The 55,921-nt window shown below is 45.8% G+C and overlaps 1 protein-coding gene across 1 annotated transcript; it reads right to left on the bottom strand.

Moving 5' to 3' along the window:
* Nucleotides 1-43,797: 43,797 nt before the first annotated feature.
* On the bottom strand, nucleotides 43,798-49,831 carry LOC125524309 (ent-copalyl diphosphate synthase 1, chloroplastic). Its single transcript, XM_048689381.2, has 14 exons — nucleotides 49,466-49,831; nucleotides 49,157-49,261; nucleotides 47,627-48,013; nucleotides 47,335-47,518; nucleotides 46,976-47,190; nucleotides 46,747-46,867; nucleotides 46,535-46,647; nucleotides 46,193-46,419; nucleotides 45,799-45,914; nucleotides 45,612-45,710; nucleotides 45,290-45,532; nucleotides 44,763-44,889; nucleotides 44,421-44,666; nucleotides 43,798-44,138 (listed from the first exon to the last, which is right to left on the bottom strand). The coding sequence occupies exons 1-14, from the start codon at nucleotides 49,548-49,550 to the stop codon at nucleotides 43,914-43,916; spliced, it is 2,493 nt and encodes an 830-aa protein (XP_048545338.2). The 5' UTR covers nucleotides 49,551-49,831; the 3' UTR covers nucleotides 43,798-43,913.
* Between the last annotated feature and the right edge of the window lie 6,090 nt (nucleotides 49,832-55,921).

Here is a 55,921-nt window from a genome sequence, read left to right on the forward strand (position 1 = left end):
GAAATTGGTATTTCAGGCTCATGTCCGTGTTGAGAGGTTGAGACCTTTGACAAGACGTTTGCCTACAAGATGGAGGAGAATAGCTCAGCCAGTGAGCATGTGCTCAAAATGTCTGGGTACTTCAATCACTTGAATCAAGTGGGAGTTAATCTACCAGATAAGAGAGTGATTGACAAAAGTTCTCCAGTCGCTATTACCAAGCTACTAGAGTTTCGTGATGAACTATAACATGCAAGGGAAGATAATCCCGGAGCTGTTTGTCGTGCTTAAGGCCGTAAAGGTAGAAATCAAGAAGGAGCATCAAGTGTTGATGGTTAACAAGAGCACTGGTTTCAAAGAAGGGCAAGGGCAAGAAGGGAAACTTCTTGAATGGCAAGCCAGTTGCCGCTCCAGTGAAGAAACCCAAGAACCCAAACCCAAGATAAAGTGCTTCTATTAGGGGAACGGTCACTAGTAGCAGAACTTCCTCAAATACTTGGTAGATAAGAAGGTTGTCAACTTCAACAAAAGTATAGTTGATATATGTGTGTTATTGATGTGTACCTTACTAGTACTCCTAGTAGCACCTGGGTATTAGATACCAGTTCAGTTGCTAACATTGGTAACTCGAAACAAAAGCTACGGAATTAACAGAGACTAGCTAAGGGCGAGGTGATGATGTGTGTTGGAAGTGTTTCCAAGTTTGATGTGATCACCATCGCACGCTCCCTCTACCTTTGGGATTAGTGTTGAACCTAGATAAGTGTTGTTTGCATTGGTGTCTGCGTTGAAGCTGGTGAAGGACGGGCCGCCGCCGGGCAAGGAGCATCGCGTCCCGGAAGCGTATTATGTGGGCGTCCTGAAGGGTGCCCGCCTTATAGCAGATGAATGCTCCAAAGATGTAATTTTGGAGTAAACTCGCATTTGTGATCCTGTACGCTGAAAACTTGTTCATATGCGCTAAGCAATGCTTTTGAATTTAAAATATTACCTTCTGTGCGGCCGTTTATCAAATTTGAGAGATGGCGAGTCGTCGGCTTCTGCCCCCATGCCACGAGTGCTGGGGTGTTCGGGATAAACATGAGCGCTCTTTTTCCCATTCTTGGGTCATTCGAGGGAGGCGCTCAACACAACGAACAAGGCAATCGGACTATAATGCTTGAACACTCTCACTTAGCCATAGAATTCTATAATTTGAAATTTCAGCAAAGCCCCTAGTGTTCGGAAGACCGAGTTCGGGGCGCTATCCACGCCTAGGCCGGACAAAGCTGACTCCTCGCTCTAAGCGGCATAAGTCTTTAGGGACTCGAAAACCTCTCGAACAGTGACCAGCTCTCGCCTCATCATGACGGTCAGTTTTAGCTTTCTCTACTGAGGTGCTTAGCCCAGCTCAACTGGGGCACAATCTCAGTAGTTCTCCTAGTGCTACCTTAGCCGATATAACGGAACGTAAGGTACCAAAACATAGGAGCCGGGCAAACCCAACTATTGACCCAAGACATGATTCGGAGCCGATGCATATAATGCTATAAGTTCGGGGTGCCGCACTTGTGAAAGTGTTCGGACTTCTCACACCGTATTGTGGGGTACTTAAGCCCCTGGCGTATTGGCTGTACCAAAGTGTACGGGTGCAACATGTCATTAATGAACATATATTCGTAAAAAAGAGTAATGCAATAATAGACGGAAGCTATGCATTGTTTATTCAAAAAGCTGCGACCAAAGCAGAACGATACAAATAGTGCGATAAGCAAACAATGGGACTATTTGACGTGTCCTTTCCAGGGGCGAGCTGTGGAATGGCATGTGAAACAGGTATACTACTCGTTATAGAGACCACCTTAGAGTTCCATAGTGCGGTGTAGCTTTCTGCTTCCCTGGTTGTATCGTTTGTGCGGCAATTGTACTGCCGGACAAGCCTTCCGAAGAATGGAGTCCTGAAAATAAGAGAAAATTAAGAAATCGGCAGCCCCTAGTGCGGTTTAAGCTGCGTTTCAGGCGTGCCGTGATGGTGCCCCTCCCCCTTTGCCCATGGTATTTCCAGAGCGTAGTTATGTACGCGCAACACTGGTTTCGCAAGTTCGCGAGGGCTGGGGTTGGGGCGCATTGCTACGCTTGCTCGGAACATGCCAGGCGGTCTTGTTGTAGGTTATTCCGGGCGCGCTTGACGGTTTCCAGACATTTAATGGCCGGACAGGAGAATTGCCTTGAGAGGCTGCTTTGTACTTCTGCTGCGATAGCCGCCGTATGCTCCTCCATTCGGAGAGAGCGTTCGGTGTTTCCGTTGACCGTGATGACTCCTCGAGGGCCTGGCATCTTGAGCTTGAGGTATGCGTAGTGCGGCACCACATTGAACTTAGCAAATGCAGTTCGCCCGAGCAGTGCGTGATAGCCACTACGGAACGGGACTATGTCGAAGATTAACTCCTCGCTTCAGAAATTATCCGGAGATCCGAAGACCACTACAAGTGTAACTGAGCCTGTACAATTGGCCTCTACACATGGTATGACGCCTTTAAAGGTCGTTTTAGTGGGTTTAATCCTCGAGGGATCGATGCCCATTTTCCGCACTGTATCCTGGTAAAGCAGGTTCGGGCTGCTGCCGCCGTCCATAAGGACTCTAGTGAGGTGAAATCCGTCAATAATTGGGTCTAGAACCAATGCGGTGAATCCTCCATGACGGATGCTAGTGGGGTGGTCCCTTCGATCAAAAGTGATCGGGCAGGAAGACCATGGGTTGAACTTTGGGGCGACTGGCTCCATCGCGTATACGTCCCTTAGCGCACGCTTCCTCTCCCTCTTGGGGACTTGTGTTGCGTATATCATGTTCACCGTCTGCACTTGTGGGGGAAAACCTTTCTGTCCACTGTTGTTGGGCGGCCGAGGCTCCTCCTCGTCATCGCTATGCAGCCCCTTGTCTCTTCTTTCGGCATTTAACTTGCCTGCCTGCTTGAACACCCAACAATCCCTGTCGGTGTGATTGGCTGGTTTTTCAGGGGTGCCATGTATCTGGCATGAGCGGTCGAGTATTCGGTCCAAACTAGACAGGCCCGGAGTATTTCTTTTGAATGGCTTTTTCTGTTGACCGGGTTTAGAGCCTCTGAATCTGGCATTAACTGCCGTATCCTCAGCATTATCGCCGTTAATGCGGCGCTTTTGCTTGTTGCGACGCGACCTGCCACTGCTGTCCCTGGTATCCGAATTACCAGGGCTCTTGGTCATGTTATTGCTGCGAGCTAGCCAGCTGTCTTCTCCCGTGCAAAAACGGGTCATAAGTGTCATGAGGGCTGCCATAGATTTCGGCTTTTCCTGTCCTAGGTGCCGTGCAAGCCACTCGTCACGGATGTTATGCTTGAAGGCTGCTAGGGCCTCTGCGTCCGGACAGTCGACGATTTGATTTTTCTTGGTTAGGAACCGTGTCCAGAATTGTCTGGCCGATTCCTCTGGCTGTTGAATTATGTGGCTTAGGTCATCGGCGTCTGGTGGTCGCACATAAGTGCCCTGGAAATTGTCGAGGAATGCGGCTTCCATGTCCTCCCAACAACCAATTGATTCTGCTGGCAAGCTGTTAAGCCAATGACGAGCTGGTCCTTTAAGCTTGAGTGGGAGGTATTTGATGGCGTGTAGGTCATCACCGCGGGCCATGTGGATATGAAGGAGATAGTCCTCGATCCATACCGCATGATCTGTTGTGCCATCGTATGATTCGATGTTCACGGGTTTGAAACCCTCGGGGATTTGATGATCCATTACTTCATCTGTGAAGCATAGTGGGTGTGCAGCGTCTCTGTATTGGGCTATATCACGACGCAGCTGAAACGAGCTTTGTCTACTGTGTTCGGCCCGGTCGGATTTACTGTATCCGGCGTGACGAGTACCGTCTCATGCCGTGGGGCGCCCACGTGATCCATAGATCGATCTTGTTTGCCTTGCCTTGTCCTCCAATATATCTTGCAGGTCTGGCGCATTTTCCCATGCCTTGGTATTTTTTGAGCGGTGCCGGGGTGCGGCTTGAGTGGAGGGCCGAGAGGCCTCTCTGTCGCGGCCACGGGGTGGCTGGTCGGCCGCATCATGCGCTGGTGATGTAGGTTTAGGTGCTTCCTCCTCTAATTGGGGTAGCAACCTACGCTTTGGGTAGCTCCTGGAGGGGCGTTCGAGTTCATACTCTTCGGCCGCAAGGACTTCAGTCCATCTATCGGCTAGCAAACCTTGATCAGCTCTAAGCTGTTGCTGTTTTTTCTTGAGGCTGCTCGCCGTGGCCATGAAACTGCGTTTGAAATGCTCTTGTTCGACGGGATCCTCCGGCACGACAAATTCGTCGTCGTCGAGGCTTGCCTCGTCTTCGGAGGGAGGCATATAATTATCGTCCTCGACTTCTCTGTCTGCCGCTCTCTCATGAGGGCTGGCTTCTCTATCCTCCTGTGCTGAATCTTGCTGGAGGTGGTTGTCTTCGGCACTGTCCGGGGTGTTATTATCTCCCGTGCCGGAATCACCGTTTTTGCTTTGGCGGGATTTAGAGCGGCGCCGCTGACGCTGGCGCTTAGGCTGCTTCTTGGAGGGGTCATCCTCCGCTGTTCCATCGCCATTACCTTCTTTTGGGGTGTCCACCATGTATATATCATACGGCAAGGTGGCTTTCCAGTGCCCTATAGGCACTGGTTCTTGATCGTCTCCTGCATCGGCGTCCATACCGTCGATGTCTTCAGAGTCGAAGTCGAGCATGTCGGTTAAATCATCGACAGTGGCTACGAAGTGGGTGGTGGGTGGGCTTTGAATTTCTTCATCGTCCGCATCCCAACCCTGCTGACCATAGTCCGGCCAGGGCTCTCCTGATAAAGAGAGAGACTTTAGTGAATTCAGAATATCGCTGAAGGGCGAGTGCTGAAAGATGTCTGCGGCGGTGAACTCCATGATCGGCGCCCAATCGGGTTCGATCGGTAGGGGCACGGAGGGCTCGGAGTCAGGAGGGGAGTCCGGCTCCTTGGAGTCACGGGCTTCGCAGAGAATAGGGCTAGTGTTCGGCTCGATTGCCGTAGAGATTGCAGCCCCCGAGGCGGTGTCTAACCACCCATCCTCGATTGGTGTGATCGGCTCCGAGCTAGGGGTCGAAGCGGACACAGGTGCGGCCTCCAGGGCACTGTTCGGTGGCAGAGCTAGATCATGCCCATCGTGACAGTGCGGCGCGCTTGGCTGTGGCCCGAATCCCTCGAAGATCAAGTCTCCGCGGATGTCGGCCGTGTAGTTCAAACTTCCAAATCTAACCTAATGGCCAGGGGCGTAGCTTTCGATCTGCTCCAGATGACCAAGCGAATTGGCCCGCAGTGCAAAGCCGCCGAATACGAAGATCTGTCCGGGGAGAAAAGTCTCACCCTGGATCGCATTGCTGTTGATGATCGGAGAAGCCATCGGGCCTAAAAGTGATGACACAGAGGAACTCTCAATGAAAGCACCAATGTCGGTGTAAAAACCGGCGGATCTCGGGTAGGGGGTCCCGAATTGTGCGTCTAGGCCGGGTGGTAACAGGAGGCAGGGGACACGATGTTTTACCCAGGTTCGGGCCCTCTTGATGGAGGTAAAACCCTACTCCTGCTTGATTAATATTTATGATATGGGTAGTACAAGAGTAGATCTACCACGAGATCAGAGAGGCTAAACCCTAGAAGCTAGCCTATGGTATGATTGTTGTTCGTCCTATGGACTAAAACCCTCCGGTTTATATAGACACCGGAGAGGGCTAGGGTTACACAGAGTCGGTTACAATGGTAGGAGATCTACATATCCGCATCGCCAAGCTTTCCTTCCACGCCAAGGAAAGTCCCTTCCGGACACGGGACGGAGTCTTCAATCTTGTATCTTCATAGTCCAGGAGTCCGGCCGAAGGTATAGTCCGGCTATCCGGACGCCCCCTAATCTAGGACTCCCTCACGTACGCTTATGTGAGACTGGTTCCACCAACTGACATGCACTTGATGCATAAGGTGGCTGGCGGGTGTCTGTCTCTCCCACTTTAGTCGGATCGGATTCGAAGAAAAGGGTCCTTATGAAGGGTAAATAGCAATTGGCATATCACCGTTGTGGTTTTGCGTAGGTAAGAAATGTTCTTGCTAGAAACCCATAGCAGCCACGTAAAAACATGCAACAACAATTAGAGGACGTCTAACTTGTTTTTGCAGGGTATGCTATGTGATGTGATATGTACAAAAGGATGTGATGAATGATATATGTGATGTATGAGATTGATCATGTTCTTGTAAAAGGAATCACGACTTGCATGTCAATGAGTATGACAACCGGCAGGAGCCATAGGAGTTGTCTTAATTTATTTATGACCTGCGTGTCAATGAAAACGCCATGTAATGAATTTACTTTATTGCTAATCGTTAGCCATAGTAGTAGAAGTAATAGTTGGTGAGGCAACTTCATGAAGACACGGTGATGTAGATCATGATGATGGAGATCATGGTGTCATGCCGGCGACGATGGTGTTCATGCCGCACCTCGAAGACGGAGATCAAAGGCGCAAGATGATATTGGCCATATCATGTCACTTTATGATTTTCATGTGATGTTTGTCATGTTTACATCTTATTTGCTTAGAACGACGATAGCATAAATAAGATGATCCCTCACTAAAATTTCAAGAAAGTGTTCCCCCTAACTGTGCACCGCTGCGAAGGCTCGTTGTTTCGAAGCACCACGTGATGATCGGGTGTGATAGATTCTAACGTTCGAATACAACGGGAATAAGCCAGATTTACACATGCAAAACACTTAGGTTGACTTGACGAGCCTAGCATGTACAGACATGGCCTCGGAACACGAGAGACCGAAAGGTCGAACGTGAGTCGTATAGTAGATACGATCAACATGGAGATGTTCACCGTTGATGACTAGTCCGTCTCACGTGATGATCGGACATGGCCTAGTCGATTCGGATCATGTATCACTTAGATGACTAGAGGGATGTCTATCTGAGTGGGAGTTGATTGAATAATTTGATTAGATGAACTTAATTATCATGAACATAGTCTAAATTGTCTTTGCAAATTATGTTGTGGATTAATAGCTCGCGCTTTAGCTCTTTCTTTTAATACATTCCTAGAGAAAGACTAAGTTGAAAGATATTGTAAGCAATTGTGCGGACTAGGGCCGTAGTCTGAGGATTGTCCTCACTGCTACACAGAAGGCTTCTGTCCTTGATGCACCGCTCGGTGTGCCAACCCCTCTGGCATTCTGTTGATGTTGTGAACATCTGGTAGACATGTTCTGATGACTACCTGGTAGTTTAGTGCGCCATGCTTTACGGCTTAGAGTCAGGGCTCCAAAAGCGTTTTGAACGCCATAGAACATATGAGATGTTCGAAGAGCTGAAATTGGTATTTCAGGCTCATGCCCGTGTTGAGAGGTTGAGACCTTTGACAAGACGTTTGCCTACAAGATGGAGGAGAATAGCTCAGCCAGTGAGCATGTGCTCAAAATGTCTGGGTACTTCAATCACTTGAATCAAGTGGGAGTTAATCTACCAGATAAGAGAGTGATTGACAAAAGTTCTCCAGTCGCTATTACCAAGCTACTAGAGTTTCGTGATGAACTATAACATGCAAGGGAAGATAATCCCGGAGCTGTTTGTCGTGCTTAAGGCCGTAAAGGTAGAAATCAAGAAGGAGCATCAAGTGTTGATGGTTAACAAGAGCACTGGTTTCAAAGAAGGGCAAGGGCAAGAAGGGAAACTTCTTGAATGGCAAGCCAGTTGCCGCTCCAGTGAAGAAACCCAAGAACCCAAACCCAAGATAAAGTGCTTCTATTAGGGGAACGGTCACTAGTAGCAGAACTGCCTCAAATACTTGGTAGATAAGAAGGTTGTCAACTTCAACAAAAGTATAGTTGATATATGTGTGTTATTGATGTGTACCTTACTAGTACTCCTAGTAGCACCTGGGTATTAGATACCAGTTCAGTTGCTAACATTGCTAACTCGAAACAAAAGCTACGGAATTAATGGAGACTAGCTAAGGGCGAGGTGACGATGTGTGTTGGAAGTGTTTCCAAGTTTGATGTGATCACCATCGTACGCTCCCTCTACCTTTGGGATTAGTGTTGAACCTAGATAAGTGTTGTTTGCATTGGTGTCTGCGTTGAAGCTGGTGAAGGACGGGCCGCCGCCGGGCAAGGAGCATCGCGTCCCGGAAGCGTATTATGTGGGCGTCCTGAAGGGTGCCCGCCTTATAGCGGATGAATGCTCCAAAGATGTAATTTTGGAGTAAACTCGCATTTGTGATCCTGTACGCTGAAAACTTGTTCATATGCGCTAAGCAATGCTTTTGAATTTAAAATATTACCTTCTGTGCGGCCGTTTATCAAATTTGAGAGATGGCGAGTCGTCAGCTTCTGCCCCCATGCCACGAGTGCTGGGGTGTTCGGGATAAACATGAGCGCTCTTTTTCCCATTCTTGGGTCATTCGAGGGAGGCGCTCAACACAACGAACAAGGCAATCGGACTATAATGCTTGAACACTCTCACTTAGCCATAGAATTCTATAATTTGAAATTTCAGCAAAGCCCCTAGTGTTCGGAAGACTGAGTTCGGGGCGCTATCCACGCCTAGGCCGGACAAAGCTGACTCCTCGCTCTAAGCGGCATAAGTCTTTAGGGACTCGAAAACCTCTCGAACAGTGACCAGCTCTCGCCTCATCATGACGGTCAGTTTTAGCTTTCTCTACTGAGGTGCTTAGCCCAGCTCAACTGGGGCACAATCTCAGTAGTTCTCCTAGTGCTACCTTAGCCGATATAACGGAACGTAAGGTACCAAAACATAGGAGCCGGGCAAACCCAACTATTGACCCAAGACATGATTCGGAGCCGATGCATATAATGCTATAAGTTCGGGGTGCCGCACTTGTGAAAGTGTTCGGACTTCTCACACCGTATTGTGGGGTACTTAAGCCCCTGGCGTATTGGCCGTACCAAAGTGTACGGGTGCAACATGTCATTAATGAACATATATTCGTAAAAAAGAGTAATGCAATAATAGACGGAAGCTATGCATTGTTTATTCAAAAAGCTGCGACCAAAGCAGAACGATACAAATAGTGCGATAAGCAAACAATGGGACTACTTAACGTGTCCTTTCCAGGGGCGAGCTGTGGAATGGCATGTGAAACAGGTATACTACTCGTTATAGAGACCACCTTAGAGTTCCATAGTGCGGTGTAGCTTTCTGCTTCCCTGGTTGTATCGTTTGTGCGGCAATTGTACTGCCGGACAAGCCTTCCAAAGAATGGAGTCCTGAAAATAAGAGAAAATTAAGAAATCGGCAGCCCCTAGTGCGGTTTAAGCCGCGTTTCAGGCGTGCCATGATGGTGCCCCTCCCCCTTTGCCCATGGTATTTCCAGAGCGTAGTTATGTACGCGCAACACTGGTTTCGCAAGTTCGCGAGGGCTGGGGTTGGGGCGCATTGCTACGCTTGCTCGGAACATGCCAGGCGGTCTTGTTGTAGGTTATTCCGGGCGCGCTTGACGGTTTCCAGACATTTAATGGCCGGACAGGAGAATTGCCTTGAGAGGCTGCTTTGTACTTCCGCTGCGATAGCCGCCGTATGCTCCTCCGTTCGGAGAGAGCGTTCGGTGTTTCCATTGACCGTGATGACTCCTCGAGGGCCTGGCATCTTGAGCTTGAGGTATGCGTAGTGCGGCACCACATTGAACTTAGCAAATGCAGTTCGCCCGAGCAGTGCGTGATAGCCACTGCGGAACGGGACTATGTCGAAGATTAACTCCTCGCTTCGGAAATTATCCGGAGATCCGAAGACCACTACAAGTGTAACTGAGCCTGTACAATTGGCCTCTACACATGGTATGACGCCTTTAAAGGTCGTTTTAGTGGGTTTAATCCTCGAGGGATCGATGCCCATTTTCCGCACTGTATCCTGGTAAAGCAGGTTCGGGCTGCTGCCGCCGTTCATAAGGACTCTAGTGAGGTGAAATCCGTCAATAATTGGGTCTAGAACCAATGCGGTGAATCCTCCATGACGGATGCTAGTGGGGTGGTCCCTTCGATCAAAAGTGATCGGGCAGGAAGACCATGGGTTGAACTTTGGGGCGACTGGCTCCATCGCGTATACGTCCCTTAGCGCATGCTTCCTCTCCCTCTTGGGGATGTGTGTTGCGTATATCATGTTCACCGTCCGCACTTGTGGGGGAAAACCTTTCTGTCCACTGTTGTTGGGCGGCCGGGGCTCCTCCTCGTCATCGCTATGCAGCCCCTTGTCTCTTCTTTCGGCATTTAACTTGCCTGCCTGCTTGAACACCCAACAATCCCTGTTGGTGTGATTGGCTGGTTTTTCAGGGGTGCCATGTATCTGGCATGAGCGGTCGAGTATTCGGTCCAAACTAGACAGGCCCGGAGTATTTCTTTTGAATGGCTTTTTCTGTTGACCGGGTTTAGAGCCTCTGAATCTGGCATTAACTGCCGTATCCTCAGCATTGTCGCCGTTAATGCGGCGCTTTTGCTTGTTGTGACGCGATGTGCCACTGCTGTCCCTGGTATCCGAATTACCAGGCTCTTGGTCATGTTATTGCTGCGAGCTAGCCAGCTGTCTTCTCCCGCACAAAAACGGGTCATAAGTGTCGTGAGGGCTGCCATAGATTTCGGCTTTTCCTGTCCTAGGTGCCGTGCAAGCCACTCGTCACGGATGTTATGCTTGAAGGCTGCTAGGGCCTCTGCGTCCGGACAGTCGACGATTTGATTTTTCTTGGTTAGGAACCGTGTCCAGAATTGTCTGGCCGATTCCTCTGGCTGCTGAATTATGTGGCTTAGGTCATCGGCGTCTGGTGGTCGCACATAAGTGCCCTGGAAATTGTCGAGGAATGCGGCTTCCATGTCCTCCCAACAACCAATTGATTCTGCTGGCAAGCTGTTAAGCCAATGACGAGCTGGTCCTTTAAGCTTGAGTGGGAGGTATTTGATGGCGTGTAGGTCATCACCGCGGGCCATGTGGATATGAAGGAGATAGTCCTCGATCCATACCGCATGATCTGTTGTGCCATCGTATGATTCGATGTTCACGGGTTTGAAACACTCGGGGATTTGATGATCCATTACTTCATCTGTGAAGCATAGTGGGTGTGCAGCGTCTCTGTATTGGGCTATATCACGACGCAGCTGAAACGAGCTTTGTCTACTGTGTTCGGCCCGGTTGGATTTACTGTATCCGGCGTGACGAGTACCGTCTCATGCCGTGGGGCGCCCACGTGATCCATAGATCGATCTTGTTTGCCTTGCCTTGTCCTCCAATATATCTTGCAGGTCTGGCGCATTTTCCCATGCCTTGGTATTTTTTGAGCGGTGCCGGGGTGCGGCTTGAGTGGAGGGCCGAGAGGCCTCTCTGTCGCGGCCACGGGGTGGCTGGTCGGCCGCATCATGCGCTGGTGATGTAGGTTTAGGTGCTTCCTCCTCTAATTGGGGTAGCAATCTACGCTTTGGGTAGCTCCTGGAGGGGCGTTCGAGTTCATACTCTTCGGCTGCAAGGACTTCAGTCCATCTATCGGCTAGCAAACCTTGATCAGCTCTAAGCTGTTGCTGTTTTTTCTTGAGGCTGCTCGCCGTGGCCATGAAACTGCGTTTGAAATGCTCTTGTTCGACGGGATCCTCCGGCACGACAAATTCGTCGTCGTCGAGGCTTGCCTCGTCTTCGGAGGGAGGCATATAATTATCGTCCTCGACCTCTCTGTCTGCCGCTCTCTCATGAGGGCTGGCTTCTCTATCCTCCTGTGCTGAATCTTGCTGGAGGTGGTTGTCTTCGGCACTGTCCGGGGTGTTATTATCTCCCGTGCCGGAATCACCGTTTTTGCTTTGGCGGGATTTAGAGCGGCGCCGCTGACGCTGGCGCTTAGGCTGCTTCTTGGAGGGGTCATCCTCCGCTGTTCCATCGCCATTACCTTCTTTTGGGGTGTCCACCATGTATATATCATACGGCGAGGTGGCTTTCCAGTGCCCTATAGGCACTGGTTCTTGATCGTCTCCTGCATCGGCGTCCATACCGTCGATGTCTTCAGAGTCGAAGTCGAGCATGTCGGTTAAATCATCGACAGTGGCTACGAAGTGGGTGGTGGGTGGGCTTTGAATTTCTTCATCGTCCGCATCCCAACCCTGCTGACCATAGTCCGGCCAGGGCTCTCCTGATAAAGAGAGAGACTTTAGTGAATTCAGAATATCGCTGAAGGGCGAGTGCTGAAAGATGTCTGCGGCGGTGAACTCCATGATCGGCGCCCAATCGGGTTCGATCGGTAGGGGCACGGAGGGCTCGGAGTCAGGAGGGGAGTCCGGCTCCTTGGAGTCACGGGCTTCGCAGAGAATAGGGCTAGTGTTCGGCTCGATCGCCGTAGAGATTGCCGCCCCCGAGGCGGTGTCTAACCACCCATCCTCGATTGGTGTGATCGGCTCCGAGCTAGGGGTCGAAGCGGACACAGGTGCGGCCTCCAGGGCACTGTTCGGTGGCAGAGCTAGATCATGCCCATCGTGACAGTGCGGCGCGCTTGGCTGTGGCCCGAATCCGTCGAAGATCAAGTCTCCGCGGATGTCGGCCGTGTAGTTCAAACTTCCAAATCTAACCTAATGGCCAGGGGCGTAGCTTTCGATCTGCTCCAGATGACCAAGCGAATTGGCCCGCAGTGCAAAGCCGCCGAATACGAAGATCTGTCCGGGGAGAAAAGTCTCACCCTGGATCGCATTGCTGTTGATGATCGGAGAAGCCATCGGGCCTAAAAGTGATGACACAGAGGAACTCTCAATGAAAGCACCAATGTCGGTGTAAAAACCGGCGGATCTCGGGTAGGGGGTCCCGAATTGTGCGTCTAGGCCGGGTGGTAACAGGAGGCAGGGGACACGATGTTTTACCCAGGTTCGGGCCCTCTTGATGGAGGTAAAACCCTACTCCTGCTTGATTAATATTTATGATATGGGTAGTACAAGAGTAGATCTACCACGAGATCAGAGAGGCTAAACCCTAGAAGCTAGCCTATGGTATGATTGTTGTTCGTCCTATGGACTAAAACCCTCCGGTTTATATAGACACCGGAGAGGGCTAGGGTTACACAGAGTCGGTTACAATGGTAGGAGATCTACATATCCGCATCGCCAAGCTTTCCTTCCACGCCAAGGAAAGTCCCTTCCGGACACGGGACGGAGTCTTCAATCTTGTATCTTCATAGTCCAGGAGTCCGGCCGAAGGTATAGTCCGGCTATCCGGACACCCCCTAATCTAGGACTCCCTCACGTACGCTTATGTGAGACTGGTTCCACCGACTGACATGCACTTGATGCATAAGGTGGCTGGCGGGTGTCTGTCTCTCCCACTTTAGTCGGATCGGATTCGAAGAAAAGGGTCCTTATGAAGGGTAAATAGCAATTGGCATATCACCGTTGTGGTTTTGCGTAGGTAAGAAGCGTTCTTGCTAGAAACCCATAGCAGCCACGTAAAAACATGCAACAACAATTAGAGGACGTCTAACTTGTTTTTGCAGGGTATGCTATGTGATGTGATATGTACAAAAGGATGTGATGAATGATATATGTGATGTATGAGATTGATCATGTTCTTGTAAAAGGAATCACGACTTGCATGTCGATGAGGATGACAACCGGCAGGAGCCATAGGAGTTGTCTTAATTTATTTATGACCTGCGTGTCAATGAAAACGCCATGTAATGAATTTACTTTATTGCTAATCGTTAGCCATAGTAGTAGAAGTAATAGTTGGTGAGGCAACTTCATGAAGACACGGTGATGTAGATCATGATGATGGAGATCATGGTGTCATGCCGGCGACGATGGTGTTCATGCCGCACCTCGAAGATGGAGATCAAAGGCGCAAGATGATATTGGCCATATCATGTCACTTTATGATTTTCATGTGATGTTTGTCATGTTTACATCTTATTTGCTTAGAACGATGATAGCATAAATAAGATGATCCCTCACTAAAATTTCAAGAAAGTGTTCCCCCTAACTGTGCACCGCTGCGAAGGCTCGTTGTTTCGAAGCACCACGTGATGATCGGGTGTGATAGATTCTAACGTTCGAATACAACGGGAATAAGCCAGATTTACACATGCAAAACACTTAGGTCGACTTGACGAGCCTAGCATGTACAGACATGGCCTCGGAACACGAGAGACCGAAAGGTCGAACGTGAGTCGTATAGTAGATACGATCAACATGGAGATGTTCACCGTTGATGACTAGTCCGTCTCACGTGATGATCGGACATGGCCTAGTCGATTCGGATCATGTATCACTTAGATGACTAGAGGGATGTCTATCTGAGTGGGAGTTGATTGAATAATTTGATTAGATGAACTTAATTATCATGAACATAGTCTAAATTGTCTTTGCAAATTATGTTGTGGATTAATAGCTCGCGCTTTAGCTCTTTGTTTTAATACATTCCTAGAGAAAGACTAAGTTGAAAGATATTGTAAGCAATTGTGCGGACTAGGGCCGTAGTCTGAGGATTGTCCTCACTGCTACACAGAAGGCTTCTGTCCTTGATGCACCGCTCGGTGTGCCAACCCCTCTGGCATTCTGTTGATGTTGTGAACATCTGGTAGACACGTTCTGATGACTACCTGGTAGTTTAGTGCGCCATGCTTTACGGCTTAGAGTCAGGGCTCCAAAAGCGTTTTGAACGCCATAGAACATATGAGATGTTCGAAGAGCTGAAATTGGTATTTCAGGCTCATGCCCGTGTTGAGAGGTTGAGACCTTTGACAAGACGTTTGCCTACAAGATGGAGGAGAATAGCTCAGCCAGTGAGCATGTGCTCAAAATGTCTGGGTACTTCAATCACTTGAATCAAGTGGGAGTTAATCTACCAGATAAGAGAGTGATTGACAAAAGTTCTCCAGTCGCTATTACCAAGCTACTAGAGTTTCGTGATGAACTATAACATGCAAGGGAAGATAATCCCGGAGCTGTTTGTCGTGCTTAAGGCCGTAAAGGTAGAAATCAAGAAGGAGCATCAAGTGTTGATGGTTAACAAGAGCACTGGTTTCAAAGAAGGGCAAGGGCAAGAAGGGAAACTTCTTGAATGGCAAGCCAGTTGCCGCTCCAGTGAAGAAACCCAAGAACCCAAACCCAAGATAAAGTGCTTCTATTAGGGGAACGGTCACTAGTAGCAGAACTGCCTCAAATACTTGGTAGATAAGAAGGTTGTCAACTTCAACAAAAGTATAGTTGATATATGTGTGTTATTGAACAAAAGCTACGGAATTAACGGAGACTAGCTAAGGGCGAGGTGACGATGTGTGTTGGAAGTGTTTCCAAGTTTGATGTGATCACCATCGCACGCTCCCTCTACCTTTGGGATTAGTGTTGAACCTAGATAAGTGTTGTTTGCATTGGTGTCTACGTTGAGCATGAACATGATTAGATCATGTTTATTGCAATATGGTTATTCATTTAAGTAAGAGGATAATTGTTGTTCTGTTTACATGAATAATACCTTCTATGGTCATGCACCCAATGTGAATGGTTTATTGAATCCCGGTCGTAGTTATACACATGTTCATAACATTGGTGCCAAAGGATGTAGAGTTGATAATGATAGTACCACTTTCATGTGGCACTGCCGCTTAGGTCATATTGGTGTAAAGCGCATGAAAGAACCTCCATGCTAATGGACTTTTGAAGTCACTTGATTTTGAATCACTTACACATGCGAACCATGCCTCTTTGGCAAGATGACTAAAACCCCGTTCTTTGGAACAATGGAACGGGCAAGTGACTTGTTGGAAATCATACATGCTGATGTGTGCGGTCCGATGAGTGTTGACGCGCGCGGTGGGTATCGTTATTTTCTCACCTTCACCGGTGAATTGAATAGATATGGGTATATTTACTTCATGAAGCATAATTCTGAAATGTTTGAAAAGTTCAAGCAATTTCAGAGTGAAGTTGAGAATCATCGTAACAAGAAGATCAAGTTCCTTCGATTTGATCAAAGGGAAAGTATCAGAGTTATGAGTTTGGCAATCACTAAAGACAAGGTGGAATCCTTTCACAGTTGACGCCGCCTGGAACACCATAGCATGATGGTGTGTCCGAACGTCGTAATCGAACCTTATTGGATATGGTGTATGGTGTCTCTTACCAATCTACCTCTATTTTTGGGGGTTATGCATTAAAGACAATTACATTCACTTTAAATAGGGCACCATCTAAGTCCGTGGAGACGATACCGTATGAACTATGGTTTGGCAAGAAACCAAAGTTGTTGTTTCTTAAGGTTTGGGGCTATGATGCTTATGTCGATAGGCTTCGATCGGAAGAGCTTGAACCCAAAGCGGAAAATTGTATCTTCATAGAATACCCTAACAGGACGATTGGGTATACCTTCTATCTCAGATCTGAGGGCAAAGTGTTTGTCGCTAAGAACAGGTCCTTTCTCGAGAAAGAGTTTCTCTTGAAAGAATTGAGTGGGAGGAAGATAGAACTTGATGAGGTTGTTGAACCTTCACTTCAACCAGAGAGTAGCGCATCACAGAAAGATGTTTCTGTGGCACTTACGTCAGTTGAGGAGAAAGCTAATGATGATGATCATGAAGCTTCAGATCAAATTACTATCAAACATCGTAGGTCGACAAGGGTGTGTACAACTTCTCAATGGTAACACTACTAGGGAAAAGCCTATACACAGAATCTTACCAGCAGCGCGCTTTAAAATAAGGCGCTGCTGCTAACTAGCAGTAGCGCTCGCGCACAAACCTCAGTGCTGAAATAAATGTATCAGTAATGCGCCCACTCTAAGACGCGCTACTGCTATAATTGCCACGCTGCCGCCGCGAGGCTAGTTCTAGCAGCAGCGCGCTTGTATGAAGAGCGCTACTGCTACGGACCATAGTAGTAGCACATTTACACAATAACCGCTACTGCTAAGTTTACTAAAAAAATTAGTCCCACCTCGCTTCGTGAAGAGAGTTTGTACCACCTTAAATATGTTACTTCTCAAACTTTCACAACCACTTGGTCTTCATTGAACTCTATGTGTAAAATTTGTGGCCGCAATATGAGTCTTCAGCAGTTCCTAAACTGGTGAGGACTCATATTGACAAATCATATTGTGCACAAAAATATCATTGATGATCAATGTATTTTTGATGTCTATTTTTACATGCTGACACATAGCAGTAGCACGCTCTTTGTGAAAGGCGCTACTGCTAGGTTGTTTAGCAGTAGCGCCTTTTGCTATAGCGCGCTACTGCTAAGCCATTCCATCTCCCCCCACTCTCCGACCTAGCCGATCCACTCACACTCACTCGATCTCCCCCTCAACCCCCCGCGCCGGTACTCCCCCATCGCCCCTCCTCCGATCTGCGCCGCCGCCACCTCCTCCTCGCTGGACTCGGTACCAGCCTCCTCCTCCGTCCTCCCTCTAGTCGCCGCTGGTTGGCCCCTCCTCGCTATTCCTTCCTTCTTCGTCCCCCCTCCACTCATTGCCGGCTAGCCCCTTCTCGCTCCGTCTTCCTGCTCCGTCCTACTCTCTTCTCCCTCCTCGAGTCGCCCCTCCTTCTCCCTCCTCCCTCCTCCAGCCACAACCCCTCCTCCCTGCTACATTTTGATTTAGTAGGCTAGTTGATTTAGTTGATTTAGAACATTTTAATTTAGTTGATTTAGTATGTAGTTGATTTACTTGATTTAGAACATCTTGATTTAGTTGATTTAGTAGGCTAGTTGATTTAGTTGATTTAGCAGGCTAGTTGATTTAGTTGATTTAGAACATTTTGATTTAGTTGATTTAGTATGCACCATTTTATTGTTATTTTTTTGTACATGGATAGATAGATGCTTTTGTTTTTTTGTAATAAGTTATTTTTTGGCAAAATGTAGGTGCCAATTTAGTTAAATTTGCCACTTGTTTTTTTAATCAATTATCTTAGGCAATAGGGCCAGATGAGATGAAATGTCTTGGTAGTTGGTACCCTTATTTGGTAGATATTTGTGAAAAGTTTTTTCGGCAATAGGTGCCACCGAAATGCTTTGTCCATAAAATTGCTTCTCGCGGAAGAACCAAAAATATCACATGCTACTGTTTTTATTTCCTGTGAAGTGAATCGTTAATCCTTTGCTCATATTGCTTTAGGAAAATGGCGCCACCACCACCACCACTATGTCGACTGTGCAAGTCAAGGTGCACCAGCAGCCTTGCAACTGGCAAGCTGTTCGGCATCTACTTCCAGCCGAGTTTTCGTCATGCGGCGGTAAGAAATTAGATGAAATGTAACAACTATTTTATTTTTAGTGTTGGCATTACTGCATTGTGTCATTTTGCTTTTTTTACACAGATCGTCCCATGCAATGTGAGGTTGAAATTCAACAAGCTGACAGGAGACACTGTGACATTTGAGGCTCCTGGGGGGCCGTACACTATGGAGGTCGAGAAAGGATGCAATATGTCGCAGATTGGAGGAGATGGATGGGCCCGTTTCCTTGCCCACATGCGTCTTACTGGTGGTGAGTTGATCAGCTTCTCCTTCAGAGCAGAAAGACCCAAGCTGGCTGTCATTTATCTCAACCTGGTGGAAGATGACGAAGATGATGAAGATGACGAAGATGATGAAGATAATGAGGACCCACTTGATGAAGATGATGAGAACCCACTTCATGAAGCCATCATAGCTCAAAGAATGAGGCTGAGCGAGGAGGAGGTGTGCAACCTATGGGACATAATTCCGCCACGTGATGACTTTGTCGGGGTGCCATTCGTGACCCGCCTGACAAGTACCATGGTCGATCGGCATGAAATGGTATGTTATACGTACTGCATGTAGTAATTTGATGATATATATATGCTTTATTGTTATACTTACAAATGCAAATTATTCGATGATATGCTTAGTGAATCCGATGATATGCTTAGTGTAGAGTCCAATGATATGCTTTGTGTAATCTAGTCGATGATATGCTTTAGTGTAGAGTCTGATCACATGCTCTTATTAGTGTAGAATCCAATGAACTATTAATAGTGTAGATAATCCATATATACTTATTAGTAAAATTCATGATTAGTTAGTACAAATGCGTAGTACTATGTCTTTTGATAGTGTAGAAATCTAGACTTAATAGAAATATATTTGCAAGAGTATGTGTGAGGCTATTTATTAATTGATATGTTTTTCTTATTCAGAAATTGCCAAAGAACCTATCTATGAGTTGTGGTATCGAGCCTGATGAAGAAGGCTCAGCTGGAGTACGCCTTACCACAAGGGGCTCCGTCGCCACCTGTACTTACCGCATGGACACAGACGGTCGCACACACTTAAGCTCGGTTGGGTGGAAGAGATTCCTCGTTGGCAAGAACCTTCGTGTTGGACAGGCCATCCTAATTACTATCAGGAACACCCACCGCCCAGGCTTGAGGATGATGATCGTCGTCGATATCATCTAGAACTACATGTGTGTGTGTGGCTATATCATCTAGAACTACATATGATGATCGTCGTCGATATCATGTAGAACTACATATGATGATCGTCGTTGATATTATCTAGAACTACATATGATGATCGTCGTCGATATCACCTTATACTGCTTGAGGATGCATGTTGAGTATATATGAAATTATTATCTAGTACTCCCTCGGTTCCAAATTACTCGTCGTGGTTTTAGTTCAAATTTGAAGTAAAACCACGACGAGTAATTTGGAACCGAGGGAGTACTACCTAGTACCTATAATGCTTTATGAAATTGATATCTAGTAGTACCTAGTATCTGGAAATTGATGTTTATTGAAGCTGAAACGGGGTAGGAAGCCGGTGGGAAATGATGAAATATATAGCAGTAGCGCGGGGCAAGGAAATCGCTACAGCTAATTAATATTAGCGCGTTCCGAAGACGCGCTGCTGATACAGTCCAGAGTAGTAGCGCATGTACGGACCGCGCTACTACTAACAGTTAGCTGTAGCGCCTTATTGGTAGCATGGCTGCCCGCGCTGCTAATAGCCCCAAAACCCGCGCTACTAGTAGGGTTTTCCCTAGTAGTGTAACCCTGTCTTAAAGGTCTTGTTGTTGGACAACGATAAACCTATGAGCTATGAAGAAGCGATGGTGGGCCCGGATTCCAACAAATGGCTAGAAGCCATGAAATCCGAGATAGGATCCATGTATGAGAACAAAGTATGGAATCTGGTGGACTTGCTCGATGAATGGCAAGCCATTGAGAATAAATGGATCTTTAAGAAGAAGACAAACGCTGATGGTAATGTCACCATTTGTGAAGCTCGACTTGTCTCAAAGAAGTTTCCACAAGTTCAAGGAGTTGACTATGATGAGACTCTCTCAATCATAGCGATGCTAAAGTCTGTTAGAACTATGTTAGCAGCTGCTGCATTTTCATTTACGAAATCAGGCAGATGGATGTCAAAACAAAGTTTCCTTGACGGTTTCCGTGAGGAAAGGTTGTATGTGATGTAACCAAAAGGTTTTTGTTAATCCTAAGGATGCTAAAAGGTATGCAAACTCCAGCGATCCTTCTATGGACTGGAGCAAGCATCTCGGAGTTGGAACATACGCATTGATGAGGCCATCAAAGCATTTGGGTTTATACAAAGTTTGCAAGAAACTTGTATTTGCAAGAAAGTGAGTGGGAGCACTACAACATTTCTGATAGGTATATATGGATGACATATTGTTGATCGGAAATGATGTAGAATTTCTAGAAAGCATAAATGGTTGTTTGAATGGAGTTTTTCAAAGGAAGACCTGTGTAAAACTGCTTACATGTTGGGTATCAAGATCTATAGAGATAGATCAAGACGTCTGATAAGACTTTCACAGAGCACATACCTTGACATGATCTTGAAGGAGTTCAAGATGGATCAGTCAAAGAAGGATTTCTTGCCTGAGTTGTGAGGTGTGAAGTTAAGACTTGAAGCTCGACCACGGAAGAAGAAAGAGAAAGGACGAAAGTCGTCCCCTATGCCCTAGCCATAGGCTCTATACGATATGCCATGTTGTGTACCGCGATGTGCCTTGCCACGTGGCTGGCAAGAGGGTACAAGAGTGATCCAGGAGTGGATCATTGGACAACGGTCAAAATTGTCCTTAGGAATAAGGAAATGCTCCTCGGTTATGGAAGTGATAAAGAGTTCGGCGTAAAGGGTTACGTCGATGCAAGCTTTAACACCTATCCGGATGACTCTGAGTAGCAAACCGGATACGTATAGTGGACCAACCATTTGGAATAGCTCCAAGTGGAGCATAGTAGCAACATCCACAACATGAAATCGAGATTTGTGAAGAACACACAGATCTGAATGTTGCAGACCTGTTGGCTGACACTTCTCTCGTAAGCATAACATGATCAAACCCTAGAACTCATTGAGTGTTAATCACATGGTGATGTGAACTAGATTATTGACTCTAGTAAACTCTTCGGGTGTTAGTCACATGGCGATGTGAACTATGAGTGTTAATCACATAACGATGTGAACTAGATTATTGACTCTAGTGCAAGTGGGAGACTGTTGGAAATATGCCCTAAGAGGCAATAATAAAATGGTTATTATTATATTTCCTTGTTCATGATAACTGTCTATTGTTCCTGCTATAATTGTATTAACCGGAAACCGTAATACATGTGTGAATACATAGATCATAATATGTCCCTAGTAAGCCTCTAGTTGACTAGCTCATTGATCAATAGATGGTCATGGTTTCCTGACCATGGACATTGGATGTCATTGATAACGGGATCACATCATTAGGAGAATGATGTGATGGACAAGACCCAATCTTAAGCGTAGCACAAGATCGTGTAGTTCGTTTGCTAAAGCTTTTCTAATGTCAAGTATCATTTCCTCAGACCATGAGATTGTGCAACTCCCGGATACTGTAGGAATGCTTTGGGTGTACCAAACATCACAACGTAACTGGGTGGCTATAAAGGTGCACTACAGGTATCTCCGAAAGTGTCTGTTGGGTTGGCACGAATCGAGACTGGGATTTGTCACTCCGTATGACGGAGAGGTATCTCTGGGCCCACTCGGTAATGCATCATCATAATGAGCTCAATGTGACTAAGGAGTTTGCCACGGGATCATGCGTTACGGAACGAGTAAAGAGACTTGCCAGTAACAAGATTGAACGAGGTATGGGGATACCGACGATCGAATCTCGGGCAAGTAACATACCGATAGACAAAGGGAATTGTATACGGGATTGATTGAATCCCCGACATCGTGGTTCATCCGATGAGATCATCATGGAACATGTGGGAGCCAATATGGGTATCCAAATCCCGCTAGTGGTTATTGGCCGGAGAGATGTCTCGGTCATATCTGCATGGTTCCCGAACCCGTAGGGTCTACACACTTAAGGTTCAGTGACGCTAGAGTTGTTATGGGAAATAGTATGTGGTTACCGAAGGTTGTTCGGAGTCCCGGATGAGATCCCGGACGTGACGAGGAGTTCCGGAATGGTCCGGAGGTGAAGATTGATATATTGGACGAAGGGTATTGGAGTCCGGAATTGTTCTGGGGGTACCAGGTGACGAGCAGCGTGTCCGAAAGGGGTTTCGGAGGCCCCGACAAGCGTTGGGGGGCCTTATGGGCCAAGTGGAGGGGGCACATCAGCCCACTAAGGGCTGAGCGCCCCTCCCACCCCATCTCACGTAACCTTGAGAGGTGGGGGCGCCTCCCCTAGGGCAGCCACCCCTCCCGGCTTGGGGGCCAAGTTTCCTAGTGGTCGGGGCGCCCAAACCCACCTAGGGTTTCCCCTGTGGCCGCCGCCCCTCCCCTAGGGAACCCTAGGGAGCCTCCTCCACCCCCTTCCCCCTATATATAGTGAGGGAGAGAGAGGGCAGCCGCACACCCTTCCCTTGGCGCAGCCCTTCCCCCTCTCCTACACCTCCTCCTCCTCCTCCGTAGCGCTTGGCGAAGCCCTGCCAGAGAACCACGAGCTCCATCACCACCATGCCGTTGTGCTGTCGGTGTTCTGCCTCAACTTTTCCTCTCCCCTTGCTAGATCAACAAGGAGGAGACATTCCCGGGCTGTACGTGTGTTGAACGCGGAGGCGCCATTGTTCGGCGCTTAGATTGGAATCGACCGCGATCTGAATCGCTGCGTGTATGACTCCACCAACCGCGTTCTTGTAACACTTCCGCTTAGCGATCTTCAAGGGTATGAAGATGCACTCCCTCTCTCGTTGCTAGTATCTCCTAGATTGATCTTGGTGACACGTAGGAAATTTTGGAATTATTGCTACGTTCCCCAACATTATCGAGGTGGACTATGGTGGAGGGGGGCACCACATATGGCTAAGAGATCAAATCAATTGTTGTGTCTCTTGGGTGCCCCCTGCCCCCATATATAAAGGAGCAAGGGGGGGAGGTGCGGCCGGCTAGGAGGAGGCACGCCAGGAGGAGTCCTACTCCTACCGGGAGTAGGACTCCCTCCCTTCCTTGTTGGATTAGGAGAAGGGGGAAAGAGGAGGGAGAGAGGAAGGAAAGGGGGGGCGCCGCCCCCCTCCCCTTGTCCTATTCGGACTAGGGGGGAGGGGCGCGCGGCCCTGCCCTGGCCGCCTCTCCTCTTCTCCACTAAGGCCCACTATGGCCCATTAATCCCCCCGCGGGGGGGGGGGGGGGGGGGGGGGCGGCGTTCCGGTAACCCCTCGGTACTCCGGTAAAATCCCGATTTCACCCGGAACACTTCCGATATCCAAATATAGGCTTCCAATATATCAATCTTCATGTCTCGACCATTTAGAGACTCCTTGTCATGTCCGTGATCACATCCGGGACTCCGAACAACCTTCGGTACATCAAAACTCATAAACTTATAATATAATCGTCATCGAAACTTTAAGCGTGCGGACCCTACGGGTTCGAGAACTATGTAGACATGACCGAGACACGTCTCCAGTCAATAACCAATAGCGGAACCTGGATGCTCATATTGGCTCCCACATATTCTACGAAGATCTTTTATCGGTCAGACCGCATAACAACATACGTTGTTCCCTTTGTCATCGGTGTGTCACTTGCCTGAGATTCGATCGTCGGTATCTCAATACCTACTTCAATCTCGTTACCGGCAAGTCTCTTTACTCGTTCCGTAATATATCATTCCGCAACTAACTCATTAGTTGCAATGCTTGCAAGGCTTGAGTGATGTGCATTACCGAGTGGGCCCAGAGATACCTCTCCGACAATCGGAGTGACAAATCCTAATCTCGAAATACGCCAACCCAACAAGTACCTTCGGAGACACCTGTAGAGCACCTTTATAATCACCCAGTTATGTTGTGACGTTTGGTAGCACACAAAGTGTCCGGTAAATGGGAGTTGCATAATCTCATAGTCATAGGAACATGTATAAGTCACGAAGAAAGCAATAGCAACAAACTAAACGATCAAGTGCTAAGCTAACAAAATGGGTCAAGTCAATCACATCATTCTTCTAATGATGTGATCCCGTTAATCAAATGACAACTCATGTCTATGGTTAGGAAACATAACCATCTTTGGTTAACGTGCTAGTCAAGTAGAGGCATACTAGTGACACTCTGTTTGTTTATGTATTCACACATTTTTTTTGTTTCCGGTTAATACAATTCTAGCATGAATAATAAACATTTATCATGATATAAGGAAATAAATAATAACTTTATTATTGCCTCTAGGGCATATTTCCTTCACCAACATGTTGAGCTTGCCTTTCCCTCTCTTGCTAGCCAATTTCTTTGCACCAAGTAGAGATACTACTTGTGCTTCCAAATACCCTTAAAACCAGTTTTGCATGAGAGTCCACCATATCTACCTATGGATTGAGTAAGATCCTTCAAGTTAGTTGTCATCGGTGCAAGCAATAAAAATTGCTCTCTAAATATGTATGACTTATTAGTGCAGAGAAAATAAGCTTTGTACGATCTTGTGATATGGAAGAAATAAAAGCGACGGACTGCATAATAAAGGTCCATATCATAAGTGGCAATATAAAGTGACGTTCTTTTGCATTAAGATTTTGTGCATCCAACCATAAAAGCGCATGACAACCTCTGCTTCCCTCTGCGAAGGGCCTATCTTTTACTTTTATCTTCTACCTTACATAAGAGTCATGGTGATCTTCACCTTTCTTTTTTACATTTTATCCTTTGGCAAGCACAATGTGTTGGAAAGATCCTGATATATATAGCTAATTGGATGTGAGTCTTCATGAACTATTATTGTTGACATTACCCTTGAGGTAAAATGTTGGGAGGCAAAACTATAAGCCCCTATCTATCTATGTGTCCGATTAAAACCTCATACCCATAAATATTGCGTGAGTGTTAGCAATTGTGAAAGACTAAAAGATGGTTGAGTATGTGGACTTGCTGAAAAGCTCTTATATTGACTCTTTCCTATGTTATGATAAATTGCAATTGCCTCAGTGACTGAGATTAGCGTTTGTTGGTTCTCAATGAAGTTTATGATTCATACTTGAAATTGTGATTGAATTGTTACTTTAGCATAAGAGATCATATGCCAATATATATGTTTGTTGGTTCCCATGGGAGAAGTCTTGCTGTTCTAAGAATGATCATGATGCCCTCATGTCCGTATTTTATTTTTATCGACACCTCTATCTCTAAACATGTGGACATATTTTTCGATTTCGGCTTTCGCTTGAGGACAAGCGAGGTCTAAGCTTGGGGGAGTTGATACGTCCATTTTGCATCATGCTTTTATATCGATATTTATTGCATTATGGGTTGTTATTACACATTATGTCACAATACTTATGCCTATTCTCTCTTATTTTACAAGGTTTGCATAAAGAGGGAGAATGCCGGCAGCTGGAATTCTGGGATGGAAAAGGAGAAAATATTAGAGACCTATTCTTCACAGCTCTAAAAGTCCTGAAACTTCACAGAAGTTATTTCCAGAATATATAAAAAATACTGAGCGCAAGAAGTACCAGAGGGGGGCCACCCACCAGCCACGAGGGTGGGGCACGCCCTACCCCCCTGGGCGCGCCCCCTGCCTCGTGGCCCCCCTGGTGGCCCTCTGATGCCCATCTTCTGCTATATGGAGTCTTTCGTCGAGGAAAAAATCATAAGCAAGCTTTCAGGACGAGACTCCGCCGCCACGAGGCGGAGCCTTGGCGGAACCAATCTAGGGCTCCGGCAGAGCTGTTCTGCCGGGGACACTTCCCTCCGGGAGGGGGAAATCACGACCATCGCCATCATCAACGATCCTCTCATCGGGAGGGGTCAATCTCCATCAACATCTTCACTGGCACCATCTCATCTCAAACCCTAGTTCATCTCTTGTATCCAATCTTTGTATCCAAACCTCAGATTGGTACCTGTGGGTTGCTAGTAGTGTTGATTACTCCTTGTAGTTGATGCTAGTTGGTTTACTTGGTGGAAGATCATATGTTCAGATCCATTATGCATATTAATACCACTCTGATTATGAACATGAATATGCTTTGTGAGTAGTTACGTTTGTTCCTGAGGACATGGGAGAAGTCTTGCTATTAGTAGTCATGTGAATTTCGTATTCGTTCGATATTTTGATGAGATGTATGTTGTCATCCCTCTAGTGGTGTCATGTGAACGTCGACTACATGACACTTCACCATTGTTTGGGCCTAGAGGGAGGCATTGGGAAGTAATAAGTAGATGATGGGTTGCTAGAGTGACAGAAGCTTAAACCCTAGTTTATGCGTTGCTTCGTAAGGGGCGGATTTGGATCCATATGTTTCATGCTATGGTTAGGTTTACCTTAATACTTCTGTTGTAGTTGCGGATGCTTGCAATGGGGGTTAATCATAAGTGGGATTCTTGTCCAAGTAAGGATAGTACCCAAGCACCGGTCCACCCACATATCAAATTATCAAAGTACCGAACACGAATCATATGAACGTGATGAAAACTAGCTTGACGATAATTCCCATGTGTCCTGGGGAGCGCTTTTCTCTATATAAGAAATTGTCCAGGCTTGTCCTTTGCTACAAAAAGGATTGGGCCATCTTGCTGCACTTTATTTACACTTGTTACTTGTTACTCGTTACCAATTACCTTATCAAAAAACTATCTATTACCGATAATTTCAGTGCTTACAGAGAATACCTTGCTGAAAACCGCTTATCATTTCCTTCTGCTCCTCGTTGGGTTTGACACTCTTACTTATCGAAAGGACTACGATAGATCCCCTATACTTGTGGGTCATCAGCCTGTTTGGAGAACTCAGGGACATGTGGGGTTTGCGGGGTAAGATGAAATATACCCAGTTGAAAAATAACAGGTATCTGCTAGAATTCGAGCGAGAGGGAGACATGTGTTTCATCATCAACAACGGCCCTTGGTCGTACAAGGGGGACACCTTCCTGATGGTCGCCATGGACGGGAGCGTCCCTCCAGGGGACGTTGAGATTTCTCATATGCCCATTTGGGTTAAGATCTTCAACGCCCCTCCCGTCATGCTCTCGGAACCGGTGGCTTGGCGGCTTGGTGCTTTGCTGGGAGAAGTGCTTGAGGTAGACACAGACAGAGATGGTAATGTTTGGGGTGATTTCCTGCAGATTAGAATTAGTCATGATGTTGATAGGCCTCTGACGAGAGATATAAAAACCCGTGAGCTAGCTGTGAGTGGGGATGAGGAAAAACACATGTACACCCTAGAGGTGAAGTATGAGAGATTGCCAAGGTTCTGCATGTATTCTGGTAGAGTAAGCCATGGACAACGCGATTGTAAGCTGCCAGAGGACCTCCAAAAGATGAGGTTTACGGCAGCGTTGCGCGGGTCCCCTTTAAAAAATAAGAATGGCAGGGGAGGGTATGTCGCGCCGGATGCCTGCAGTGCACGTCGCTTCATACACTTTGGGTCAGAGGTAAACTGTGGAATCAGGCCGGCCCCGGCGAGGCTTGCTATGAGCGAGTACAACAGGATCCCTGAAGATGTGTTGGCTGATCCTTTGGTGCAAGAAGCAATCGCTGCGGTGAGTGCAATACAGCTGGGCGAGGGGCCCAACGCAGCATCTCTGAAGAACATTCAGATGGAACAGGCTCGTGAAGAGGAGTTGTTGGTAAAACCGCAAGCTGAGTTATAGGCCACTGTGAAGGTTGTAAACGAGCAGATCAGTGGAAGATCCACCCCAGAGTTCCCTCCTGGGTTTGGCCCGTCGGCTGTGCTTGCCGCAGGTAATCCCCCCATGGCACCAGTAGTGCGGGCGGCAGGGGAGAATGAGGTAACCATGACAAAGGATCAGGAGAGGACACGGGGGATTGCAACTGCAGATGGTGCGACTCCTTGGGCAGAGAATGCTCACGGAAAGAAAAATAATACTATCGGGAAGGGGGCTGCTATCAATGTAGAGGTCGTTCAGGTCTCAGTGTTGAGCAAAAGGAGTGACAGAAGTGAGGAAGGGACAGAGCAAATGAGGTTAGGTACAATGGAAGATGGTTCTGATCAGAGCAAAAAGGTCAAGGGCTCAGCGAAAAGTGAAGGAATGAGCAAGATTGGAAAGAAGGACGAAGAGGAAGCTACTAGCCCTGGGGCTGCCAGTCCGCTGGTAGGTGCCGATGGTGGCGCCTGCCAGAGACCATGACGGTGCTAAGCTGGAACTGTCGGGGCCTCGGGCAACCCCGGACAGTTCAGGAGCTGGTATGCCTAGTGCATACTCACAAGCCCAAGATCGTCTTCCTAGCTGAAACGAGATAGTGCGAGAATAAAGTTAAAGGTATGAAATGGAGACTAGGTTTGAAACATTGCCTTACCAAGGATGGTAAGGGCAAAGGGGCTGGTATTGCACTGTACTGGGACGATTCAATAAAAATATAAGTTTTATCGTATGCGCCGAGGTAATTTGATGTGATTGTATCTGAACCCCAAAGTCCTAAATGGCGCGGAACTTTTGTATATGGTGAGCCAAAGGGTCAGGATCGACATCTCATGTGGAGTCGGCTTAAAAACATTTCTCAAAAATCGAATGAACCCTGGCTAATGGTGGGTGACTTCAGCGAGACAATGTGGCAGCCTGAGCATTTCTCTTATGCAAAGAGGTCAGAGAGGAAGATGGCAGACTTCAGAGATGTCCTCTCTTTCTGCGAGCTGCATGATTTAGGTTTCAAAGGTCCAAGTTGGACTTATGATAATAAGAATTGGGGGAATAAGAACATCAAAGCTAGATTGGACAGGGCTGTGGCCTCTCAAGCTTGGTGCGATTTGTTTCAATGGACATACAGTTACTCACATATGCTCCACTCGCTCCGACCACTTTCCTGTGCTGGTGGAAACATGTGCCAGCTCTTGGCGTCGAAAGCAAAAGCGTGCCTTCCACTATGAACAAATGTGGGAACGCCTGCCCTCTCTACACACCACTATTGAGAAAACTTGGGCAGGGAAAGGGAAAGCGAGGAATCTGTCAGAAGTTTCAAACAAGCTGCAGGAAATGAGGGGGTCCCTAACCCGCTGGAGTAAGAACAACTTTGGCTCACTCCTCCGCAAAACCAAATAGATTAGGGACAACATTAGCAAGCTTTTAGAGGAGCAGCAGTCAGTCTCTAGGGAAGAGAGATTGAAAAAACTGTCAAGAGAGCTAGATGAGCTATTGCTTCGGGAAGAAATTATGTGGAGGCAACGATCGAGAGTCCAATGGCTGAGAGAAGGCGATAGAAATACAAGATATTTCCAACGGAAAGCTACTTGGAGACAGAAGAAGAACTCTATTCGCAAACTGAAAGGGGAAGATGGCTGCTGGGTGGAGAAAGGTGATGACCTAAAGAAAATGACTATAGATTTTTTCAAACTCTAGTTTACTGCAGATAATGAAGTTGATCCTAGTACACCGCTGAACCTTATATCTCCCAGAGTGACGAAAGAAATGAATGAATCCCTGACAAAGGCCTACACGAATGAAGAGATTGCGGATGCCCTGTTCCAAATAGGACCCCTAAAAGCCCCAGGAGCTGACGGATTCCCTGCCAGATTCTACCAACGAAACTGGGTCTTGGTAAAGGAGGATGTCGTACCCGCAGTTAAGGACTTCTTCAAGTCGGGGCTTATGCCCCCTGGGGTGAATGATATGGTTATCTGCCTAATCCCAAAAGGCAAAGACCCCCAATATTTGAAGGACTACCGACCGACCAGTCTCTGTAACGTTTTATACAAAGTGGTGTCAAAGTGCATAGTCAATTGACTCCTGCCTTTTTTGAATGAGATTGTCTCAGAATATCAAAGTGCTTTTGTCCCAAGCAGGATGATCACGGACAATGCTATTATAGCTTTTGAGTCTTTCCACAAAATTAGCCACTCCAGGAGCAGTTTTAACACACATTGTGCCTATAAGTTAGACTTGGCAAAAGCTTATGACAGGGTTGACTGGGGGTATTTGGAGGGGGCACTCCACAAATTGGGCTTTGATCCCACATGGATTAGGTGGGTGACGTGCTGCGTCAAATCGGTGACATACCCGGTTAAGTTGAATGGCGAGCTGTTGGATTCCTTCTCCACGTCGAGAGGGCTCAGACAAGGCGATCCTTTGAGTCTGTGCCTGTTTCTTTTGGTGGTGGATGGCCTGGTGAACATACTTAGAAGAGAAGTAGACAATGGTAACATAACGCCTATCAAGGTTGCAAGAGGTAGTCCCGGGATATCAAATCTACTTTTCGCTGACGACAGCCTCCTCTCCTTCAAGGCCATAGATCAGGAAGCAAAGGTGGTCAAGGATGCCTTGGACTATTTCCAAACATGCATGGGACAGCTGCTCAGCCCATCAAAATGCTCGCTGTTGTTTAGTGAACTTTGTCCACCCGTGACACAAGGAAATATCAAGAACATCCTCGGGGTTGTGTATGCGACTTTTGAAAGTAAATACTTGGGCCAGCCAACTCCAGAGGGGAGAATGAAGAATGGGTGTTTCCAGCCGATCATGGAAAGATTTACTAAAAGATGTTCAGATTGGAACGAAAGATTCATGTCTTTTGCGGGAAAAGAGGTCGTGACACAAGGAAATATCAAGAACATCCTCGGGGTTGTGTATGCGACTTTTGAAAGTAAATACTTGGGCCAGCCAACTCCAGAGGGGAGAATGAAGAATGGGTGTTTCCAGCCGATCATGGAAAGATTTACTAAAAGATGTTCAGATTGGAACGAAAGATTCATGTCTTTTGCGGGAAAAGAGGTTAATGTGAAATCAGTAGTCCAAGCCCTACTAACGTATCTGATGGGAGTCTTTCAATTACCAATTGGTTTTTGTGACAAGTACGAGAAGCTCATAAGAGATTTCTGGTGGGGAGATACGGAGGATCATAGGAAAGTACACCGGATGGCTTGGGACCAAATGACCAGACCCAAAAGGAATGGAGGTCTGGGCTTCAGGGATATGCATTCTTTTAACCAAGCATTGCTTGCGAGACAAGGGTGGAGATTGATTCAAAATCCTGACAGTCTGTGCGCTAGGGTATTGAAATTGAAGTATTACCCAAATGGAAACCTTTTGGATACTGTATTTGCAACAGACGCGTCGCCCGCCTGGCGAGGCATTGAGTTCGGCCTAGAGCTTTTGAAGGAAGGTATAGTGTGGAGGGTTGGAGATGGGAGAAGCATCCAGATACATAGAGACAACTGGATCCCGAGGAGGAGTGGGCTAAAGGCCGCCTCTTTCACACGAAGCTGCAGACTGAGATGGGTAAACCAACTGATTAAAACGGATACAAATGAGTGGGATGTGGATCTCATTCGGAAGGTGTGCCCAGTTTATGATGCAGAGGAAATCTGCAAGATCAGACTCCCTGCTAGGAAAACTAGTGATTTCATGGCTTGGAACCATGAGGATTCGGGAGTATTCAGCGTCAGGAGTGCATATAAACTGGCGGAGGAGATCAAGAATAAAGATGGGACAGTCGCATCCAGCTCCTCTAGCGAGACGAGCAACAGTAGCATCTGGGACTTGATCTGGAAGGGTAAGATCCCCCAAAAAATTAAAATCCTAAACTGGAGGGTAGCTACAGGTTCACTGGACACTACAAAAAACAAAAAACGGAGGACACTTGAAGTCAATGCCACTTGTCCTATATGCGGGCAGGAAGATGAGGATAAATACCACGCGGTCATCAACTGCACTAAGGCCCAAGCTCTGCGTTCTGAAGTTCGGAAAGTGTGGAAGCTTCCAAGTGAGAAAGCCTTTGCGTACACTGGCCCTAATTGGTTGTAGTGTCTCCTCGATACATGTGATATGAGGACCTGCGAGAGGATCCTTCTGATGTTCTGGACAGCGTGGTTCCTTCGTGAAGATTGTATGCATGGCGATGGGAAAGCTTTGGTGTCTGTATCGATGGATTTCTTACAGCGTTACGAGATGGAAATCATGCTTGCCTCGGGACCTGAACCTGACGCTGCGGGCAAAGTGAGCCTGTTCCCTATGCTGCCAAGTGGGCGGGCACGCACATCAAATGAGATGCACCACTGGAACCCACCACCGCCTGATAGCTGGAAGATGAATGTCGACGCATCCTTTTTGGGCGACAGAGACATGACGTGTCTCGGGATGATTACAAGGGTTTGATCGCAATGTCGGTATGCCGAAGGATCAAACCTAGTGCAGGGATCGAAGAAGCGGAGGCAGAGGCAGTATTGATGGGACTGAAGGAGCTAAGCACACACTATCGCGGGCCAATCATTGTTGAGTCTGACTGATTGTCCTTGATAAACCGCTTGCAGAAGACCAACCCTGAAAGATCGCACCTATTCCACTTTGTTAACGATATCAAGAACCAGGCCACTGTGTTTAAATCAGTTACCTGATCGGCTCTCAGGCGAGATAGTAACAAGGTGGCCCATGCACTGGCAGCCTATGCGAGAAGTAAGGGAGATAACAAGCTTTTTGCAAATGTCCCAGAGGACCTTGCAGAACTAGCATCAAAGGAACGCCCCAACCTGTAAGCTTTGTTTAGGCCTTGTAGGCTGTTCTAAAAAAATATTCTGGTGGACAAAAAATGTTTCCCGTAGATTATCTCATAATAAAAAAAACAGAAAAATCATATTACAAACTGAGATGTTCAATTTTTATAACAAAAAACCTATATTTCACATCGAAAATACAACAGAAGCTCAAATTAAAATAACATAGCAATTTGAAAAAACTTAAAAAACAAAATTTCTCCATTTCATGAAAAAAACAAGAAATTTATATAACGAATAAAACCTAGGATTTAGAAGCTCATAAAACAAAAACAAAAAACAATGTCATTTTCGGCATTTTTCCCCAATATTAAAGATTAAAACCAAGAAGTTCAATTATAAAAAATAGAGTAGTTCAATGTATATAAAAAAACTCAAATTTTCACGTTACTAGAGAAAAAAACCAAGAAGTTCAATTGGAAAAAGCGGAGCAGTTTGATATTTATTTGAAAAATCAGACTTTACTACTTACTAAAGAATAAAACCAATAAGTTCAATTTAAAATAACGAAGAAGTTTAGTGTTTCTAAAAAACTCCATTTTTCACATTTCTAAAAAAAGACAAAGAAGATCAAATAAAAAAGTTAGAGCGGTTCGATGTCTATAAAAAACTCAGAATTTTTTCGTTACTAAAGTGAAATAAGGAGAAGTTCAAATTGACAAGAGACGGAAGTTCACGTACTGAATGGTGTGTGTTTCGTATGAGAAAATATGAGTAAAAAGGAAAAGTCCAAAAATTTTGTTGCTAGAAGTTCAAGTGCACAAAGGAGAAAACTTCAAGAAGTTCCTCCTGTTCAACAAGTTTCCACAACAGAAGGTCAAATCAAAATAACAAAAAAAAGGTTTAGAAATTTTAAGTAGTAAATGGATTTCTCCGTTTCTAAAAGAAACATAGAAGTTTAAATGAAAGTAATGGAGCAGTTCAATGTTTATTGAAAACTCGGATTCTAACCGCTAATAGAAAATAAAACCAACGTGAGGTTCGAATTAAAATAACATGGAAGTTTGGAGTTTATTAAAACCTGAGATTTACATGTTTAAAAAACAAAAACAAAAACCAATGCCATTTTGGCATTTTTAAAACCAACTCATAAAAATGAAAAACATTTCTTGCTAGAAGTTCAACTACTCGACGAGGGAAAGTTGGAAATTGCTACCCACTTTATGCACACATAATTCTCTCTCCCGTTTGTGTCTATGTTCTTACAAATAAATCAAAATTTAAAAAAAAATTGGAGGGGGTCCAATGTTTATGACAAAACTAGGATATTTTGATGCTAAAAGAAATAAACCAAGAAGTCCAAATTACAAAATAGAGAAGTTCGATATTTATAAAGAAACTCAGATTTTCCTGGTTAGTAAAGAATAAAAATGACGAAGTTCAAATTATAAAAGAGGAGTAGTTCGATGTATACGGGAAACTCAAATTATTATCGTCTCTAAGAAAAAAAACTATGAAGTGCAATTTACAAAAAAAATGTTTGATGCTTATTTAAAAACATATTTCCTTTCTAAGAATATGACTAAGAAGTTGAAATTAAAATAACAGAGGAGTTCGAAGTATATATAAAAAACTCAGATTTGTTGCAAGAAGTTCATGTGTGCATGGTTCAAAATTTATATTGCGGGACGTCCGACCTCCAATTACATGTTTTAAAATGACAAAAAATGGCGTTCGACCTTCAATTATTTGTAGTTCGACGTATACACAAAACTGTAACAGAAATTCATAGTGAAAACAACGAAAAGTTCAGGTACTGAAAGAAATGCATTTCAGGTGAAAATAAAAGTATAGAATAATAGAAGCTTCAAAAGTTTGTTGAGAAGAAGTTCAAGTGCTCTGTCCGGGGAAGTTCAAAAATTCTTGCGAGAGAGGTTCACCTTGTATTTCCATGTTCAAAAACACAAAAAAGAAATTGTTTTTTTGTGTTTTAAAATAATTCTCTCAATCCACAAAGAAGTTCAGTTATTATTTGGGAGCAATTTGATTTCAAAAAGAAAAAAAATTCAAATTATAAAAATGGAAAAAGTTCCTGTACTACATGGTGTGTGTTTAATATGAGAAAAATGAATAAAAAGGCAAGGTCCAATTTTTGTTGTTATAAGTTGAAGTCCTCGGTCGGAGAAAGTTAAAAAATTATTGTAAAAGAGGTTTGTACAAAGGAATATCATTCGTGTAACAGTTGATGAATGGATGAGAAAATTATGAATGAAAAATACGTGACACAAGTTCAACGTGAAAAATGCAGAAGTTCAACTACTGCATTGAATGAATTTCAAATGAAAAACTTTTAAAACCGTCGTGAGTATTAAAAAATGATCAACATGGGAAAGTTGCGTGTTTACAACAAATTTTCATCGGTATATCACTTGCTCAATTCTAGTGAGTGGATGGAGAGCTACGACCAAAAAGAGTCCGTGAAAAATAGAATGAAGTTCAAGTAGACATGCCGAGAAGTTCAAGTCTTCACACGGTGCATTTTCGAAAAATCTATTTCATGATAAAGGCAGAACGAATTATCTCGTCATTTTCGAAATTACTTGAAAATGGCTAGGAATCAGAGAAAACCATCAACATGAAAAAGTTTTGCATTTTTCATAGCTTTTGAACGGTATATTATTCGCCCCATTCCGATAAAGTTTGTACATATTACGGCGAAAATATGTTTTTAGCCATTTTCAAAACTGACTTAAAACCGCAAGGAATTGGGAGGAACAATACATACCAAAAACTTTCGCATTTACTCAAGCTTTCCAACGCCATATCATTTGTTGCATTCGACGTACGGTTAAAAAATTAGATTGAAAATACAAACTCAATGGAACTTATACCGTTTTCTAAATTACTTGTAAACCTTTCAAAATTAGGAAAAACTTTCAACATGAATAAGTAGCGCATTCTCATAAGCTTTCCAACGCCATATCATTTGCCTCAATTGGATTAGCCGTTTAGAAATGACATCGAAAATACGAAATCGGCTATTCGATTTGTGAAATTTGACGATTTTCCAAATTACTCTTTAACAATAGAGAATTAGAGAAACTTTCAACATGTGGAATCTGCGGTTTTACAGCAGCTTTTCAACGCCATGTTATTTACCTCATTCCGATAAACGGTGGAGAAATGCGATCGAAAATATGATTCACATTTTTTGTATGAAGAAAAAACGATTTTCAAAGCTGCTCTTAAAACGCTTACATTTTTCCAAAAATTTAACTTGGGTCATGATACTTGTATCCATAGCTTTCCAACGGTATATCGCAAGCCTCATTTGGGCAATGTTGGCGGAAGTTCAACCTAGCATAGTGGGAAGTTCAGGTCGAACAACTCAGGCAGTAAAATTGCAAAAAATGGAAGTTCATCACGACCAGAGAACAAAAATCCGCCAACGAGCGAGATTTCTATTTAAAACGGGCATTTAGTTTCTAAAAACCGTTTATATATTACACTTACATCATATAGAACACGACAAACAGAATAATTCGCGTGGGGAGACAGGGTTGCAAAGATAGCCCGAAGGCCGGGTTCCTACAGAGTGAAGTTCAGGCGTGTAACTCAGAAAGTTCATGTTGTGATCAGAATAATATTCTGATCCCGTGATTAGAATAGTAATCAACACAGAAAAATACTGAATGTGTATACAAAAATTGTTGATCATATATTCAATAAACGGTAATCTTGTATTTAAAAATTATGAAACATGTATGTATTAGAAAAATGTAAAAGTTATATACCAAAATGTGTATACAAAAATAATGAAAACCCAAGAGAAAACAGAAGGAAAAATCAAAAAAGAAAACAAACTAAGCCGAAGAAAATGTAGAAAAAGAAATGAGAAAAATCTATTGAAAAAGAAAAAGAAACAAAGAAAAGGACTAGTGAAAACGGAGAAAGAAACAAAGAAAACCCAGTGAAAAGACAAGAAAACACAAAAAATAATTGAAAAACCAGTGGAAGACAGTCGGTTTTTGTTCAACTAGGTCGCCTACCAATATAACACGAACTGTCCAATGATTGAATGATGAGCAGCCACTTTTTCTCTATTTGTTTAAAATATGCGCTAATGGGTCGGCCCGTTATAGTAGACCTTCAGGCGAGTCTTCCCCCGGGCACGCCGTAAGCGAGATATAGTCTTTTCGGTCCTAGGCTTAGCGCGGGGAGTTGCTATATGCTCTTGCCGAGTAGAAGAATGACGGTCGCCCATAACAGCGAACATGGGCCAGGCTTCGAGAAGAGATATCGATAGATTGATTTGATCATCTTTTTCATTTTCTCTTTCTATTTTATTGTTGATTTTCAAAATAAAATAAAGTGAAAATTTTGTTCATCAATGAGAAAATGTTCACACAAATATAAATATGTTCACAGCAAATGGTTCAGAGTTGTTTCAAAAATGTTTGTCATGTATTTAAAATGTACTCATCGTGTTCAAGAAATGGCAAAATTATTTAAAATGTCCGATGTGTATTAAAAAACTGTTCAATGTTATTTTAAAAATGTGTGTTGTGTATTTTATAAAGCTCAACATGTACCAGAAAATATTCACATACTTTAAAAAAAATTAGAATTATGCATTTTAAAATATGTTCATTGTGTATTTTCATCCTTTTGTGTGTGTATTTGAAGAAAGTTAGCCTCGATGGGCAGGTGGTACCTCAGAAGGACACCTTTCGATATTTGTGTGTGTATTTGAAGAATGTTAGCCTTGATGGGCAGGTGATATCGATGAAGATGTGAGCCATCGAATCGAAGCTAGATGGATGAAGTAGCGACAAGCTCGTGGCGTTTTCTGTGAAAAAGGAGAGCCACAAAAGCTAAAAGATGGGTTTTATTGGATGGCGATTCGATCTGCAATGTTGTATGCCGCTGAGTATTTGCTGACTAAAAGATGACATGTTCAACAGTTAGGTGTGGTGGAGATGTGCATGTTGAGATGGATGTGTGGCCACGCAAGGAAGGATCAGGTCCGGAATCACCGTTTGTACAGAAAATGATCCAACATCGTCTGAGATGATTTGGGTATATTCAGCATAGGTCTCTAGAAGCTCCAGTGCATACTGGACAGTTAAAGTATGCTGATAATGTCAAGAGAGATCGGGATAAATCACACTTAGACATGAGAGTAGTCCATAAAGAGATATCTGAAGGACTGAAATATCACCAGAGGATTAGTCATGGACAGAGGTGCGTGAAGAGTTGCTATCCATGTGCTAGAAGTATAAGAGCAACTCTAGCAGACTCCGCATCCGCCCCCGACCCGCAAAATAACCGACAAAATGCGAGTAGGGGCGGCAAAACCTGCCCGATCAGACCCCGCATCCCGCCCTGGCTCACAAAAAATTTTGAGGGGCGCGGCAAAATCCCGACCCCAACCCGAGAAAATGCGGGTTTCCCCCTCGCGGCTGCGGTGCCCTGCATCATACAAAAGCAGTTGGCGGGAGGGACATTTCAGCCGGCGCGCCTTTCTTCCCTCCTTCCGCCGACGACCGCCCTTGCTTCCGCCTGTCTGCCGCCAGCGATTCCGGCCATATCTGCGGGCGGAATCGCGCCGCGGGGCCGCCCCACACCCTCCCGCGCCGAGCCGCTGCACCGACCCTCCCGGATCCGGCGAGAAGAGCCGCCCCTCGTCGCTGCCGCCGCCGGGGATCGACCACCGTCCAGCCCGCCCCCTCGTCGCCGCCCGGGATCACTCGCCACCGGTTAGTCTGTTTTTTGCGATTTTTGCGAGTTGTATAGTTGATTGACGCGCAGGTACACATATAGATGGAGTTGAGCCCCGCGAGAAGTTCTTGCTCTCCGATTCGGACGACTCGGATGTTGAGACCATGCTTGCGAACTTCCGGCAGCAGACATTAGTCATGGCACTTGTCGTGAAGGAGCACAAAGACGAGAACCGGAAGAGGAGGCGAGAATCGACCGTCGGGCGTCTTTGCATTCCTCGGAATCGTCATCTTGGGAACGAGATGTTGATGCAAAACTACTTCGCGGAGAATCCTACATATCCACCACACCTCTACTGGAGAAGGTACCAAATGCGCCGATCCCTCTTTGTGAAAATTGTTCAAGCTTGTGAGGCAAATTGCTGGTATTTCACTCAAAGAAGAAATGTTGCGGGCTTAAAGGGATTTAGTTCATATCAAAAAATCTCCACAGCTATCGGGTGATTGCATATGGCGTCCCGACTGACTATGCTGATGAGTACCTTCGCATTGGTGAAGATACTACAATTGAGTCTGTGCGTAGATTTGCAAAAGTGATCATCCGTGTCTTTGGTCCTGGGTATCTTCGGGCACCCAATGAAGATGACACAAAGAAATTGATGGCATCTAATGAGATGCGAGGTTGGCCTGGCATGCTAGGTAGCATTGATTGTAGGGACATTTACATCTATGTCCCTAATTTGCGCCCACTCTCAGATTTACCCCTAATTTCAAAGCCTGCTCAAATTTACCCCTCCGCCATTAGGTGCACTTACAGAAATGCTCTTCTGTGTCGTTACCGTCTGATCAAAGCAGGTCAAAGTCGGTCAAAGGGCTTTGACCATCCTGAAAAAAATAGCAAAAAAAATCTAAAAAATCTAAAAATTTGTGGGATCAAAGATACCCAGGCTCACAAGGTGCATGCCAAATTTCGTGCTGTTTGGACATTCCAGGAGCTCGTGTCAAAGGGAAAGTAATAAATATGCAAGCTTGTGAACAGTAAATTCAAAAAAATACCAAGGAAATTCGAAAAAAATATGAAATTGGTTGGCATCAAACAGGCTCGGGTCTGCAAGCTGCGTGCAAATTTTTGTTGTGTTTGGACGTTGGAGGGGCTTGTGGAGAAAAAAAACAAAATTTGGCTCGGGAAAAAACTTGGGAAAAATAACTATTTTGTTTTTTTCCTGCTATAGCTCCTCGCATGTCATTTGATCACCAAAACTTTCAAGCACCTTGTGCACCCAAGCCTCATTGATGCCAAAAAATTTCATATTTTTTTTGAATTTTCTTGCTATTTTATTTCAAATTTACTGTTCACAAGCATGCACATTAGCTGTTTTTCCTCGCCACGAACTCCTGGAATGTCCAAATAGCATAAAAATTTGCACACACCTTGCGCACATGAGTATCTTCGATCTCAATTTTTTTTAGATTTTTTAGAATTTGTTTGCTATTTTTTTCAGGACGGTCAAAGCTGTTTGACCAGATGGTAACGGCGCAGAAGGACATTTCTATAAGGGCACCTAACGGCGGAGGGGCAAATTTGAGCAGGCTTTTGAATTAGGGGTATATCTGATTAGGTGGTTCGAGTTAGGGACAGAAATGGAAATGGCCCTTGATTGTATGCATTGGACTTGGAAAAATTGCCCCAAGGCATGGCAAGGAATGTATTGTGGTAAGTCTCGTGATGCAACAATTGTGCTAGAGGCCGTAGCATCCGAGGATTTATGGATTTGGCATTGATTTTTTGGTATGCCGGGCACTCTCAATGATATCAATGTGTTGCAACGGTCTCATTTGTTTGCTAGGCTTGCTAGTGGTGATGCTCCTGCTTGCAACTACACTATCAATGGGCATGAATACACAAAGGGATACTATCTTGCATATATGGTATATACCCTCCTTGGTGCACATTTTTGTCAAGAGCATTAAAGAACCCAAAACTAAAAAACAATGTGAATTTGCAAGAGGCAGCCTGAAAAGACATTGAAAGATCATTCAGTGTTTTGCAATCTAGGTTTGCCATTGTCCGGGGTCCTGCTCGTTTTTGGGATAAGAAAACCATGAAAAATATCATGACATGCTGTGTTATCTTGCACAATATGATTCTTGAAGATAAGAGATGAATGAACTTGGAATTCTTCTACGACAATGTGGGTAGCCGTGTCAAACCAGCTAGAGACCCTAACCCCATTAGAGCTTTTCTTCAGACATACAAGGAGATTGAAAATGCAAACACACACTTTCAACTTCAGGAGGATCTCATTGAGCACCATTGGCAAAGGGCTGGATAGTGACTAATTTTTTATTTGTATTTGTATTCATGACAAGTTTTGTATTGCATTATTTAAGTTTGCTGTGGTGATTTGAATAATTACTTGTAATGTGGATGATTATTGTATTATGTTTGATTTGAATAATTTAGTTTTGCTTACGTTTGTTGTAATATGTTGGATTTGATATTTGCGGGCCGATGAGATGCGAGATGCAGCGACGCAAAGAGCAGACCCCGCAAAGCCGACCCATAAAAAAATATTCCGCGAATATACTTTTATGCGGTTCCGTTTGAGGGGTATGCATCTGTGGCCGTCCGCGCCGGCCCGCAAAGGCCATTTTGCACGAACTGCAAACATGTTTTGCGGGCCAGCGGGATGCTGGGTCTGCTAGAGTTGCTCTAAATTTGTTGCGAGATCTTTTGGGTTTCAGCTCTAGCCTACGCCAACTTATTTGAGACTAAAGTCTTTGTTGTTATTTTTGAAAGTTTATACTATGTATAAAAAATGTTCGTCGTTTAGATAAAAATATTCATCATGTATTTTAGAAAAATGTTCATCTTTAATTGAAAAATGACAATCATGTATTCATAAACATTCATGGCGTAACTTAAAAAAACATGTATTTAAAATTTTTTGTGTATTAAAGGTTATTCATTGTTTATTCAAAAGCCGTTCGTTAATAAAAAATGTTCAAGTAATATTATGAAAATTTTACACGTCTTATATATCTTAAGAGAGTGGTGTTCCCTACTTCTAATTACATCCACATCATCAAAATAGTTGTTGCCGCTAGATTTACTAGCTTGATCCACCAGAATGCATCCGATCTACGCACAAGAATCATCTACCAGCGCATTTTATTGGATTTTATATGGCATTGCATTTAATTGTGACATGCACAACTTTATCCGAGAAGTTGTTCTTAAAAATATTCATCATGTATTTTAGAAAAATGTTCATATTAAATTAAAAAAATAATTGATCATCATGTATTCATAAACATTCATTGAGTAATTTGAAAAAAATGTATAGTTGAAAAAAATGTGTACTAAAGTTTATTCACGGTTTATTCAAAACCAGTTCGTTAATAGAAAAATGTTCAAGTAATATTATGAAAATTTTACACATCTTATATATCAGAATGCATCCAATCTACTTCTAATTTAAGCGTCTTATGTGGTGTTCACTACTTCTAATTACATTCATTAGATCTACTAGCTTGATCCACCATTGCATTTTATTGGATTTTACGCACGAGAGTCATCTATCGGTGCATTTTATTGGATTTTATAACGCGTGCATTTAACCGTGACATGCACAACTTTATCAGAGAAGCCGGAGGGAGCATCCTCTAAAAGCATCTCTAGCAGATCCTGCATCCGGCCGGCCCGCAAAACACGTTTGCAGTTCGTGGAAAAACGGCTTTGCGGGCCGGCGCGGACGACCGCAGATGCAGACCCCGCATAATGGACCCATAAAAAAAGATATTCACGGAATATGCTCTTTTACGAATCGGCTTTGCGGGGTTTGATCTGCCGCAGCTCCTCCAGGCCCGGAAAACCTAAATTTGCACCTTAATTTGATTCAACATAATGCATTTCTTTGCTTTTTCAACAACATTGGACACATAAGACATCACCAAATCTTTGCTAGAATAGGCAGACCAAAGAAAACAAGAACCACAAGTATGCATTTTAGAAGATTTCCAACTTTCATAACTGCTCCCACTAGTTGGACGAATATCTTCTCCATGCATTCATTGTTGATCTGTCGATTCTTGATTTCCATTCTTCTTTCTTCATCTTTAGTTTGAAAGATGTAGACGTTGCTTTTCCTCTAGTTGCACATGCAACCGCATCATTGCCTTCGATTCTACTAAGGAGTGCACGAACGTCTATTAAGTTTCTTTCTATCAATAAATCAATGTATTCGCCTTCCCAAAACAAAAATGAGCATCCATCTTCCTACACACATGATGATGTTCGACATGAGATACCGCAATTGAACCAAAGAATGAGCTATCAAAATGAGCCGAATGAAAACAACACGTACCCCATCGTTTTCGCATTTGAAGAACACCCATCCGGGGTGCTTCGGCGTGCCCGAAGTTAGCCGCAGCACTGTCTGCGTGCAGTCGTCGCACTGTATGAGCGGCATCGGCGAGCCACAAAGCCGCTGCATGAGCGCCGAGCCCGGTGGAGGGCCGGACGAATCCATGCCCGCAAACCGTCGATGGCGGCGGGAGGACGAACTACCTGCATGTGGCGATGCGACCTTGTCGGGGCTGCGGGAGATGCTCCCCGACCATTCCATCGCCTGGCGCAGTCACCGGTGGCCGGAAAAGCCAAATCCGGCGGCCCGCGATGAAGGGCCGCAGGTCCGCAACTTTTCGGCCCACCGACATAGGAGGGGGGAGGGGAACCTTGTGCGTGTGGCGGCCTTTCGGCGTGCTCCCGCCGGCTGCTTTCGCCGGAATCTTGGGCGGCGGCCCGACGGCGGGGCGAGGGGTAGAGGGAAGGTGGTTGGTGTGGAAAAGTGCAGGCTGAAATGTCCTTCCCACTAGCCGCTTCCGCTTATATGCAGGGCACACAGGGGCGACGGGGAAACCCGCGTACGCTTATATGCAGGGCACGCAGGGGCGATGGGGAAACCCGCGTACGCTTATATGCAGGGCACGCAGGGGCGACGGGGAAACCCGCGTATTCACGGATTGGGGTCGAGATTTTATCGTGCCCCTCAATTTATTTTGCGGGGCGGCCGCGTTTGCGGGGTCTGTTCGGGCGGGATCTTCCGCGCGGACCCGTATTTTGGCGGTTATTTTGTGGGTTAGGGCTTTTTGCGGGGTCTGCTAGAGTTGCTCTAAGTTGGGGTTGCCTCCTCCGATCAAACACAAACAGCAAAAAATAGAACCAACCCAACTTGAATACGCCCTTCCTCTTTGCAGCATTCTTTTCTCTATGTACATACAGATCCCATCTCCACCATCCCTACCATTGCAGGATAATTCTTCTTTCTTTCTTTCAAAACACATGTTCGAAAATGACCTTCGAAACATGTCTATCGAATACATGGCGAGGGCAGTTAGCCGCGTAGTAACAGCTCCTCACGACGCTCAACAAGGTCCGCTTCGTCTCGCTGCTCGCCCCATCGTCATGCGTCTGGAGAAAGTTCTGGGTGAGTTCCTGCATGCCAGCCTCGATTTTCTCATCCATGTGGCTCATCGCCGCCTCGTTAGTTTCGGTGTCCTGTAAATAAATTGCATAGTTAGTTCAATAGATGCACCATATGTGCCATGTTTCTAATGAATGCCACGATGGATTGTAGCGCCGACTTAATAGAAGTTATTATAAGTTAAATTACAAGCCAAAACTAGCATGAGATCCCTTGAGTAACCAAGAAAGAGTGAGAACAATTCAATGATTTGTCATTGTGTTCATTTCTTGAAATCAGGAAAACACCATCAACCATGTATCACATAGTTCAATAGAAAATATGGCAAGAAAACTATTTCAGCGTAAAAGGGCTACCTGAGAAAGTAACATCTTGTGGTGAAGGTTGTCACAAATAGAGGACGCAAGTTGAATAAAGCAAGCACCATCCTTGCTGTTTATCATCGATGATGCTTCACCGGTTCGTCCACCACAAATCTCAATAATTTTGACTAGAAGCAAAAATGTTTGTTTATCGTGAACCATGCACGACCCTGCTTGAATAACACTTGAATCGTATGTGTCATCCTCTCTATTTATCAGTTGCATCATCCATTCAATCCACTAGAGGTTCAAAGAAATATATTAGAATTTTACCAAAGAGAACATTCTAGTAATTAGTAACTAAAAAAAACAGGTGCAATTGCTTGTCCAACTTACAGCGCAGCGTAACAAATTGTTGATGTACATTGGTCCTTCACCAACAGGTAGTGTCTCTTGTGCCAATAAATCAATAAACTGCTGAAGTACCCCCACAAGAATGTCCTCTTTTGCATCTCCTTTACGCCTAGATGGACAAATTGTGTCATGTAAACCATATTAAAAAAATGAGAAGACATTATAATGAAAGTCGATGTTTTTCTAATGGCACAGTGATGGATTAAATAGTACTAGTGTTTAAAGATATTACATCATCCCTTGTTAAGCAAAAAATATTACGTGACATCACGCAAAGTAAAATAAAGCTATATATGCAAGTTTGAAGGTCTTAATTTCTAAGAGAGTGGGTTTTATGTTTGCATCATAATTGACCACTGGTGGAAATCATCTACCAAATTACTAGTATTAGTTTGCTATTTTTCATATCAAAAGAACAATTAGTCAAAGGGATCCAATTAAGCATGTAAATATTTATCATTTGGCGTGATAGTTTAGATTGAGCAGCAATGCTCAGTTAATGTGCTCACCATGATATAGTACTATTTCCTTCATGGAGACCTCCGTGCATAAACCGTTCCATCATTTCATTACCCGATAAATCGCTATGAAGATATTTAGTAATAATGTTGGCCAGCACTGAGACCTTGGCCCATGCAAGTCGCTCTGTGGCACGGCTTGGTTCGAAAATGCAAGCGGCAGCTAGAAAATAAGCTCTCAGAACATCTCTTAAAGCCACCCCAAAAGTCTCGAGGCCATTCTCAATAAACCACCTAAATACATAGAAAGACATATTATATGCAAGGAAAATGAGACATAATTAACAAAATATTATGTGAGATTAATGCGTACTTTTGTAGGCCATGCCACTCAAGCTGATGTTGGACTTGGCAGCGATTGAAATCACGCTTTGCCAATTCAAGATAGGTGTTGTTGTTCACAAGTGGCATCCTGCCAAAGCCATTCAGCATATCAACTCTGGGATCTTTCCTCAAGAAGTATGGAATGAACCAATTGTCAGAATTTGACGATTTTTTACCTGTAGAGTGTCTTTCCAATCCAGACATCATTCTCACCACCATATTGATCTAGGTAGGCCCTTGCTTCTACACGCGGTAAGCTTGCATACCATGGGAAGTCCAGTGTATATTTTACCTATAATCATAAATAAAGGTATTTATATTCTTGTTCGTATCCAGATAAGGTTATTTTGTTTCACAAAAATAAGATAATAACTTTTTTAAAATATGATAACAAGAGAGTGTTTAAAATAGTCATGTTATATATGAAAATATCAATTATAATTCTTTAGGGGCTTTGAAAAAAATTAACTAGCAAGTGTCATGAGCAATCAAGCCAAAGATTGTGAGAGTTATGTTTACTTCCTAATCCATCTAAACCGATTGATTGGCAGGATGGACATGTTTAATTACCTCGCCTGGTAGATCCTTAGCAATGATCCATTTGTCCCGAATAGTGCCCTGGGCTTCCCTTTCTCTAAGGAACTCATACGAGAATCTCCCTGCACGCTGCAACACATCCTCTCCAGGGAATCTTAGCTGAGAGGCCCTGTTCAGGTTGTACATCCCAGTGACTGCTTGCGTTGATTGCCCCGCGAAACAGAAGAACTCCCCGTCCTTCTCAAACTTCTCAAATACACCTGCGAATGAATCAGCATCAGTTTTGTGTGTGACGCGACAAAATTATCATTAGACTCTACAGAGTATGTACAGCATGATACAATCATCGGATTCACAGGGAAAAGGGGGTCGTACTCGGCGAGACGGTGTATCCATGCAGCCGCAGCAGCCGGAAGGCCATGGCTGTGTCATCCACGTCTCTTACAGCGGAGTTCCTTGCCCAGCAAATCCCGTCTTCAGTCCAGTGGCTACAGCATCAGTAAAGAAGTTAGAAGGAACTTTCCCCATGAAGTGACGAATAGTTTAAGCACTATCAACAAGGCACAGTTATGGATGAGAAAGTAAACCTGTGGACATAGTCCAAGCACTGTTTAATTTCTTGCTTGAAGTAGCGCGAGATTCCAAGACGCTCCAGCCGATCGACGACCCAGATGTGTTCAAAGAGATCGACCGGGTAAACATTGGGAACTGAAATGTGCCAATCAAGGTGAACAATGCACACAGGATCAGGAATTGCCAAAAAAAGAACTCAATCCCATCCAATATCAGTGCAGTTAATGGTCATGGATCTCTTACCTCCTCCATTGAATTTCTTGACGATTCTGTCGATGTACTCGAAGCATTTTGCGTCACCAGTTTGCTTGAGAGCAAAGGCTGTAGCCGAAGGAGAATAGAGGAAGGACCCATCACTAGACTGGAGCCTGAGGATCTTGTGCCAGTCCACCCCGGGCATACCTTCAAGGGAATGCAGGATCGTCGTTGGAATTCTGTGCATCATCTCCATCGGAATCCTACTCGAGTAATTAATAATTAATCAGGAAACATGTTAAGTAATCTGCATCTCTAGCAGGACTGATGCAGAGGGCAGGGGTGGTCCTCCTTTTCTAAAGAAAAATAAAATCTAGGAGGACTGGAGCACAATAAGGGGTGCCTACCTCTTGAGCTTCACTTCTCTGTTGGCATATATGCGCTGCAGAGCATGGTGATCATACGGGAACCCAATGCCCAAGCTCTTGGCCACGTCCAGGAGAGAAGGAAACGCAATCTCGAAGCCGATGGGCATCGACTCCAGGTCTTCCTCTGCTAGCCTCCACATGTTCTCTTCCAGAAAAGAGAGCCCTGAAAAGAAAAACGGAATGCATCGTGCGTACATTTAGTTGAAAGACCCCGCTGCATTTGGTACTTTAGCAGAGCAGCTGAGTGTATTGGTTTGTAGATTTGCATTACCTCTACTGCATTTATCAGGGCCAAGAGACCACTTTGTGAGAGCCACGACACAGGCAAGGGTGTTGGTGATCCGGTCATAGGCGGAGAACAGGGCAGCGTCTCCCCAGGAGCCGTCTGGGAGCTGGTTGTCGAGAATCCACCGGAGGGTGGCGGGGAACTGGGGGCTATCGCCGTCATCGAGCCTCGGCACCAGGGCGACCCAGGCAGTGTCGTATGCCGACACGCTGATCTCACCGTCACTCATCGATCCCAGCATCATCCTCACTTGGTTGACCAGTGGCTGCCCAAACTCCGCCCCAGGAATCACACAGTAGTCGTCGAGGTCACATGGTTCCTCGGTCCGTTCTAGAATCTGAATATCATTTCTGACAAGGTTTGTTTGCAACCCTGCAGGTACATCGAAACACACGAATGATTAAATGTATCCAGCGTAAGACATGACATCATTTTGAAGTAACGAGAACAATAATGCCTCGAAGTGCATTAACACGCTTTGAAATTTCAGCTCCAGGTCCAACTTTACGTGATTGTAAAATTAAATTCAAGCTCCACTCTATACAGCTTGAGATTGGGTTAAGTTCTGCTAGGATTTTATTAGCTGATAAAAGAACGATGGCGGTGACATATTATAGTACTGACGGCAACAAGAACAAAAGTATGTCGAGAATATTTCTATCATCATATTTGACTTTAAACTGCAGAAGCATTCTTTTCTATAGTTGATGCTTTGGGATCGGAAAGAAAGCTAGATCCTTGCTATAAAGTGGAATTCATATAGGTTTGGGTTCCTTCTCTTCATGAGGCCAAAAAGCCATAAGCGTCACTGACGGACTGCTTATTCTTGTCTCACCTACTAATTAACGTGGTGTGTGCTCCAAAAATCTGAATCCTACCCCTCTCTTGTATACCTTTTTATCATGTTTCTGTGCACTCTGTCAATATCTTTGTGGCTCTCTTGCCGACTAATGGCATGCCGTGTCGTTTTATGGACAAGGACCTATAGGAGTTGACGGATTATTTGTTCTTGTCTCGCCTACTAATTAACGTGCTGTGTGCTCCGAAAATCCGGATCATGCTCCATCCCGATTCATTGACGGATCATCTGTTCGTGTCTCACCTGCTAATTACGTGTGTTATAATTGGTATAGCACGTACCGACTCACCGGAGGCCCTTCTGTCCTCTGGTAAACTTGTAGCAGTATGTGTAATTGTGCTCCAAATAGGATAGTGGTGTGGCGTGTACTTGCTAAAGAGGAACATAACACAAAGGACTCAAACAATATATGTACTCGTTAAGTGCCTACTGCTTGGAGTACATTGGCTGGCATAATGGCAGATAGCAAAACAACAAACGGAGACAACAGGAGACGGCCGGCTGAGATTACTTAGTAAGTTAGTAATGTATACGGCGCTTGCCCGGTGCTAGCTAGATGTAGATAGTAACACTAAAAGCCAGTGTGGAGAGAACATAAGCATAAAACAGAGACAAGATCATCGGGTCCCAGCCCAAGTCAAGGCAACAATTAATACCTTTAGCACTGGATACGCTGGTGGCCTGCGCAATCTGGAGAGCGACGCGTGAGCCGGCGGTTTCCACAAGGGCAGCATCTCCTTTGCCGCTGAAACGGCATGGACCTGATTGTTCAAAGAGAAAGTGATCAGAGCCATTCTTGCGACAAGTACCCATGTCGGTTCCATTCCAAATTCAACACAGGATGGCCGACACTTATGGTAGCATTCACATAATTAACCGTGGTACGCATAAAACATGGTATCACAGGGGGGAAACCAGGGCCGCGCAAGAAAAGCATGATAGAAAAAGCGACATCGATCGAGCACCTTTGACGGCGAGGGCGCGTGGTCGCGGTCCGTTGGCGGCGTAGCCCGATGGCACCCACGCCGGCGGCAATAGGTGGAGCTGCATCCTGGCCGCGGCAATGCACGTTCCTCAATCGGCAATGAACACCACTCCTCCAATCCCTCCCGACGATGAGTGTTAAGGGTGATGATTGGTTGTTGATAATGATGAAGATGAAGATGAAGCAAAGAAGGGGTGAGGGGTGGCAGCTAACGAATGAGCGAAAACGAGGAACGGCGCGAGGGTTACTCGGAGGGGCGTGTATGTGTGCCGTGCGGTGCAATGCATATATAGAAGGGCATAAAGAAGTAAGGAAACGGGAGAGACGGGGCGTGGGAGAAAGGGAATGATTCCTGCGCGGCAAAGGCCTCTGGTAGTGGACAAAAGGCTTTGAAGCGTTCCGCTTTGTGAACGGGTGGTGCGTGTGGGTGAGTGTGACGGTGAGATGCTCCGCCCCATCACGCCAAGATGCCGCCCCGCAACCAGTCCAGTCCGGGGAGGACGCCAGATCCTTTTTCTTCAGGCGGTCGGTATGATCTACTCATCTGCTCCGGTTCCGGTAGATTCCTCGTCTTGTTCCGGAGCGGAATAGAAAAATGGAACGCGCGTCGACGATCTGCGCGAGTAAGCATGCAGCGTAGGAAAGGGTAATCCCTCGTGTTGCTTCCCAGTTGTTTATGTTCGGCGGGCGGGACGAGACGGGACGGAACGAGGAACACATGACATGAGCTATGGTTATGCTGCGTGCGGGGATGGGTTGATACCTTGGGTGTGGCCGGTGGGGAGCCGGGCCGCCGCCGCCGGAGATCAGCTGCGGCGGAGAGGCGGGGGCAGGGGGCGCCGCCCCCAGGGTCGACGGCGGGGCCGTGCTCTGGGCCGCCGTCGCGCGTGGGCCGGCGGCCGGGCCACGAACTCCCGGCATCACTGCCGCTCGGAGGGGGAGAACGGGGGCCGGAGCTCCTCGGCGTCGGGGGGTGGGAGGCGGCCGGCGGGGGGTCGATGGCTGGAGATGGGGACGGAGCGGAGGTGACTGCTCTGCTTTTTTCGACCACAGTGGTGGGCCCTCACCGCCGCGCCGTCCATCTTTATCCTTGCCCGAGATTCGGCGCTCCTTTCCTCTTTTTTCTTTGTGCGTTCGTTCCATGGCGAAAACGCCACGCGCCGCCGCCCGGCCCCAAGTCCGGTCCGGCGGGCCGCCGCCGTCCGCCACGTGAGGCCACGTCAGGTTCAGAGGGTCGGGGTGCCTAATAATTTTCTGAAAGCTGGTGGGGGTGCTTTCTGAAATTTCGAACATGTTTGAAAAAGCTGGTGGTTTTTTCGCCCCGGGGACGATCGAGTTCCCAGCCGTGCCCTCAGGTTTCGGCCCCAGATTCCCCCCAAAAAAATCTAACTTGTCTTTCTTGTTGCCAAAAAAAGCTACAAGTTCGGCGAGCACCATGCCACAAGTCGGCAATCATCATGCCACAGTTCGGCGATCAAACATGCCCGAAAGTTCGACGATCAAACATGCCCGAAAGTTCGACGATCAAAAGGAAGGAAGCATAGGCACGGAGCGCATCAAATGATGGGCTCCTCTGGCTTGGGACTGGTCGGGGTCGGCGTGGAGGTAGGCGTGCTCGACGTCGGCGTGGCTTCTGTGCTCGGGCTGGTGGTCGGCGTCACCGCTTCATCGCTCGGGCTAGGCGTGGGCGTTGGAGCGGTGGTCGGCGCTGGCCCGGGCATCTGGTTCAAGATGAGGCCGCGCTCTGCCAGGTACCACGCCTTGACCTGCTCGTCCATCGTCGACATGTCCGCCGCCATCAAGAACGCCAGGTCGGTGTTCCTCTTCTTCGCGACGACGTTGGTCCTGAGAAGGTCGAGCTTCACGTCCTGCTTCGTCATCAACGCCGACCACCACGCGTCAGATTTCTCCTCCCTCTTTGAGGCGCTGTTCTTGGCGTCGGCGATGCACTGCTCAATCAATGATTGCAGCCGTTCGACAGCGGGTGTCGCATTCCTCGCCGTCTTGGCTCTTTTGTTGCCATTAGGGCACTTGTCTGCCGCCCCTGGGGCGGGGGCGTCCGGCTTGTACGTCTCCTTGGCCTTGGTGAGGGTGAGCCGGACCTCCCTCCGCTTCTCACACGACTCGATCCAGGAGAACACGTGAAGGAATTTGAACTCTTAGTCGCTGTTGTCCTGGCGATACATGTTGAACATCCAAACCATCTGCGCAGCCAAAGAACAAGTGTTGGCGACATACATGACGAAAGAAGTGGGCCGACGGCTGGACATACCCGACCCTCGACGTTCGCGCCGCTTTCCGGGCGAGCCGCGATCTCCTCAATGATCCCATGCCATTTGTTGCAAGCCACCTGGATGATCGCCCAATGGTTCGACATGGCCTTGTCACCGCACTCCATGTGGATGGTGGCGAAGTAGGGGTCGACCAGCTTGCGCTCATTGAACATCGTCTTGATGCGTCTCTAGTACATGTCGGCGTTCTGATTTGAGCCAGTGATCGGGTCGATGCTGACGGTCTTCCATGCTTCGACGAGGCACTCATCTTCCTTGGACGTCCACTGGACGCGCGGCTCGCCCAGCCTGGCACTAGCCGCCCGCTTCTTCTTTCTCCCTTTCCTCGCCGGCGCCAGCTCCATCTCCTCCTCCTCCTCCTCGGCGTCATCAAGATCGTCGTCCATGTCGACGGCGGTGTCCATTGTTTCTCTTGCGCATGGAACCCGGGGTAGGAGGCGGCGACGACCGAGCCGCTTGTGATGATCTCGTCCATGTCGGCGTCGGTCATGTCGGGGTTGCTGAATTGTGGCGCCGAGGCATGTGCGAAGGGTAGGGCATCCCGACCCAGAGGTGGCGTCGGCGAGGTTGAGTACGTCAGCGGCGAGTAGCTGTACTGGGTGTGGAGGCCGGCGAACGCGGGGGAGGGAGTGCGCTGGTCGGGGTTCAGGCCAGAGGGGGAGGCACGCGGCGGCGCGCCATGCGGGAAGGTGATATTGGGGTTGAAACCACCATGCGCATCTCCATCAGAGTAGCCAGGCGAGGGTGCATACCCCCAGGGCGGCGGCGGCGGTGAGAAGTTGGCCGGCGATGCGACGCTCTGTTGGCTCCCCCACGTAGCTTGCGGGCAGTGGCCGGGCGGATTCATCATCCCCGCGTAAGACGCCTCTGCCTGCTCCACCGCCATTGTCGTCGCCGTTGCCGCATCCCGGGCCTTCTTGGCGATGAGCCTGTTCCGTCGGTCGGTGGTGACAGCCTCCCGGCGCTGAACCTCCGCCCTCCACTCGGCGTTGGACACGCCCGCGGTCTTTCCATTGGCGCCTTCGGCTTTCTCTGCTTCGGCTGGGTAGAATCGGCAGTGGCAGCAGGGCGAGGGGACAAAATACTTCTTCGACGGCATGGCGGCCGGATGGCGTGGAGTGGGAGGTGAATGGCAGGAGCGGCAGGGCAGAAGGGGGGAAGCAATGAGGAAATGGAGGAAAAAGAGGGAAAACGACGGGAATAGGCCTGTCTGTCACCGACAGAGCGGGCCCACGCGCCTTTTCGCTTCAGACAGCGCCTCCCGGGGGCTGTGTTCGGTTCGGGTTCGCCGACTGTTATTTCGGCCCAAACCGGCGATAAATAAGGACTTGGGAGCGCGACTGGACCGATTTTTCGCAGCCGGCGCTAAAAAGGGCGCCCTGAAGGGCCAGGTGAGGGCCGAGTAGAGATGCTCTAAGGCCCTGTTTGGTTCATAAGTCTTAGGACTTTTTCTAATCCCAACTAAAAAGTCTCTAGTCCCTAAAAAGTCCCTCCCTGTTTCTTTCCAGGGACTAAAAAGTCCCTAGTCCCTCCCTAGAGGTTATTAAATGACCATATTACCCCTAGTATATAAAAAAATAACAATCAAACAACACCATGGGGTGGCGGCACCAGGCGTATGTATATTAAAAGTTTATACACATAGTACGTATTATGGCAGCACCAGGCGTTGGTGAAGGAGTACCAAGGCGCAGCCATGCATTAAAAGAATGTATGTTAGCAGCCGACTATAGGTGGCGCGTACAAGTCTATTCAGGTGATCACCTCAGTAGCGACATCAACAGTACAATAATAAATATTGTTTTCATTGCTTCATTCTAGTTCCATGTGACAAATTAACATTACTTTTTTTGCAGGGGAAATTAACATTACCTTATGTTAGCAAGCACACCTCTTATGCAGTGAAAAAGTAGTTGTTTGATTTACGCATGAAAATCAATTAACTATAGATAAAAACATACCTAGAAGTCTATCACTCGGACATATGGTGACATCCACACAAATCTTTCCCTATATATAATAATAAAACAACATTGTTTCTGGCGGTACGTCACATAATTTGTCCTTATAATTGCTAAATATTACCCACCAATGCCACCTATAAGTGAGGAAAAACGATTCAATTTTTTCTTCAAAAGTCGCGACAGTTGTCTCTGGTTTATCTACGGGCTATGTTCCAAAAGCAGTGGATGTACTCAGGTGGTGCATTGGCTGGAGCGTAATCTTCTTTCTTTTTTCTGCCAGATTAAAATGCTCTTCAAAATATTTATCTTTCAAATACCAACTCAAAATATAACATTTTATATATGAAAAAATCATGGGAAAATGTGTATAAACTTTAAATATACATACATGCATACCTGAAAAATCCTTTAGTTGGCCTAATTTTTTACATCGCATTCGTATGAGTCAGGCACAAACGATACGCATGGTTTTTTCGCTCATCTCCCCCGTTATTCCATCTGAATCTGTTGAACGTGGACATATGACTCTAGATATATACATCATTTTCCTATTTAATCTTCCTTTTTCAGATAGATTAAAATGCTCTTCAAAATATTCAAACACTAACTCAAAATATAACATGTTATATATGAAAAAATCCTGAGAAAAATGTGTATAAATTTGAAATATACATACATACATACATACCTGAAAAATCCTTTTCGGCCTAATTTTTTACATCGCATTCGTCTGAGTCAGGCACAAACGATACGCACGGTTTTTTTAGCTCATCTCCCCCCGATATTCCATCTAAATTTGTTGAACGTGGACATATGACTCTAGATATAAACATGTACAAAAGTATCAGAACCAAGAACCAACACGCTTCTTCAAAAAATAGCCTCGCCTTAGTAAAGCCGCCGCCGCCTTCAGCGGCAGCCCTCGCGCGCGGATAGATCGATCTAGACGCCATGCAACACGTTTCCAGTCAGGTACGTTAGTACCACTATATTGATCGCATCAACCGCTGCTTCCATCAATCAATCATCAATGGTATAAAGGACCCTGAATGATCACATGGTATGCACATATTAGCATAGGGGAGTTGGTCATCTTGTGATTGATTATACCATTTATACGTATATGCACTCCATGGAGAGACCGAGACAAGAAGTACTGCTACCGCAACTTTTGATCGCTCTAAACATACTTGTGATTTAGCATTGATCAGTCTACAAGTTTACAACGAGCTGAGGAGCTCGCAGATGTTGGGAACTAGGCTGACTCCGCATACCTCGCTTCCCTCGAGTGGGAGCTCACAGGAGAAGAAACTCTCTCATTGGGAGGCCGACACGGTCATCCCTGTTGAATCGGTTCCCCACATATCTTCTCCGACTCAGAGCTCAAGCTGATGTACATGCCTTTGCCTGCTGACCAACTGACTGTCAACTACAACAACACCTGCAGTAACGGATGCCGCGAAAGCTAGGTAGATGCTTTCTACTGGACCATGCAGTATTTGATATGTACTCCCTTTGTAAAGAATTGAAAACGCTCTTATATTTCTTTATAGAGGAAGTACTATTTTTCAAGTTGAATATATTTTTAGGTAACCTACATCTTTCTTACCCTTCACCGTCGATGGTGCCAAAATTTTCCATGTGCATGATCCCATCCAAATGTATTTAATGCAACATCAGAGCCTTCTATTGCAGCTATAATGATTATCACCAAGGTGTGTGGACACTAGCTCCACGAGGAGCATTTGGTTATATAACCCATATACAAGCAAATCAATATCATTAATTTTGCTGACAAGGAAAGTAAAACAGATCGAGGCTCTAGTTATTAAGATGGCACTCAGAGTAGGCCTTGACCTCCACTTCTCCTTTCTAACTGGCATTTACTCAGTATGATGATGAAAACCAGAATGTCGTGTACATAATAAAACTTGCAAAAGGGCGGAAGGATGAATTGGTTGGTGACAATGAGAAGACGGAGCAATTGTGGTAAGTGGCGAAACAGAATTTTGTCACTCTGTTGCAACGCACAGACTCTTTTGCTAGTCATGTATAAAATGAAAACCTTCTAGGACACACACATGCATGTTACGGGCTTATAAATTGTACTGTAGGCCATGCATACAAGCAGGACATGTGATTTGCATATGTCTCGACTTGAGTGACGAGAAATGATATGCA

This window comes from Triticum urartu, chromosome 7A (assembly GCF_056163025.1).
Source record: "Triticum urartu cultivar PI428250 chromosome 7A, HENAU_Tu73, whole genome shotgun sequence".
Classification (NCBI taxonomy): domain Eukaryota; kingdom Viridiplantae; phylum Streptophyta; class Magnoliopsida; order Poales; family Poaceae; genus Triticum; species Triticum urartu.

Coding starts and splice junctions, on each gene's coding strand:
- LOC125524309 (XM_048689381.2), bottom strand. CDS start 49,550: ATGCAGCTCCACCTATTGCCGCCGGCGTGGGTGCCATCGGGCTACGCC. Junction 46,868..46,975: donor CAAGAAATTCAATGGAGGAG/GTAAGAGATCCA, acceptor GGCACATTTCAG/TTCCCAATGTTTACCCGGTC. Junction 46,420..46,534: donor TGGATACACCGTCTCGCCGA/GTACGACCCCCT, acceptor ATTCATTCGCAG/GTGTATTTGAGAAGTTTGAG.